We start from the raw sequence: 60,979 nt of genomic DNA on the forward strand, positions 1-60,979 counted from the left end.
ATGAGAAGGCTGTGTGGGGCTCATGTGCTGGCCATGAGAAGACTGTGTGGGGCTCATGTGCTGGCCATGGGGAGGCTGTGTGGGGCTCATAGGCTGGACATGGGGAGGCTGTGTGGAGCTCATGTGCTGGACATGGGGAGGCTGTGCGGGGCTCATGTGCTGGACATGGGGAGGCTGTGCGGGGCTCATGTGCTGGACATGGGGAGGCTGTGTGGGGCTCATGTGCTGGCCATGAGGAGGCTGTGTGGGGCATATATGCTGGACATGGGGAAGGTGTGTGGAGCTTATATGCTGGACATGGGGAGGCTGTGTGGGACTCATGTGCTGGCCATGAGAAGGCTGTGTGGGGCTCATGTGCTGGCCATGAGAAGACTGTGTGGGGCTCATGTGCTGGCCATGGGGAGGCTGTGTGGGGCTCATAGGCTGGACATGGGGAGGCTGTGTGGAGCTCATGTGCTGGACATGGGGAGGCTGTGCGGGGCTCATGTGCTGGACATGGGGAGGCTGTGCGGGGCTCATGTGCTGGACATGGGGAGGCTGTGTAGCGCTCATGTGCTGGACATGGGGAGGCTGTGTGGAGCTCATGTGCTGGATATGGGGAGGCTGTGTGGAGCTCATGTGCTGGACATGGGGAGGCTGTGCGGGGCTCATATGCTGGACATGGGGAGGCTGTGTGGGGCTCATGTGCTGGCCATGAGGAGGCTGTGTGGGGCATATATGCTGGACATGGAGAGGCTGTGTGGGGCTCATGTGCTGGACATGGGGAGGCTGTGCAAGGCTCATGTGCTGGACATGGGGAGGCTGTGTGGGGCTTATATGCTGGCCATGGGGAGGCTGTGTGGGGCTCATGTGCTGGCCATTGGGAGGCTGTGTGGGGCTCATAGGCTGGACATGGGGAGGCTGTGTGGGGCTCATAGGCTGGATATGGGGAGGCTGTGTGGGGCTCATGTGCTGGACATGGGGAGGTTGTGTGGGGCTCATGTGCTGGAAATGGGAGGCTGTGAGGGGCTCGTGTCCTGGCCATGGGGAGGCTGTGTGGGGCTCATAGGCTGACCATGGGGAGGCTGTGTGGGGCTCATGTGCTGGACATGGGGAGGCTGTGTGGGGCTCATGTGCTGGACATGGGGAGGTTGTGTGGGGCTCATGTGCTGGAAATGGGAGGCTGTGAGGGGCTCGTGTCCTGGCCATGGGGAGGCTGTGTGGGGCTCATAAGCTGACCATGGGGAGGCTGTGTGGGGCTCATGTGCTGGACATGGGGAGGCTGTGTGGGGCTCATGTGCTGGACATGGGGAGGCTGTGTGGGGCTCATGTGCTGGACATGGGGAGGCTGTGTGGGGCTCATGTGCTGGACATGGGGAGGCTGTGTGGGGCTCATGTGCTGGACATGGGGAGGCTGTGTGGGGCTCATATGCTGGACATGGGGAGGCTGTGTGGGGCTCATAGGCTGGATATGGGGAGGCTGTGTGGGGCTCATGTGCTGGACATGGGGAGGCTGTGTGGGGCTCATGTGCTGGAAATGGGAGACTGTGCGGGGCTCGTGTGCTGGCCATGGGGAGGCTGTGTGGGGCTCATAGGCTGACCATGGGGAGGCTGTGTGGGGCTCATGTGCTGGCCATGAGGAGGCTGTGTGGGACTCATGTGCTGGACATGGGGAGGCTGTGCGTGGCTCATGTGCTGGCCATGGGGAGGCTGTGTGGGGCTCATGTGCTGGACATTGGGAGGCTGTGTGGGGCTCATGTGCTGGACATGGGGAGGCTGTGTGGGGCTCATATGCTGGACATGGGGAGGCTGTGCGGGGCTCATGTGCTGGACATGGGGAGGCTGTGTGGGGCTCATGTGCTGGACATGGGGAGGTTGTGTGGGGCTCATGTGCTGGATATGGGGAGGCTGTGTGGGGCTCATATGCTGGACATGGGGAGGCTGTGTGAGGCTTATATGCTGGACATGGGGAGGCTGTGTGGGGCTCATGTGCTGGCCATGGGGAGGCTGTGTGGGGCTCATGTGCTGGCCATGGGGAGGCTGTGTGGGGCTCATATGCTGGACATGGGGAGGCTGTGTGGGGCTCATGTGCTGGCCATGGGGAGGCTGTGTGGGGCTCATGTGCTGGACATGGGGAGGCTGTGTGGGGCTCATAGGCTGGACATGGGGAGGCTGTGTGGGGCTTATATGCTGGACATGGGGAGGCTGTGTGGGGATCATGTGCTGGCCATGGGGAGGCTGTGTGGGGCTCATGTGCTGGCCATGGGGAGGCTGTGTTGGGCTCATATTGCTGGCCATGGGGAGGCTGTGTGAGGCTCATGTGCTGGACATGGGGAGGCTGTGTGGGCCTCATGTGCTGGACATGGGGAGGCTGTGTGGGGCTCATGTGCTGGCCATGGGGAGGCTGTGTTGGGCTCATATTGCTGGCCATGGGGAGGCTGTGTGAGGCTCATGTGCTGGACATGGGGAGGCTGTGTGGGCCTCATGTGCTGGACATGGGGAGGCAGTGTAGGGCTCATGTGCTGGACATGGGGAGGCTGTGTGGGGCTCATGTGCTGGAAATGGGAGGCTGTGCGGGGCTCGTGCTGGCCATGGGGAGGCTGTGTGGGGCTCATAGGCTGGACATGGGGAGGCTGCATCATCAGTGTCTGGTGACCGCCCATCACCTCCATCATCGGTATCTGATGAACGCCCACCCGTTGCCTCCATAATCAATATCTGGTGACATTGCACCCCTTGCCTCCGTCATCAGTATCATGCGACTGCCCGTCACCTCCATCATCAGTATCTGGTGAGCGCCCGTCCCCTCCATCATCAGTATATAGTGACTGCCCGTCATCTTAATCATGAGTATATGGTGACTCCTGTCGCTTTCATCATCAGTATCTGGTGACCGCTTGTCACCTCCATCATCAGTTTCTGGTGATCGCCCATCACCCCCATAATCAGTATCTGGTAACCATCCATCCCTTGCCTCCACCATAAGTATTTAGTGACTGCCTGTCGCCTCCATCAGTATCTGGTGACCGCTCATCAGCTCCATCTTCAGTATCTTGTGACAACCCATCATCTCCATCATCAGTATCTGGGGACCACTTATATCCATTATCAGTATCTGGTGACCGCCCATCTCCTCCATTATCAGTATCTGGTAACTGCCCATCTCCTCCGTGACCAGTATCTGTAGACCACCCCTTGCCTCATCATCAGTATCTGGTGACCACCCATCAGCTCCATCATCAGTATCTCGGGAGTGCCCGCAGACTTTCTTGGCCATGCTGGCTGCTCACAGTAGCACAAGGAATATTAATTTTCCTTCTTGGTGCTTTAATATCAGTAATGAGGAGTAAATATTTTTATCCTGTATCTTTACATTCTGATGTCCTGCATATACAGTATCAGCCCCCATATCTCTGTATATCAGCCTCCGCATCTCTATATATCAGCCCCTGTATCTCTATACATCAGCCCCCCATATCTCTATATATCAGCCCCCATATCTCTATATATCAGCCCCCATATCTCTGTATATCAGCCCCCATATCTCTATATATCAGCCCCTGTATCTCTGTATATCAGCCCCCATATCTCTATATATCAGCCCCTGTATCTCTGTATATCAGCCTCCGTATCTCTATACATCAGCCCCCCATATCTCTATATATCAGCCCCCATATCTCTATATATCAGCCCCCATATCTCTGTATATCAGCCCCCATATCTCTATATATCAGCCCCCGTATCTCTGTATATCAGCCCCCATATCTCTGTATATCAGCCCCCATATCTCTATATATGAGCCCCCATATCTCTATATATCAGCCCCCCATATCTCTATATATCAGCCCCCATATCTCTATATATCAGCCCCCATATCTCTATATATCAGCCCCCATATCTCTATATATCAGCCCCCATATCTCTGTATATCAGCCCCCCATATCTCTATATATCAGCCCCCATATCTCTGTATATCAGCCCCCATATCTCTATATATCAGCCCCCATATCTCTATATAACAGCCCCCATATCTCTGTATATCAGCCCCCATATCTCTATATATCAGCCCCCATATCTCTATATATCAGCCCCTGTATCTCTATATATCAGCCCCCATATCTCTATATATCAGCCCCCATATCTCTGTATATCAGCCCCCGTATCTCTATATATCAGCCCCCATATCTCTGTATATCAGCCCCCATATCTCTATATATCAGCCCCTGTATCTCTATATATCAGCCCCCATATCTCTATATATCAGCCCCCATATCTCTGTATATCAGCCCCCATATCTCTGTATATCATCCCCCATATCTCTGTATACCAGCCTCCGTATCTCTGTATATCAGCCCCCATATCTCTATATATCAGCCCCCATATCTCTATATATCAGCCCCCATATCTCTATATATCAGCCCCCATATCTCTATATATCAGCCCCCATATCTCTGTATATCAGCCCCCATATCTCTGTATATCATCCCCCATATCTCTGTATACCAGCCTCCGTATCTCTGTATATCAGCCCCCATATCTCTATATATCAGCCCCCATATCTCTATATATCAGCCCCCATATCTCTGTATATCATCCCCCATATCTCTGTATATCAGCCTCCGTATCTCTGTATATCAGCCCCCATATCTCTATATATCAGCCTCCATATCTCTGTATATCAGCCCTGTGGTGCAGTGACCCACGTTACAGCCGGGGGGCGCTGTGTGTGCACTTCAAGATGCGCTTGGAGGCATAAATGTGATGAGACAAAGTCCGGCAGGAGTGTAAATGGCCGGTGTGTGTGTTGCAGAGGAAGACACTCTGCGCTGTCAGTCTGAAGTTAGGTTCTGGGACCTGTAGTCCCACAAGTAACGATGTAGTTCTAATGGGAGACTGGCAGGGCTAGTTATGAGAGATGGGAGGGTCAAACTAGCCACACACACCCACACTCCCACCCAGGGGAGTGGTTACACCTAGATTATGTGACCAGGGTGTGGGTCACATGGGTTCAGAGTGTATGGATCTATTTGGTCCATATGCAAGGTCCTGGACGGTTGGTGTTGTAAGCTCCTGTGAGTGGAGTCTTCCTGGAAGCACCTGAGACCGTAGACCTGGACGGTCGGTGTTGGAGTCTCCTGGCATTGGAGAAGTCTTGGAAGCACTGAAGAGTGAGTCCTGCAATAGCCTGGGTGTTGGATTGTCCTGAAGTGGGCTGGAGTCCTGGAAGCACTGCTGAGGCTAAGGACTTAATGCTCGAGGTGTTGGATTGTCCTGGTATGGACTGGAATCCTGAAAGCACCTTGTAAGTGTGTGAGTCCCGGAATGGTCAGGGTGTTGGATTGTCCTCGGATGGACTGGAGTCCTAGAAGCACTGTTGATTCTATGCAGTGGCGTAGGAAGGGGGTTGCGGGGGGGGAGGGGGGGAGCTGTGCTATACGCTATGTAGGCTGTGTTATATACTGCATGGGCTGTGTTATACACTACGTGGCTGTGCTATATGCTACGTGGGCTGTGTTATATGCTTCGTGGGCTGTGTTATATGCTATGTGGCTATGCTATATTTCTCTGCTGTATCTGCATCATGAATCGTGCTATGTGTTAAAGGGGGGGCCCACTGAGACTCTTTCGCCCGGGGCCCTCTAAAACCGCGGCCGGCGCTGCAGCTGTTTAACGCTATTGACGTGCGTGCCCGCGCCCGCACGTCAATAGTTAATAACAGCCGCCAGCCATTTGGAGGCTGGCAGCTGAAGTCGGCCGCAGCGCACACGTCGCCGGCTTCTGACGTCATTGTCAGTCGCCGGCGAGTGTGCAATGCTGGAGGGCCCGCCGCATGGAGCGCTGGTCAGGTGAGGAGACTCTGTTTTTTTTTTTTTTTGATAAGCTAACGGTGGACACACTGGGGCAATGCTGGAGACACTGGGGGAGATTGCTGGACATACTGGGGGCAATGCTGGAGGACACACTGGGGCAATGCTGGACACACTGGGGCAATGCTGGAGACACTGGGGCAGATTGCTGGACACACTGGGGGAAATGCTGGAGGACACACTGGGGCAATGCTGGAGACACTGGGGCAGATTGCTGGACACACTGTCTGGGGCAATGCTGGAGACACTGAGGCAGATTGCTAGAGACACTGGGGCAGATTGCTGGAGACACTGGGGCAATGCTGGAGACACTGGGGCAATGCTGGAGACACTGGGGCAGATTGCTGGACACACTGGGGGCAATGCTGGAGGACACACTGGGGCAGATGATTGCTGGAGACACTGGGGCAATGCTGACGTTATTGTCAGTCGCCGGCGAGTGCACGCTTCAGCTGCATGAAGAGAGCAGGAGCACGGTCAGGTAAGCAGAACCTGTTTTTTTTTTGCAGTCCCGATCATGCGTGTTGTCCTGACTATTTTTGGTAACCTTTGTGTGTATTGAGCCAGGGGAATGGAGGGGGGGGGGCCCAAACTTGGGAACAGCCCCGGGCGGCAAAAGCTCTAGATACGCCCCTGAGGCTATGGACTGAATGCTCGAAGTGTTGGAGTCTCCTGGCAGTGGAGAAGTCCTGTAAGCACCTAGGTAAGATCATGGACTGATGGCTTGTGTGTTGGAAGTGCCTGTGATTGGACTTCCTGGAAGTGCAGGAAAAGGCTGCATCTACAGAGCCTGAGACGGTTTCTGTTTTGGGGAAGCTACAGTTCCTACTGTGGGTCTGGACTATCCGAGGTGCCTGTCACGATTCACACCGTGACCGTCACCCCTACGTCACGGATGACTTTAGGCCAACAGACAGCTATCACATGTGTAGGGGGGCTTATCTTAGTTATCCCTCCACTTCTACACTGTGATGAAAACACACACAAGGCTATTGACCTCTTAGTTTACAGCAGGGGCTTATTTTAGTTATACCACTGCTCTTCAATATACCACGAACTGCAGGGATTTATGTATATCCCGCTTTACAGTTCCGCTTGAACTTGCAGCTCTCTGGCGCCCCCTTACCCTCAGGTCAGATTAGGTACTGCACCTAGGGTAATTAGTCGCTAGAAAGGCTGCCTGCTATGTACTGGTGATATAACTACTCCCACTCAGGCAGGAACAATAATTAACAATGCCGCCGTCACTACAATGACTCCCAAAGGCAAAGAACAAGGTATGCTGCCACCAGCTTATCTTAACGGGTCTGAAGCTAACCCAAAACAGTAGCGTAATTCCCTTCAGAAGACTTAGGGTACGTTTTAGAGCAGGAAGAACGAAACTAGTAATTTAGATATTTTACTCCGTAAAAGAATAGGCAGTGTTTATAAAATATTACAAGGATGTTACAATAAGAGACAATTGAAAATATGTACAAGCAATTATAAAAATAGCATAGATTAAAGAAGAAAGGTAAAACTCACATGTTCTCAGATCATGTCAGGCAAAACTATGCTGGCAGGCAGAGCCCAGATGTCCCAGTGCATCGTACAGCTCCTCAGGCAAAAACTAAGACTAAAGGCTGGGTTAAATGTAAAGATTTATAAACTCCAGCCTTGTGACATCACTAAAGGGCTGGTTAATTATATTCACTGAAATCAGAGATATTTATGTTCTCAGACCCTGGAGATGAAAGAAATTCCTGAGAGAAGGGAGGGACAACAGGTGGCTTTGCAGGATTGGTCACCTGCAGTTTAAAGCCACACCCTGCTCACACACTAGCTTCAAGTTACACAGTGTCTGCCATAGGGCTGGTTTGTTGTATTCAGGGGGGAGAGAGAGGGTTTTCAGCTGCTATGTGGTTTCAGGACCATGGTCAGAAGTGCAAAAATCCCTCAGCTATGGTTTTAACATTTTCATGACATACATTATCCTCACACTTATATTATACATTATCCTCACAGTGCCTTGATCCCAAGAACGGTGATCCCAGTGAGGCAGTTTCCCTGTGAACCAGCACTGGCAGGAGTCAATGTGTGGAGCCGGAGCTCCTGAGAGGTAATTCCTGATATGGGAAAAAAACCTGTAATATTCGGCAGAGACCTATCTGCCATTGGAACAGACTGTTGGTGGTTAATATGTTCCGTTGATACATAACATATGACAGTTGCTGAAATGTGCAGTCACCTGGTGACTGGAGAGATAAGGAGTGACTATTGAATGCTTTATAAAGCCACACGTGTTAAAGTAACAGACTATGTGTAAGCTGGTGACGTGTAACCTGGCTTACGGTGCGGTTTTTGACGCTTTAATAAACCAGAACGGACTTAATTTGTGTGAGATATCGTGCCTGTGTACGTTATTCCCGTGCAAAGCAAGTGTCCCCCAAGACCAGAAGTAAGGGAAACGCTACAGCCCCCATATCTCTATATATATATATCAGCCCCCATATCTCTGTATATCAGCCCCCATATCTCTGTATATCAGCCCTCCATATCTCTGTATATCAGCCCCGTATCTCAATATATCAGCCCCCATATCTCTATATATCAGCCCCCCATATCTCTATATATCAGCCCCCGTATCTCTATATATCAGCCCCCATATCTCTGTATATCAGCCCCATATCTCTATATATCAGCCACCATATCTCTATATATCAGCCCCCATTTCTCTATATATCAGCCCCCATATCTCTATATATCGTCCCCCATATCTCTATATATCAACCCCGTATCTCTATATATCAGCCCCCGTATCTCTGTATATCAGCCCCCATATCTATATATATATCTATATATATAATTGCCTAAGGGTTTTTCCGTCTGTCTGTCCTGGAAATCCCACGTCTCTGATTGGTCGAGGCCGCCAGGCCAGACCAATCAGCGACGGGCACAGCATGGCGACGATGATGTCATAAAGGTTGCCTCGACCAATCAGCGACGGGCACAGTCTGCCGCGAATTCTGGAATCATCATTGTCCATATACTACGGGGACATGCATATGGATCGCCCCCAGACACAGGGCCACAGGTTACTCAGTACCGGTCCTTTCTTCTCGGTTCTGGGGTTGTCACGGTGGCTGGACCCGGTCGTGACCCTGCTAAGGGGCGTCCAATAACGGTGATAGTACAGTCTGTCAGAGGTTCGTGACGCCACCTGTGGTGTTCGGTCAGGGTGACCGATGCTGCTGTGGGGTCCGCTGGGGTGATGGAATGGCAGCTGGATGGTATAACTTCCCACAGGTGAAGTATGTCCCCAGGGCTTCCCAGTAAGGTGGATGGTGATGGTGTGAGGTGCAGGCAATAACGAGGACACAAGGTTGCAGTCTCTTTACCTCTTTACTGAAGGCTTCAAGATCCTCAGTCCAGAGCATGTTCAACTGGGCTTAAGGAGACCGGCCGGTCCGATGGGCACATCCAGAGCTTCCCTCGCAGATGGAAATCGTTGCCTACCAATTGCGCCTGTGTGTTGTAGTCCTACCCTGCTGAGCATTCGGAATAGTCCTCACAACTGCTGTTCTCGTTCGTTCTCTGCAGCTTTCTTTCTCTCTCTCGTTCTTTGGTTCCAGATGTTACTAGTTTCTAACGTCCCCCAGATATGTTATGGCTAGGACGCCACCTGTTTGACGGGAAGGCTTGGAGGTCTCCCGGGATCCTAGAGACGCCCCTCTCCCAATGTTGCCCCCTATGTCTTCGTAGGTGTAGTAGGTAGACAGCCAACCTATAATTAACTGTCCAGCGGAATTTGAAGTAAGGCCTAAAGTCAGTTACTCCTACGGTGATCCGGCCACCGACTACGCGCCTCAGTAAGATGTTGACTCTCCTTCTCGGCACGACTCCTATTGGCTCTCCTTTGTGCTTGATGTCGTTTACACTGTTCCACAATATCCTTCCCTTCCTGTCTCTCTCCTGGATACCGCCGCATGGTGTGCAGGCGCGGTTCCGTTACGTTCTGTTCTGTTCGCTAGGCACCTGCCAGGTTCCCATGCCTGACAGGGACCCCCCTGTGCCTTCTCCCTGCAACACCCCCTGCCACGGGATGTTGCCTGGTTCCAACCCAGTCAGCTTCTGACTAACTTCCTCCCCAGCCCCTAGTTTTACCAGTGTGAGGAGTGGCCCAATAAATAAAGCCTTTTTCTCCCCCTAGTGGCCGGAGTGTGAAGTGTAATGTGTTCTGGTGATACCTGGTCAGGAGAACTCTTTAGTGCCATCAGACGTACCGCCACTCTCCTTAGCGGCAGAGTGCCATACTGCAACGACCAGGTGTCTGGGGCGCTGCACATATTCTAGAATACCCGATGCGTTAGAATCGGGCCACAATCTAGTCTATATATATAATTGTCTAAGGGTTTGTCTGTCTGTCCTGGAAATCCCACGTCGCTGATTGGTCGAGGCCAGCAGGCCTCGACCAATCAGCGACGGGCACAGTCTCTGATTGGTCGAGGCTCGACCAATCAGCGACGGGCACAGTCTCTGATTGGTCGAGGCCAGCCAGCCTCGACCAATCAGCGACGGGCACAGTCTGCCGCGAATTCTGGAATCATCATTGTCCTCCACTGCTGTCAAGTGCTGCCATTGTGTTGTCTAAGGGTCTAATTGTCTGTCTGTCTCGGATATCAGCCAATCAGCGATATTAGTGCAGGATTTAAACACCACTGACAGCGCAACATACATACATACATACATACATACATACATACATACATATTCTAGAAAAGGGTTTTTCTGTCTGTCTGTCCTGGAAATCCCGCGTGTTTGATTGGTCGAGGCCGCCAGGCCTCGACCAATCAGCGACGGGCACAGCATGGCGATGATGATGTCATAAAGGTTGCCTCGACCAATCAGCGATGGGCACAGTCTGCCGCAAATTCTGGAATCATCATTGTCCATATACTACGGGGACATGCATATTCTAGAATACCCGATGCGTTAGAATCGGGCCAGAATCTAGTCTCTGTATATCAGCCCCATATCTCTGTATATCAGCCCCCATATCTCTGTATATCAGCCCCCATATCTCTATATATCAGACCCCATATCTCTGCATATCAGCCCCCGTATCTCTGTATATCAGCCCCCATATCTCTATATATCAGCCCCCATATCTCTATATATCAACCCCCCATATCTCTATATATCAGCCCCCATATCTCTATATATCAGCCCCCGTATCTCTGTATATCAGCCCCCATATCTCTATATATCAGACCCCATATCTCTGCATATCAGCCCCCGTATCTCTGTATATCAGCCCCCATATCTCTATATATCAGCCCCCATATCTCTATATATCAACCCCCCATATCTCTATATATCAGCCCCCATATCTCTATATATCAGCCCCCATATCTCTATATATCAGCCCCCGTATCTCTATATATCAGCCCCCGTATCTCTGTATATCAGCCCCCATATCTCTATATATCAGCCCCCCATATCTCTATATATCAGCCCCCATATCTCTATATATCAGCCCCCATATCTCTATATCAGCCCCCGTATCTCTATATATCAGCCCCGGTATCTATATATATCAGCCCCCATATCTCTATATATCAGCCCCCATATCTATATATATAATTGTCTAAGGGTTTTTCTGTCTGTCTGTCTGTCTGTCTGTCCTGGAAATCCCGGCTCTCTGATTGGTCGAGGCCGCCAGGCCTCGACCAATCAGCAACAGGCACAGCGACGATGAAGTCATAAAGGACGTAGACATCTCACGTTTCTGATTCAGCGACGGGCACAGTATCGACGTAGATGTCATAATGGTTGCCATGGCGACGATGACGTCATAAAAGTTGCCTCGACCAATCAGCGACGGTCACAGTGTGCCGAGAATTCTGGAATCATCATGTCTATGGGTTTTTCCGTCTGTCTGTCCTGGAAATCCCACGTCTCTGATTGGTCGAGGCCTGGCGGCCTCGACCAATCAGCGATGGGCACAGCGACGATGATGTCATAAAGGACGTAGACATCTTGCGTCTGATTGGTCGAGGCCGCCAGGCTTCGACCAAATCAGCAACAGGCACAGTATCGACGTAGATGTCATAATGGTTGCCATGGCGATGATGATGTCATAAAGGTTGCCTCGACCAATCAGCGACGGGCACAGTCTGCCGCTAATTCTGGAATCATCATTGTCCATATACTACTAAGGGGGCATGCATATTCTAGAATACCCGATGCGTTAGAATCGGGCCACAATCTAGTCTCTATATATCAGCCCCCATATCTCTATATATCAGCCCCCATATCTCTATATATCAGCCCACATATCTCTATATATCAGCCCCCATATCTCTATATATCAGCCCCCCATATCTCTATATATCAGCCCCCATATCTCTATATATCAGCCCCGTATCTCTATATATCAGCCCCCATATCTCTATATATATAATTGTCTAAGGGTTTTTCCATCTGTCTGTCTTTCTGTCTGTCTGTCTGCCTGTCTGTCCTGGAAATCCCGGCTCTCTGATTGCGGCCTCGACCAATCAGCAACGGGCACAGCGACGATGATGTCATAAAGGACGTAGACATCTCACGTTTCTGATTCAGCGACGGGCACAGTATCGACGTAGATGTCATAATGGTTGCCATGGCGACGATGATGTCATAAAGGTTGCCTCGACCAATCAGCGACGGACACAGTCTGCCGCGAATTCTGGAATCATCATTGTCCATATACTACGGGGACATGCATATTCTAGAATACCCGATGCGTTAGAATCGGGCCACAATCTAGTATATATATAATTGTCTAAGGGTTTTTCTGTCTGTCTGTCCTGGAAATCCCGCGTCTCTGGTCGAGGCCGCCAGGCCTCGACCAATCAGCGACGAGCACAGCATAGCAACGATGATGTCATAAAGGTTGCCTAGACTAATCAGCGACGGGCACAGTCTGCTGCGAATTCGCCTCGACCAATTAGCGACGGGCACAGTATCGACGTAGATGTCATAATGGTTGCCATGGCGACGATGATGTCATAAAGGTTGCCTCGACCAAACAGCGACGGGCACAGTCTGCCGCGAATTCTGGAATCATCATTGTCCATATACTACGGGGACATGCATATGGATCGCCCCCAGACACAGGGCCACAGGTTACTCAGTACCGGTCCTTTCTTCTCGGTTCTGGGGTTGTCACGGTGGCTGGACCCGGTCGTGACCCTGCTAAAGGGCGTCCAATAAAGGTGATAATGCAGTCTGTCAGAGGTTCGTGACGCCACCTGTGGTGTTCGGTCAGGGTGACCGATGCTGCTGTGGGGTCCGCTGGGGTGATGGAATGGCAGCTGGATGGTATAACTTCCCACAGGTGAAGTATGTCCCCAGGGCTTCCCAGTAAGGTGGATGGTGATGGTGTGAGGTGCAGGCAATAACGAGGACACAAGGTTGCAGTCTCTTTACCTCTTTACTGAAGGCTTCAAGATCCTCAGTCCAGAGCACGTTCAACCGGGCTATAGGAGACCGGCCGGTCCGATGGGCACATCCAGAGCTTCCCTAGCAGATGGAAATCGTTGCCTACCAATAGCGCCTGTGTGTTGTAGTCCTACCCTGCTGAGCATTCGAAATAGTCCTCACAACTGCTGTTCTCGTTCGTTCATTCTCTACAGCTTTCTTTCTCTCTCTCGTTCTTTGGTTCCAGATGTTACTAGTTTCTAACGTCCCCCAGATATGTTATGGCTAGGACGCCACCCGTTTGACGGGAAGGCTTGGAGGTCTTCCGGGACCCTAGAGACGCCCCTCTCCCAATGTTGCCCCCTATGTCTTCGTAGGTGTAGTAGGTAGACAGCCAACCTATAATTAACTGTCCAGCGGAATTTGAAGTAAGGCCTGAAGTCAGTTACTCCTACGGTGATCCGGCCACCGACTACACGCCTCAGTAAGATGTTGCCTCTCTCTCTCGGCACGACTCCTACTGGCTCTCCTTTGTGCTTGATGTCGTTTACACTGTTCCACAATATCCTTCCCTTCGTGTCTCTCTCCTGGATACCGCCGCATGGTGTGCAGGCGCGGTTCCTGTTATGAACTGGTGGTTCAGAAACACAATGGACCTGGTGGCTAAGAGCACACCAAGTGACCTGATAGTTACTAATAACATAGGACGAGCTCTGAGACGTGGGAACTCTGCTGACCGCAATCCCTAATCCTATCACACCACACTAGAGGTAGCCGTGGAGCGCTCCTGACCAGACCTAGGCGCCTCGGGCACAGCCTGAGAAACTAGCTAGCCCTGAAGATAGAAAAATAAGCCTACCTTGCCTCAGAGAAATTCCCCAAAGGAAAAGGCAGCCCCCCACATATAATGACTGTGAGTAAAGATGAAAATACAAACACAGAGATGAAATAGATTTTAGCAAAGTGAGGCCCGACTTACTGAATAGACCGAGGATAGGAAAGATATCTTTGCGGTCAGCACAAAAACCTACAAACAACCACGCAGAGGGCGCAAAAGACCCTCCATACCGACTAACGGCACGGAGGTGCTCCCTCTGCGTCCCAGAGCTTCCAGCAAGCAAGAAAAACCAATATAGCAAGCTGGACAGAAAAAATAGCAAACAAAAGTAACACAAGCAGACTTAGCTTATGCAGGGAAGACAGGTCACAAGAACGATCCAGGAGAGAGCAAGACCAATACTGGAACATTGACTGGAGGCTAGGAACAAAGAACTAGGTGGAGTTAAATAGAGCAGCACCTAACGACTTAACCTCGTCACCTGAGGAAGGAAACTCAGAAGCCGCAGCCCCACTCACATCCACCAGAGGAAGCTCATGGACAGAACCAGCCGAAGTACCACTCATGACCACAGGAGGGAGCTTGACCACAGAATTCACAACAGTACCCCCCCCTTGAGGAGGGGTCACCGAACCCTCACCAGAGCCCCCAGGCCGACCAGGATGAGCCAAATGAAAGGCACGAACCAGATCGGCAGCATGAACATCAGAGGCAAAGACCCAGGAATTATCTTCCTGACCATAACCCTTCCACTTAACCAGGTACTGGAGTTTCCGTCTCGAAATAAGAGAATCCAAAATCTTCTCCACTATATACTCCAACTCCCCCTCAACCAAAACCGGGGCAGGAGGATCAACGGATGGAACCACAGGTGCCACGTATCTCCGCAACAATGACCTATGGAATACATTATGGATGGAAAAAGAAGCTGGAAGGGTCAAACGAAAAGACACAGGATTAAGAACCTCAGAAATCCTATACGGACCAATAAAACGAGGCTTAAACTTAGGAGAGGAAACTTTCATAGGAATATAACGAGACGACAACCAAACCAAATCCTCAACACGAAGTCGGGGACCCACACAGCGCCTGCGGTTAGCGAAACGTTGAGCCTTCTCCTGGGACAATGTCAAATTGTCCACTACATGAGTCCAAATCTGCTGCAACCTATCCACCACAGTATCCACACCAGGACAGTCCGAAGACTCAACCTGCCCTGAAGAGAAACGAGGATGGAAACCAGAATTGCAGAAAAACGGAGAAACCAAAGTAGCCGAGCTGGCCTGATTATTAAGGGCGAACTCAGCCAAAGGCAAAAAGGACACCCAATCATCCTGATCAGCAGAAACAAAACATCTCAGATATGTTTCCAAGGTCTGATTGGTTCGTTCAGTTTGGCCATTTGTCTGAGGATGGAAAGCCGAGGAAAAAGACAAATCAATGCCCATCCTAGCACAAAAGGCTCGCCAAAACCTCGAAACAAACTGGGAACCTCTGTCCGAAACGATGTTCTCCGGAATGCCATGTAAACGAACCACATGCTGGAAAAACAATGGCACCAAATCAGAGGAGGAAGGCAATTTAGACAAGGTCACCAAATGGACCATCTTAGAGAAGCGATCACAAACCACCCAAATGACCGACATCTTTTGCGAGACAGGGAGATCCGAAATAAAATCCATAGAGATATGTGTCCAGGGCCTCTTCGGGACTGGCAAGGGCAAAAGCAACCCACTGGCACGAGAACAGCAGGGCTTAGCCCGAGCACAAGTCCCACAGGACTGCACAAACGAACGCACATCCCGTGACAGAGATGGCCACCAAAAGGATCTAGCCACCAAATCTCTGGTACCAAAGATTCCAGGATGACCAGCCAACACCGAACAATGAACCTCAGAGATAACTCTACTCGTCCATTTATCAGGGACAAACAGTTTCTCCGCTGGGCAACGGTCAGGTCTATTAGCCTGAAATTTTTGCAGCACCCGCCGCAAATCAGGGGAGATGGCAGACAAAATTACCCCCTCTTTGAGAATACCCGCCGGCTCAGGCAAACCCGGAGAGTCGGGCACAAAACTCCTAGACAGGGCATCCGCCTTCACATTCTTAGAGCCCGGAAGGTACGAAACCACAAAGTCAAAACGGGAGAAAAACAGCGACCAACGAGCCTGTCTAGGATTCAACCGTTTGGCAGACTTGAGATAAGTCAAGTTCTTGTGATCAGTCAAGACCACCACGCGATGCTTAGCTCCTTCAAGCCAATGACGCCACTCCTCGAATGCCCACTTCATGGCCAGCAACTCTCGATTGCCAACATCATAATTACGCTCAGCAGGCGAAAACTTCCTGGAAAAGAAGGCACACGGTTTCATCACCGAGCCATCAGAACTTCTTTGCGACAAAACAGCCCCTGCTCCAATCTCAGAAGCATCAACCTCGACCTGGAACGGGAGCGAAACATCTGTCTGGCACAATACAGGGGCAGAAGAAAAACGACGCTTCAACTCCTGAAAAGCTTCCACAGCAGCAGAAGACCAATTGACCACATCAGCACCCTTCTTGGTTAAATCAGTCAACGGTTTAGCAATACTAGAAAAGTTATTGATGAAGCGACGATAAAAATTAGCAAAGCCCAGGAACTTTTGTAGACTCTTCAGAGAAGTCGGCTGAGTCCAATCATAAATGGCCTGAACTTTAACAGGATCCATCTCGATAGTAGAAGGGGAAAAAATGAACCCCAAAAATGAAACCTTCTGAACACCAAAGAGACACTTTGACCCCTTCACAAACAAAGAATTCGCACGCAGGACCTGGAACACCATTCTGACCTGCTTCACGTGAGACTCCCAATCATCCGAGAAGACCAAAATATCATCCAAGTATACAATCAGGAATTTATCCAGGTACTCTCGGAAGATGTCATGCATAAAGGACTGAAATACTGATGGAGCATTGGAAAGCCCAAATGGCATAACTAGGTACTCAAAATGGCCCTCGGGCGTATTAAATGCTTTTTTCCATTCATCGCCCTGTTTAATACGCACAAGATTATACGCACCACGAAGATCTATCTTGGTGAACCAACTAGCCCCCTTAATCCGAGCAAACAAATCAGACAGCAGCGGCAAGGGGTACTGAAATTTGACCGTGATTTTATTTAGAAGGCGGTAATCAATACAAGGTCTCAACGAACCATCCTTCTTGGCCACAAAAAAGAACCCTGCTCCCAATGGCGACGACGACGGGCGAATATGACCCTTCTCCAAGGATTCCTTTACGTAACTCCGCATAGCGGCGTGCTCTGGCACAGACAAATTGGCCAAAGGCGTAGCATCAATTCCTCTCAATGGAATAGGATACTGCAAGGGCTCCAAGAAAAACCCACAGCGCCTAGCAAAACTCCAAGTCCATCAAATTCAGGGCAGCGCCTGAATCCACAAATGCCATGACAGAATAGGATGACAAAGAGCAGATCAAAGTAACGGAGAGAAGAAATTTCGACTGTACCGTACCAATGGTGGCAGACCTAGCGAACCGCTTAGTGCGCTTAGGACAGTCGGAGATAGCATGAGTGGAATCACCACATTAAAAACACAGCCCATTCTGACGTCTGTGTTCTTGCCGTTCAGCTCTGGTCAAAGTCCTATCACATTGCATAGGTTCAGGTTTATGCTCAGATAATACCGCCAAATGGTGCACAGTTTTACGCTCACGTAAGCGTCGATTGATCTGAATAGCCCTAGACATAGACTTATTCAGACCAGCAGGCATAGGAAATCCCACCATGACATCCTTAAGGGCTTCAGAGAGACCCTTTCTGAAAATTGCTGCCAGCGCACATGCATTCCATTGAGTGAGCACAGACCACTTCCTAAACTTCTGACAATGTATCTCTACCTCATCCTGACCCTGACACAGAGCCAGCAAATTTTTCTCTGCCTGATCCACTGAATTAGGTTCATCATAAAGCAATCCGAGCGCCAGAAAAAAACGCATCAATATCACATAATGCAGGATCTCCTGGCGCAAGGGAAAATGCCCAGTCTTGAGGGTCGCCACGTAATAAAGAAATAATGATCTTAACTTGTTGAACTGGGTCACCAGAGGAGCGGGGTTTCAAAGCCAGAAACAGTTTGCAATTATTTTTGAAATTCAGAAACTTAGCTCTATCTCCAGAAAATAAATCAGGAATAGGAATTCTAGGTTCTAACATAGATTTCTGAACCACAATGTCTTGAATTTTTTGTACTCTTGCAGTGAGATGATCCACACAAGAAGACAGACCTTTAATGTCCATCACTACACCTGTGTCCTGAACCACCCAAATGTCTAGGGGAAAAGAAAGACAAAACACAGTGCAGAGAAAAAAAAATGGTCTCAGAACTTCTCTTTTCCCTCTATTGAGAAGCATTAGTACTTTGGGCCTCCAGTACTGTTATGAACTGGTGGTTCAGAAACACAATGGACCTGGTGGTTAAGAGCACACCAAGTGACCGGATAGTTACTAATAACATAGGACGAGCTCTGAGACGTGGGAACTCTGCTGACCGCAATCCCTAATCCTATCACACCACACTAGAGGTAGCCGTGGAGCGCTCCTGACCAGACCTAGGCGCCTCGGGCACAGCCTGAGAAACTAGCTAGCCCTGAAGATAGAAAAATAAGCCTACCTTGCCTCAGAGAAATTCCCCAAAGGAAAAGGCAGCCCCCCACATATAATGACTGTGAGTAAAGATGAAAATACAAACACAGAGATGAAATAGATTTTAGCAAAGTGAGGCCCGATTTACTGAATAGACCGAGGATAGGAAAGATATCTTTGCGGTCAGCACAAAAACCTACAAACAACCACGCAGAGGGCGCAAAAAGACCCTCCGTACCGACTAACGGCACGGAGGTGCTCCCTCTGCGTCCCAGAGCTTCCAGCAAGCAAGAAAAACCAATATAGCAAGCTGGACAGAAAAAATAGCAAATAAAAGTAACACAAGCAGACTTAGCTTATGCAGGGAAGACAGGTCACAAGAACGATCCAGGAGAGAGCAAGTCCAATACTGGAACATTGACTGGAGGCTAGGAACAAAGAACTAGGTGGATTTAAATAGAGCAGCACCTAACGACTTAACCTCGTCACCTGAGGAAGGAAACTCAGAAGCCGCAACCCCACTCAGATCCACCAGAGGAAGCTCATGGACAGAACCAGCCGAAGTACCACTCATGACCACAGGAGGGAGCTTGACCACAGAATTCACAACAGGTTCCGTTACGTTCTGTTCTGTTCGCTAGGCACCTGCCAGGTTCCCACACCTGACAGGGACCCCCCTGTGCCTTCTCCCTGCAACACCCCCTGCCACGGAGTGTTGCCTGTTTCCAACCCAGTCAGCTTCTGACTAACTTCCTCCCCAGCCCCTAGTTTTACCAGTGTGAGGAGTGGCCCAATAAATAAAGCCTTTTTCTCCCCCTAGTGGCCGGAGTGTGAAGTGTAATGTGTTCTGGTGATACCTGGTCAGGAGAACTCTTTAGTGCCATCAGATGTACTGCCACTCTCCTTAGCGGCAGAGTGCCATACTGCAACGACCAGGTCTCTGGGGCGCTGCACTCCCCCCTGGTTAAATCCAGTACTCCTGGACTGGGAAGAAGAACAACAATATAATACAGCAAAAGACATACAAAAATTTTTGAAATGCTTAGAACAAGTAAATAGAAAAGGGTGCTTCCCTTTATGGGAGGTGAGGACGCTTGAACGTTACAAACAATAACAGGATTAAATATTTTTAAATAACATTTAGACTATAAATAACTTTCAGTACCCAGCCGGGTATTCTACTAAGTGCAAATTCTGAACAATAAACTAACTCTTCCTTTAAGGGCGTATACGCTGAACCCACTAAAGGCCTACCATAGAATGCTACATAACTCAACTTTTCTTTCTGTTCCATCTTCCCCAATGCAGGACCGCCTAGCTCCTTGGCTGGGCCTACTGTCATTGTGCCGACCATCTTTCTACATCTCTCAGGAGGACTCTCTCTCTAACCCCTACGGGTTCACTTCCAAACTTTCCTGTCCTCAATCTTTGTCAACATTATTAAACTGTCTAAATTCTTCAACATTATTAACGTTTCAACCTTTATTAAAGCAATCATCAAACACTCCCTTTAAGAGGGACCCAAGTCTCTGGTGCAGATTCTCTTTCAGCAAGCAAGTCTTTCTGCATCATGTCTTTGCAAAGTCTTCTTTGGCTTATAAAACCAGTAGGGAGCACCTTTAGGAAGGTGCAAACTATATACAAGGCAGTTCTGAATCATTCACCATCCATGATCCGGCAGTCTTTAAAACAATGATAAACGTGGTGCAACGGCAGAAAAAACAGTAGAAACAATAGGGACCCCGGGTAAACAAAGGGATCCCTAGGAGTTAACCCTGGACGGGTTGAAAGTAGCAGCAGGAAACAGTGAACTATGTACAAATCAGGTCTTCGAGGTTTATTCTCGCGACGGTAGATTGCTAGGCATCCGTTGGTAGTGAACACTTCCCGGCCTGGAAAGATCTGTGTTCGACCTCTCATCCGATGCGGTGTCAATGTCACTAATCAGTTTTTCAGGTATAATCTGGGTTCAAATGTCAATTTTGGTAGTAGGTTCAGTCGCGGCAATAATGCCCACTGTGGTAGTAGTATTAGGATTTGTCAGTTCAGAGTTAGTCTCAGTCATGGCAGCAGGTGGTGCTGCTACGGGGCTTATCAGTAGGTCTTCTGTCACTGGGGCAGGGTCGTTCTTCATACCTGCTTCAGATGCGGTCCCTCCGGTGTCGGCCTGCTCCGTCTCCGCTGGGATCTGGAACGCTGACTGCGGGGCCTTGCGCTGTGGCGTCGTCATCTCTGTTTGCAGTATCTCACTTTCTGGCTCGGCCTTGCTTTCTGGCTTCGGAGCGCTGGAACTTCTTTCTTGCTCCTGACCAGACGAGGCTGCCGACAGACGTCTGGTGAGGCCCCCGGTGACGATCTCCTTCCACCCGGCATTAGTGCTCAGCTGCGTCCGCCGGAGTTGATTGCTGAGCTCGTCCACTCCGGCCTGCAGGAAGTTGGGGCCAACAGGTGGGGGTAGCTGGGGGAGTCCTCTGCTCCGACCCCATGCTCCGATCCCGGTCGGCTGGCCATGGCGTCTCCCACGTGGTTCACTTCTTCTCCCCCCTTGTCCTTTTCCCGCTCTCTCCTTCGTAGGCGGTTTTGTTTTCTTTGTCTCCGCCCTCCACTGAGGATCAGGAGGCGGATCTCGGCTGCTGACGGACACGTCCTCAAAGTACAGAAATATTTAGACTGGGCGGCCATTACTTCTCGCGCTCTTCAGCTTGCTCACGCCCACTTCCACGCCCTTCTTCTCCTGCGCTCCTCGTGGTGCGGCAATGGCGGCGGTTTTGGCGGGAATCTTGCGGCAGATAGCAATACACAGTCTTTGCAATAAATCACAGTCCAAACACGTTTCAATCACAGTTCCAAGGCACACATGACCCGATTCTTCAGGCTTAAGTATGATCCTGTTCGTGACGCCAAGTTGGAGCGCCCCCAGACACAGGGCCACAGGGTACTCAGTACCGGTCCTTTCTTCTCGGTTCTGGGGTTGTCACGGTGGCTGGACCCGGTCGTGACCCTGCTAAGGGGTGTCCAATAAAGGTGATAGTACAGTCTGTCAGAGGTTCGTGATGCCACCTGTGGTGTTCGGTCAGGGTGACCGACGCTGCTGTGGGGTCCGCTGGAGTGATGGAATGGCAGCTGGATGGTATAACTTCCCACAGGTGAAGTATGTCCCCAGGACTTCCCAGTAAGGTGGATGGTGATGGTGTGAGGTGCAGGCAATAACGAGGACACAAGGTTGCAGTCTCTTTACCTCTTTACTGAAGGCTTCAAGATCCTCAGTCCAGAGCACGTTCAACCGGGCTATCAGAGACCGGCCGGTCCGATGGGCACATCCAGAGCTTCCCTCGCAGATGGAAATCGTTGCCTACCAATAGCGCTTGTGTGTTGTAGTCCTACCCTGCTGAGCATTCGGAATAGTCCTCACAACTGCTGTTCTCGTTCGTTCGTTCTCTACAGCTTTCTTTCTCTCTCTCGTTCTTTGGTTCCACATGTTACTAGTTTCTAACGTCCCCCAGATATGTTATGGCTAGGACGCCACCCGTTTGACGGGAAGGCTTGGAGGTCTTCCGGGACCCTAGAGACACCCCTTTCCCAATGTTGCCCCCTATGTCTTCGTAGGTGTAGTAGGTAGACAGCCAACCTATAATTAACTGTCCAGCGGAATTTGAAGTAAGGCCTGAAGTCAGTTACTCCTACGGTGATCCGGCCACCGACTACGCGCCTCAGTAAGATGTTGCCTCTCTCTCTCGGCACGACTCCTACTGGCTCTCCTTTGTGCTTGATCTCGTTTACACTGTTCCACAATATCCTTCCCTTCGTGTCTCTCTCCTGGATACCGCTGCATGGTGTGCAGGCGCGGTTCCGTTACGTTCTGTTCTGTTCGCTAGGCACCTGCCAGGTTCCCACGCCTGACAGGGACCCCCCTGTGCCTTCTCCCTGCAACACCCCCTGCCACGGGATGTTGCCTGGTTCCAACCCAGTCAGCTTCTGACTAACTTCCTCCCCAGCCCCTAGTTTTACCAGTGTGAAGAGTGGCCCAATAAATAAAGCCTTTTTCTCCCCCTAGTGGCCGGAGTGTGAAGTGTAATGTGCGACGGGCACAGTCTGCCGCGAATTCTGGAATCATCATTGTCTTCCACTGCTGTCAAGTGCCGCCATTGTGTTGTCTAAGGGTCTAATTGTCTGTCTGTCTCGGATATCAGCCAATCAGCGATATTAGTGCAGGATTTAAACACCACTGACAGCGCAACATACATACATACATACATACATATTCTAGAAAAGGGTTTTTCTGTCTGTCTGTCCTGGAAATCCCGCGTCTCTGATTGGTCGAGGCCGCCAGGCCTCGACCAATCAGCGACGGGCACAGCATTGCGACGATGATGTCATAAAGGTTGCCTCGACCAATCAGTGACGGGCACAGTCTGCCGCGAATTCTGGAATCATCATTGTCCATATACTACGGGGACATGCATATTCTAGAATATGCGTTAGAATCGGGCCACAATCTAGTCTCTGTATATCAGCCCCCATATCTCTGTATATCAGCCCCCATATCTCTGTATATCAGCCCCCATATCTCTATATATCAGCCCCCATATCTCTATATATCAGCCCCCATATCTCTGTATATCAGCCCCCATATCTCTATATATCAGCCCCCATATCTCTATATATCAACCCCCCATATCTCTATATATCAGCCCCCATATCTCTATATATCAGCCCCCCATGTCTCTATATATCAGCCCCCATATCTCTATATATCAGCCCCCATATCTCTGTATATCAGCCCCCATATCTCTATATATCAGCCCCCATATCTCTATATATCAACCCTTGATATCTCTATATATCAGCCCCCATATCTCTATATGTCAGCCCCCATATCTCTATATGTCAGCCCCCATATCTCTATATATCAGCCCCCGTATCTCTATATATCAGCCCCCACATCTCTGTATATCAGCCCCCATATCTCTATATATCAACCCCTGTATCTCTATATATCAGCCCCCATATCTCTATATATCAGCCCCCCCATATCTCTATATATCAGCCCCCGTATCTCTATATATCAGCCCCCGTATCTCTATATATCAGCCCCCCATATCTCTATATATCAGCCCCCCATATCTCTGTATATAAGCCTCCGTATCTCTATATATCAGCCCCCATATCTCTATATATCAGCCTCCGTATCTCTATATATCAACCCCCCATATCTCTATATATCAGCCCCCCATATCTCTATATGTCAGCCCCCATATCTCTATATATCAGCCCCCATATCTCTATATATCAGCCCCCGTATCTCTATATATCAGCCCCCGTATCTCTATATATCAGCCCCCCATATCTCTATATATCAGCCCCCCATATCTCTGTATATCAGCCCCCATATCTCTGTATATCATCCCCCGTATCTCTATATCAGCCCCCATATCTCTATATATCAGCCCCCCATATCTCTATATATCAGCCCCCATATCTCTATATATCAGCCCCCCATATCTCTATATATGAGCCCCCATATCTCTATATATCAGCCCCCCATATCTCTATATATCAGCCCACATATCTCTATATATCAGCCCCCCATATCTCTATATATCAGCCCCCCATATCTCTGTATATCAGCCCCCATATCTCTGTATATCAGCCTCCAGATCTCTATATATCAGCCCCCATATCTCTATATATCAGCCCCCCATATCTCTATATATCAGCCTCCATATCTCTATATATCAGCCCCCCATATCTCTATATATGAGCCCCCATATCTCTATATATCAGCCCCCCATATCTCTATATATCAGCCCACATATCTCTATATATCAGCCCCCCATATCTCTATATATCAGCCCCCCATATCTCTGTATATCAGCCCCCATATCTCTATATATCAGCCCCCATATCTCTATATATCAGCCCCCATATCTCTATATATCAGCCCCTGTATCTCTATATATCAGCCCCCATATCTCTATATATCAGCCCCCATATCTCTGTATATCAGCCCCCATATCTCTGTATATCAGCCCCCATATCTCTGTATATCAGCCCCCATATCTCTATATATCAGCCCCCATATCTCTATATATCAGCCCCCATATCTCTATATATCAGCCCCCATATCTCTATATATCAGCCCCCGTATCTCTATATATCAGCCTCTCATATATCTGTATATCAGCCCCCCATATCTCTGTATATCAGCCCCCCATATCTCTATATATCAGCCCCCCATATCTCTGTATATCAGCCCCCCATATCTCTATATATCAGCCCCCCATATCTCTATATATCAGCCCACATATCTCTATATATCAGCCCCCCATATCTCTATATATCAGCCCCCCATATCTCTGTATATCAGCCCCCATATCTCTATATATCAGCCCCCATATCTCTATATATCAGCCCCCATATCTCTATATATCAGCCCCTGTATCTCTATATATCAGCCCCCATATCTCTATATATCAGCCCCCATATCTCTGTATATCAGCCCCCATATCTCTGTATATCAGCCCCCATATCTCTGTATATCAGCCCCCATATCTCTGTATATCAGCCCCCATATCTCTGTATATCAGCCCCCATATCTCTATATATCAGCCTCCGTATCTCTATATATCAGCCCCCATATCTCTATATATCAGCCCCCATATCTCTATATATCAGCCCCCATATCTCTATATATCAGCCCCCGTATCTCTATATATCAGCCTCTCATATATCTGTATATCAGCCCCCCATATCTCTGTATATCAGCCCCCCATATCTCTATATATCAGCCCCCATATCTCTATATATCAGCCCCCATATCTCTATATATCAGCCCCCATATCTCTATATATCAGCCCCCATATCTCTATATATCAGCCCCCGTATCTCTATATATCAGCCTCTCATATATCTGTATATCAGCCCCCCATATCTCTGTATATCAGCCCCCCATATCTCTATATATCAGCCCCCCATATCTCTGTATATCAGCCCCCCATATCTCTATATATCAGCCCCCCATATCTCTATATATCAGCCCACATATCTCTATATATCAGCCCCCCATATCTCTATATATCAGCCCCCCATATCTCTGTATATCAGCCCCCATATCTCTATATATCAGCCCCCATATCTCTATATATCAGCCCCCATATCTCTATATATCAGCCCCTGTATCTCTATATATCAGCCCCCATATCTCTATATATCAGCCCCCATATCTCTGTATATCAGCCCCCATATCTCTGTATATCAGCCCCCATATCTCTGTATATCAGCCCCCATATCTCTGTATATCAGCCCCCATATCTCTATATATCAGCCCCCATATCTCTATATATCAGCCCCCATATCTCTATATATCAGCCCCCGTATCTCTATATATCAGCCTCTCATATCTCTGTATATCAGCCCCCCATATCTCTATATATCAGCCCCCCATATCTCTGTATATCAGCCCCCCATATCTCTATATATCAGCCCCCGTATCTCTATATATCAGCCCCCCATATCTCTGTATATCAGCCCCCCATATCTCTATATATCAGCCCCCCATATCTCTGTATATCAGCCCCCCATATCTCTATATATCAGCCCCCATATCTCTATATATCAGCCCCCGTATCTCTATATATCAGCCTCTCATATCTCTGTATATCAGCCCCCCATATCTCTATATATCAGCCCCCCATATCTCTATATATCAGCCCCGTATCTCTATATCAGCCTCTCATATCTCTGTATATCAGCAGTACTGTATCTATTTAATTTGTCGCAGCCCGGTCCGTATGTAGAGACCCTGCAAAAGTAACGTGAAACTAGATGCCGCCATGCAGCCCCCTCTCTGGATCACACCGAGGGGCTTAAATTATCTTGTGTAACATCTTCACAGCTGACTCCTATTTATATCCAGCGCACTGGTCGCAGGCCGGTGACATCCAGGCAGGGAACTCTCAAGGACTTTACTACAGAAAATCATTGCTTATCTGAGGGAATTACTGTAAGTCACATCCCGTCTATCTGTTGTGCAGTGTGTATTGTGTGCGCTTTATGTGATCCCATCAGTGGGTGTCGTAAAGAGATCAGAGAGTGGGGTCACATCATGTCCTGTGGGGTCACATCATGGCCTGTGGGTTCACATCATGGCCTGTGTGGCGTAATGACAAACCCTGCACCGGAGGTCCCATCACCTTCTAAATTATGCAAATACAAAGTTATATTTGCTATGATACTAAAATAGTATCGCCAAAGAGAGCGTAATAAGAGTATCACACATTGCCCCCATATATAGTGTAGTATACAAAACTGCACAAAAGTTCAGGCAGGTGGTTAAATAGTCAGTGCCATGTTGTGAAACCCTGTTTCAATTGCCCATAAACCAACCTGCTGCTGTCTGTACTGCTGTTACATTGTGATTACGGGGGTTAGTGAGATCACAGAGAAGATACACTGATGTCATCAGATAGAGCGGAACTATTTGTTTGAAATCCAAGCAGTGTGATGTCATCGCCATGTCCTTTGCATGTACTGGGTCCTGTGACTGTGTGTCTCCTGTCCATGTACTGTGTTCTGTGACTGTGTATATCCTGTGCATGTACTGTGTTCTGTGACTGTGTATGTCCTGTCCATGTACTGTGTTCTGTGACTGTGTATGTCCTTTGCATGTACTGTGTTCTGTGACTGTGTATGTCCTGTGCATGTACTGTGTTCTGTGACTGTGTATGTCCTGTGCATGTACTGTGTTCTGTGACTGTGTATATCCTGTGCATGTACTGTGTTCTGTGACTGTGTATGTCCTGTGCATGTACTCTGTTCTGTGACTGTGTATGTCCTGTGCATGTACTGTGTTCTGTGACTGTGTATATCCTGTACATGTACTGTGTTCTGTGACTGTGTATATCCTGTGCATGTACTCTGTTCTGTGACTGTGTATGTCCTGTGCATGTACTGTGTTCTGTGACTGTGTATGTCCTGTGCATGTACTCTGTTCTGTGACTATGTATGTCCTGTCCATGTACTGTGTTCTGTGACTGTGTATGTCCTGTGCATGTACTGTGTTCTGTGACTGTGTATGTCCTGTCCATGTACTGTGTTCTGTGACTGTGTATATCCTGTGCATGTACTCTGTTCTGTGACTGTGTATGTCCTGTGCATGTACTGTGTTCTGTGACTGTGTATATCCTGTACATGTACTGTGTTCTGTGACTGTGTATATCCTGTGCATGTACTCTGTTCTGTGACTGTGTATGTCCTGTGCATGTACTGTGTTCTGTGACTGTGTATGTCCTGTGCATGTACTCTGTTCTGTGACTATGTATGTCCTGTCCATGTACTGTGTTCTGTGACTGTGTATATCCTGTGCATGTACTGTGTTCTGTGACTGTGTATATCCTGTGCATGTACTCTGTTCTGTGACTGTGTATGTCCTGTGCATGTACTCTGTTCTGTGACTATGTATGTCCTGTCCATGTACTGTGTTCTGTGACTGTGTATATCCTGTGCATGTACTGTGTTCTGTGACTGTGTATATCCTGTGCATGTACTCTGTTCTGTGACTGTGTATGTCCTGTGCATGTACTGTGTTCTGTGACTGTGTATATCCTGTACATGTACTGTGTTCTGTGACTGTGTATGTCCTGTGCATGTACTGTGTTCTGTGACTGTGTATATCCTGTGCATGTACTGTGTTCTGTGACTGTGTATATCCTGTCCATGTACTGTGTTCTGTGACTGTGTATGTCCTGTGCATGTACTGTGTTCTGTGACTGTGTATATCCTGTGCATGTACTGTGTTCTGTGACTGTGTATATCCTGTGCATGTACTGAGTTCTGTGACTGTGTATGTCCTGTGCATGTACTGTGTTCTGTGACTGTGTATGTTCCGTGCATGTACTGTGTTCTGTGACTGTGTATATCCTGTGCATGTACTGTGTTCTGTGACTGTGTATGTCCTGTGCATGTACTGTGTTCTGTGACTATGTATGTCCTGTCCATGTACTGTGTTCTGTGACTGTGTATGTCCTGTACATGTACTGTGTTCTGTGACTGTGTATGTCCTGTACATGTACTGTGTTCTGTGACTGTGTATATCCTGTGCATGTACTGTGTTCTGTGACTGTGTATGTCCTGTGCAAGTACTGTGTTCTGTGACTATGTATGTCATATCCATGTACTGTGTTCTGTGACTGTGTATGTCCTGTCCATGTACTGTGTTCTGTGACTGTGTATGTCCTGTCCATGTACTGTGTTCTGTGACTATGTATGTCCTGTCCATGTACTGTGTTCTGTGACTGTGTATGTCCTGTGCATGTACTGTGTTCTGTGACTGTGTATGTCCTGTGCATGTACTGTGTTCTGTGACTGTGTATGTCCTGTCCATGTACTGTGTTCTGTGACTGTGTATATCCTGTGCATGTACTGTGTTCTGTGACTGTGTATGTCCTGTGCATGTACTGTGTTCTGTGACTATGTATGTCCTGTCCATGTACTGTGTTCTGTGACTGTGTATGTCCTGTACATGTACTGTGTTCTGTGACTGTGTATGTCCTGTACATGTACTGTGTTCTGTGACTGTGTATATCCTGTGCATGTACTGTGTTCTGTGACTGTGTATGTCCTGTGCATGTACTGTGTTCTGTGACTATGTATGTCATGTCCATGTACTGTGTTCTGTGACTGTGTATGTCCTGTCCATGTACTGTGTTCTGTGACTGTGTATGTCCTGTCCATGTACTGTGTTCTGTGACTATGTATGTCCTGTCCATGTACTGTGTTCTGTGACTGTGTGTCTCCTGTGCATGTACGGTGTTCTGTGACTGTGTGTCTCCTGTGCATGTACTGTGTTCTGTGACTGTGTATGTCCTGTTCATGTACTGTGTTCTGTGACTGTGTATGTCCTGTCCATGTACTGTGTTCTGTGACTGTGTATGTCCTGTCCATGTACTGTGTTCTGTGACTTTGTGTCTCCTTTACATGTACTGTGTTCTGTGACTGTGTGTCTCCTGTTCATGTACTGTGTTCTGTGACTGTGTATGTCCTGTTCATGTACTGTGTTCTGTGACTGTGTATGTCCTGTCCATGTACTGTGTTCTGTGACTGTGTGTCTCCTTTACATGTACTGTGTTCTGTGACTGTGTATATCCTGTACATGTACTGTGTTCTGTGACTGTGTATGTCCTGTACATGTACTGTGTTCTGTGACTGTGTATATCCTGTGCACGTACTGTGTTCTGTGACTGTGTATGTCCTGTGCATGTACTGTGTTCTGTGACTATGTATGTCATGTCCATGTACTGTGTTCTGTGACTGTGTATGTCCTGTCCATGTACTGTGTTCTGTGACTATGTATGTCCTGTCCATGTACTGTGTTCTGTGACTGTGTGTCTCCTGTGCATGTACTGTGTTCTGTGACTGTGTGTCTCCTGTGCATGTACTGGGTTCTGTGACTGTGTATATCCTGTGCATGTACTGTGTTCTGTGACTGTGTATGTCCTGTTCATGTACTGTGTTCTGTGACTGTGTATGTCCTGTCCATGTACTGTGTTCTGTGACTGTGTGTCTCCTTTACATGTACTGTGTTCTGTGACTGTGTGTCTCCTGTTCATGTACTGTGTTCTGTGACTGTGTATGTCCTGTTCATGTACTGTGTTCTGTGGCTGTGTATGTCCTGTCCATGTACTGTGTTCTGTGACTGTGTGTCTCCTTTACATGTACTGTGTTCTGTGACTGTGTGTCTCCTGTTCATGTACTGTGTTCTGTGACTGTGTATGTCCTGTTCATGTACTGTGTTCTGTGACTGTGTATGTCCTGTCCATGTACTGTGTTCTGTGACTGTGTGTCTCCTTTACATGTACTGTGTTCTGTGACTGTGTATATCCTGTGAATATACTGTGTTCTGTGACTATGTGTCTCCTGTTCATGTACTGTGTTCTGTGACTGTGTATGTCCTGTTCATGTACTGTGTTCTGTGACTGCGTGTCTCCTTTACATGTACTGTGTTCTGTGACTGTGTATATCCTGTGAATATACTGTGTTCTGTGACTATGTGTCTCCTGTTCATGTACTGTGTTCTGTGACTGTGTATGTCCTGTTCATGTACTGTGTTCTGTGACTGTGTGTCTCCTTTACATGTACTGTGTTCTGTGACTGTGTATGTCCTGTGAATATACTGTGTTCTGTGACTGTGTATGTCCTGTGCATGCACTTGGTCCTTTGACTGTGCATGTACTGGGGTTCTGTGACTGTGTATATCCTGTGCATGTACTCTGTTCTGTGACTGTGTGTCTCCTGTGCATGTACTGTGTTCTGTGACTGTGTATGTCCTGTTCATGTACTGTGTTCTGTGACTGTGTATGTCCTGTTCATATACTGTGTTCTGTGACTGTGTATGTCCTGTCCATGTACTCTGTTCTGTGACTATGTATATCCTGTCCATGTACTGTGTTCTGTGACTGTGTATGTCCTGTGCATGTACTCTGTTCTGTGACTGTGCATGTCCTGTCCATGTACTGTGTTCTGTGACTGTGTGTCTCCTTTACATGTACTGTGTTCTGTGACTGTGTATGTCCTGTCCATGTACTCTGTTCTGTGACTGTGTATGTCCTGTCCATGTACTGTGTTCTGTGACTGTGTATGTCCTGTGCATGTACTGTGTTCTGTGACTGTGTATGTCCTGTCCATGTACTCTGTTCTGTGACTGTGTGTCTCCTGTGCATGTACAGGGTCCTGTGACTGTGTATGTCCTGTGCATGTACTGTGTTCTGTGACTGTGTATGTCCTGTGCATGTACTGTTTTCTGTGACTGTGTATGTCCTGTCCATGTACTGTGTTCTGTGACTGTGTATGTCCTTTGCATGTACTGGGTCCTGTGACTGTGTGTCTCCTGTTCATGTACTGTGTTCTGTGACTGTGTATATCCTGTGCATGTACTGTGTTCTGTGACTGTGTATGTCCTGTGCATGTACTGTGTTCTGTGACTATGTATGTCCTGTCCATGTACTGTGTTCTGTGACTGTGTATGTCCTGTACATGTACTGTGTTCTGTGACTGTGTATGTCCTGTACATGTACTGTGTTCTGTGACTGTGTATATCCTGTGCATGTACTGTGTTCTGTGACTGTGTATGTCCTGTGCATGTACTGTGTTCTGTGACTGTGTATGTCCTGTCCATGTACTGTGTTCTGTGACTATGTATGTGATGTCCATGTACTGTGTTCTGTGACTGTGTATGTCCTGTCCATGTACTGTGTTCTGTGACTGTGTATGTCCTGTCCATGTACTGTGTTCTGTGACTATGTATGTCCTGTCCATGTACTGTGTTCTGTGACTGTGTGTCTCCTGTGCATGTACTGTGTTCTGTGACTGTGTGTCTCCTGTGCATGTACTGTGTTCTGTGACTGTGTATGTCCTGTTCATGTACTGTGTTCTGTGACTGTGTATGTCCTGTCCATGTACTGTGTTCTGTGACTGTGTGTCTCCTTTACATGTACTGTGTTCTGTGACTGTGTGTCTCCTGTTCATGTACTGTGTTCTGTGACTGTGTATGTCCTGTGCATGTACTGTGTTCTGTGACTGTGTATGTCCTGTCCATGTACTGTGTTCTGTGACTGTGTGTCTCCTTTACATGTACTGTGTTCTGTGACTGTGTATATCCTGTACATGTACTGTGTTCTGTGACTGTGTATGTCCTGTACATGTACTGTGTTCTGTGACTGTGTATATCCTGTGCATGTACTGTGTTCTGTGACTGTGTATGTCCTGTGCATGTACTGTGTTCTGTGACTATGTATGTCATGTCCATGTACTGTGTTCTGTGACTGTGTATGTCCTGTCCATGTACTCTGTTCTGTGACTGTGTATGTCCTGTCCATGTACTGTGTTCTGTGACTGTGTATGTCCTGTGCATTGTCACGATTCCCCTGACCGCTGTCACCAATTGGTCAGGATTCACACCGTGACCGTCACCCCTGCGTCACGGGTTGGGGTGACTTTAGGCCAACAGACGGCTATCACATGTGCAGGGGGGCTTATCTTAGTTATCCCTCCACTGCTAACAATGTGATGAAAAAACCACACACAAGGCTATTGACCTCTTAGTTTACAGCAGGGGCTTATTCTAGGTATCCCACTGCTTTCTATATACCACAAACTGCAGGGATTTATGTATATCCCGCTTACAGTTCCACTTAACACTTGCAGCTCTCTGGCGCCCCCTTACTCTCAGGTCAGATTAGGTACTGCACCCTGGGTAATTAGTCGCCAGAAAGGCTGCCTGCTATGTACTGGCTATTGGGCACGCTGCAGCGACGCGATAACTACTCCCACTCAGGCAGGAACAATAATTATCAAACCCGCAGTTGCTTCAGCATAATCCAACAGTCAGCGCACTTTCGCTGCCACCAGCTTCGATTAAACGGGTCCGAAGCTAACCCAACACAACAGTAACAGTAGCGTATTTCCCTTCAGAAGACAGGGTAAGTTTAGAGCATGGATGAACGAACTAATATATAATAGTATATTCCATTGAAATTAATTAGGCAGTGCTTTATCAAAAATATTTTATAAAGAAGTTACAAATGAGACAATTGCAAATATGTACATGGGTAATTATAACATAAAGGGAATAAAAGAGAAAAGATAACACTCACATGTTAAAAGCATTGCAGGCAATCAGGCTAGGGCAGTTTCCATATATCCCAGTCCATGGGATGCTGCTGGCTTCAGGAGAGGACAAGAAGTCAGGAAGAAATCTAGCAGACCCCCAGCTGGGGATGTGTGCAGCCAGTTATACTTTCCAGGCTGTGACATCACAGAAAGGCTGGCTTATCCAGACCCTCCTCTCTCTACATTCGGCCTAAACTTTAAACTATTTCCTCTGATTTCTATAACTTCACTACAAAACATGTCAGAGTCCTAACATACTCATAATTCATCTCGGATTAACATGAGCATTCTAATGAAATATGTCCTATCTGGGATACATATTTACAGAGAAAACCCTACTTCTTTACCAGACGGAGTTAGAAGCCCGAGATTCATGGGATGTGTAGATACACCGAGTGAGACTACGAATATATATTTTCATGTTCCTAGCTTAAATCGTTTGCCTAATATCTAACAAAAACTAAACAAAGAATCTTTCCTGAATCTTGGAGCCACTTTTCCAGTTTGAACTAGAGAATGTGGGAGGGGTGAGGGACTTTCCTCTGAGCCTGGAATTTACGACCCCAGAGCAATAAAACCCCCTTCTAGCATACAGTCCGTAGCCCAGAGAGAAACAAGTAGAGTCAGCTAGTGAAGGGGGGGTTTAGCCCACCTCATGAGCTGACGAGCAACTAAACTTATATGATATTTCATACCATATCGTGACACCTCCCCCTTTTGGTTGCGCTAGGGAGGCAGTACCCCACGGTATGCCTCCATGGGCACCTCAGTAGGTTCACCCTGGCGGGAGAGTCCATCTGCATTCCCATGCTCTTTGCCCGTTTTATGTTCAATGGTGAAGTCAAACTGCTGAAGGGCAAGGCTCCAGCGTAGCAACCTGCCGTTGGTTCCACACATAGCATTTAGCCAGCGCAGAGGGTTGTGGTCGGTCACCACAGTGAAGGTGTGACCGTACAAGTAGGGCTGCAAGCGCTGCAGGGCCCAGACTATGGCCAGGCACTCCTTCTCGATGGTGGAGTAGGCCACTTCCCTCGGCAAAAGTTTCCGGCTCAGGTATAACACGGGGTGCTCTTGGTCCTCCGAGTCAACCTGGCTGAGTACAGCACCAAGGCCAAACTCGCTGGCGTCGGTCTGCACCAAGAACGGTCGACTGCTGTCGACTGCTTTCAACACAGGGGCGTTGCACAGTGCAGTTTTCAATGCCTGGAAGGCCCCCTCACAGCCATCTGTCCAGTTGACAATGTGAGGTAGCTTCTTCCTGGTGAGGTCTGTCAAAGGTTTTGCCAGGCTACTATAGTGCTTTACGAAGCGCCTATAGTACCCTGCAGTGCCCAAGAAGGACATCACCTGTTTCTTGGTCACGGGAGTGGGCCAGTTCACGATCACTCCCACTTTGTCAGGCTCTGGCTTCAGGGTGTTCCCGCATACCCGGTGCCCCAGGTAGTGAACCCTCCTCATGCCCATCTGACACTTTCCCGGCTTGATAGTCAGTCCTGCTTGGTGAATTCGCCTGAGCACCTCCTCGAGATGCTGCAGGTGTTCCTTCCAGGAGGGACTGAAGATGGCAATGTCATCCAAGTACGCCACGGCGTACGTCTCCAGTCCCTGAAGCAGGAGGTTGACCATCCGCTGGAAAGTGGCAGGGGCATTCTTCATGCCGAAGGGCATGACCGTGGACTCATACAGTCTGAAGGGCGTGATAAAGGCAGACTTCTCCTGCGCCTCGGAGCTCAGGGGAATCTGCCAGTATCCTCTACTCAAATCCATTATTGTCAGGTATTTTGCGCCAGCTAACTTCTCAAGCAGCTCCTCGATGCGCGGCATGGGGTGCGCGTCAGAGGCTGTGATGGCGTTGAGTCCCCTGTAGTCCACGCAGAACCGGGTGGTCCGGTCCTTCTTTGGCACGAGAACTACAGGTGAGGCCCACGCACTCTTTGACCGTCGAATCACCCCCAGCTGTAACATCTCATCAATCTCTTGGCGCATAATCTGCTGCACCTGGTCAGAGATTCGATAGGGTGTTCGCCGTAGTGGGGCGTGATTCCCGGTGTCCACCTCGTGGACTGCTAACTCAGTCCTCCCAGGTCGGTTGGAGAACACGACCCGGAAAGGTTCCAGTGTGGTTTGCAACTGCACCCGCTGGGGTTCAGTTAACGAGGCGCTTACCTCCACATCCTCGATGGACCCATTGGCCTTGGCTTGGGCCAGCAAGTCCAGGAGGGTGTCTTCCTCACCATCTTCGGGCAAGCTGCAGACCGGTAGGACGAAAGGTTCACGTTCGTGATGAGCCTTCATCATGTTGACGTGAAAGGCCTTTCACCTACCCCGAGCGTGGTCAAGCGTGACCACGTAAGTGACCGGGTTGAGCTGTTGGTGGACGACGTACGGGCCCTCCCAGGCTGCCTGAAGCTTATCCGTTGGTACGGGGACCAGCACCCACACCTTTTGACCCACGTGGTAGGTCCGCTCCCGGGCGTTCTGGTCGTACCAGTGCTTCTGGTCAGCCTGAGCCTGCGTCATGTTGTCATTCACCAACTGCGTCAAGGTCTGCATCTTGTCACGGAAGCGCATGACATACTCCACTATGGACACTTCAGAAGGGTTCGGCTCCTCTTCCCAGGATTCTCTTACCAACCCAAGGGGTCCCCGGACTCGCCTGCCGTACAGGAGCTCGAAGGGTGAGAACCCCGTCGAGGCCTGCGGAACCTCTCGGTAAGCGAACAGCAGGTGTGGGAGGTACCGCTCCCAGTCGCGCCCTTGAGTCTCAACCAGCATGCGTAGCATCTGTTTGAGGGTACCATTGAAGCGTTCACACAAGCCATTGGTCTGTGGGTGATACGCACTCGATACCAGGTGCTTCACCTGCATTCTCTTACAGAGAGCCTCCATTAGGCGAGACATAAATTGGGTCCCTTGATCAGTAAGCATTTCCCTGGGAAATCCTACACGTGAAAAGATGGCCAACAGGGCATCCGCCACCTTATCTGCCCTAGTTGACGACAGAGCTACTGCCTCTGGGTACCGGGTAGCATAGTCTACCACAGTAAGGATGTATTGCTTTCCAGAGCTGCTGGGGACGGCCAGCGGGCCCACAATGTCCACCGCGATCCTCTGGAAAGGCTCCTCTATCACTGGCAAAGGGATCAGGGGAGCCTTAATAGCAGGCCCCGCTTTCCCCACCCTTTGACAGGTGACACAGGAGCGGCAGTAGTTTGACACATCTGTCCCCATCTTAGACCAATAGAAGTGTTGAGACAGCCGGGCCTTAGTTTTGCTGATCCCCAAGTGTCCAGCTAGCGGGATCTCATGGGCAATCCGCAACAACTCACCCCGGAATTGCTGTGGGACGACCAGCTGTCTTTCCCTCAACCACTCCTTTTGTGATTCTCCGGGTACTGTCTCCCGGTACAACCTACCTTGTTCCCAGAACACCTTCTCCTTATCAGTCTCGGAGAAGTGCGTCCCGGCAAGTTGTCTCAAACTCTCTAGGCTCGCATCTGTGTGCAGAGCGGCCTGAAACTCCTGGCTAGGGGAAGCCAGAAGCGATGTCAGGGTCCCTTCCCCACGGGAACCCTCTTGGACCTGCTCTGGGTCCACCTCTGGTTCAGTCACAGTAATGACTGAGGATGGTCCGGAAGGCCGACAGTTATCTGCGTTCCGGGCACTCTGACTGCGGGTGACAGCAGCTACGTAGGCTGTCTCCCCGGGGGTTTCTATAGACCCATCAGCCGGCGCTGCTATGGGCTCTACCTCCCCATCCACCCCCAACACTCCAGGGGCAGTGCTACTTATGGGCCAGTTACCTTCCTCGGTGGCACTGGTCACTTTCATGGCGTCACCTTCCTCACGGTTCCCATGCATCTCCCCATTTCCAGTAGCACCGACACTTGCCCCTGTTAGGGGTTCCTCAGCCATCTCACTCCGCAGAGCGACGTGGCTGGGCACGCCTGTACCTATGGACACATTAACCTTCACAGAAAAATCATTATCAGGTTCAGCTGGCACAGGTACAACATTTTCACCATCAATCCTAGGAAAAAACTGGTTAATAGATGCATCATTACAAGATAAAGCATGGTCAGGTAACACATGCGATTTTGCATCATCATCATCATCATCATCAGGGTTAACGTTACCCTTATTAGTAGATTGGGGAGGGGTATCAGTGACGTAGTATGCAAACATCCTCCCCAAATCAGTCCCCAACAAAACATCAGTGGGCAAATTATCAGACAGCCCCACTTCCCTCACCCCGCTCCCGGCACCCCAATCAATAAAAACCCGGGCCATCGGTAAGGGACAGCTGATGCCCCCAATCCCAGTGACAGTTAGGGTGTTCCCCGGAATGATATCTTCAGGGGCCGCCAGTTCGGGTCGGATGAGGGTTCGTTCAGCCCCGGTGTCCTTGAGGCCTGTAGCAACATGGCCTCCCACAGTGACGGGCTGTACGTTGTCACACACCCTCCCAACCACACCACCCACCAAAAGAACTGCTGCATTAGGCCCTGGGGCCTTGGCTGGAGTGTTCTTCTGCTTGGTTGGGCAGGAGAGACTGATATGACCAGTCTGATTGCAGGTGTAACACGTGCGAGGTTCGGTGGTACGTCTGGTGCTGTTGGCCACGGGGCCAGGACCTCTGGTGTGTTGGCTGGCAGGGGTACTGGCGTTGGTTGCAGGCTTACCCCCTCTCCAGCTGGTGGTGACTGGCTTCCGCGCTTCCGATCTACGGTTGGCCTCATAGGCATCGGCAATCTGCGCTGCTTTCGTCACGTCTTTGGGTTCTCTGTCCATCACGAACTGTCGCACCTCAGCTGGGCAAAGATGAAAGAACTGGTCTTTGATCATCAGGTCTCGCAGCTGTGCAAAGGTGGTCACTGACAGTCCTTGGGTCCACTGGTCAAAGTGGGTCCCCAGTCCATGCACCACATCACTGTAACTGTCGTGTGGGCCACGTTGGAGGGTCCGGAACTTTCTACGGTAGACCTCGGGAGTAAGCTGGTACTTTGCTATCAGGGCCTGCTTGATGGCCTCATAGTCTCCATCTTGTTCTTGAGGGAGGGCAGCAAACGCCTCCAGAGCTTTACCTCTCAGCCCTGGTGTCAGGTATCGGGCCCATTCATCTGTAGGCAGCCGGTACTGTCTGCAGGCTTTCTCAAAGGCCCGCAGAAAAGTGTCCAAGTCTCCGTCCTTCTCCATAACAGGGAAGTGATCGGGCCAGGGTTTAGGCATCTGAGCGCTGCTGGGCTCACGGCTGGACTGGGACAACCCCTGCATTTGCAGTCGGGCCATCTGCAGCTGGTACTCCCGCTCCTCTTGGGCCTCTCGCTCGGCTCGCTGGGCCTGGGCCTCTCGCTCGGCTCGCTGGGCCTCTCTCTCGGCTCGCTGGGCCTGGGCCTCTCTCTCAGCTCGGGCCTCTCTCTCGGCTTGCTCCTGGTATTGCTGGATCAGCTGCAGACGTCTCTCTAGGTCATCTGCGGAGCATTGTTGCAGAGCCAGCTGCAGGAGGAGGTCTGCGCCCCCCTGGTTGCCAGTAGGGCCCGTATTCAGTGGTTGGACCTCTGCTGCAGCCTCATGTTCGCTGGTGCTGGCTTCTGCGGCCTCTGAGCTCTGAGATTGGTCTCGAGCGGCTTCCCATTGCACCAGATCTGCGACCAGTTGGGCTTTGTTTTTGCTTGCAAAGTCAATGTGCTGTGACTTGCATAAGGCGACAAGGGTGTCTCTGGTCTGCTGCTCATAGAAGGTTTCTCCCAGCACAACCATGGTTGCCAAATAAAAGATAGGATAGAAAAACGAAGAGAAAGGGAGGGGATAATTACCAGTACACAATTGTCTCACAACTAAAAAGCACTGAGTTCGTTCTCCAAACTTATTTGCGCAGAGTCCTCGCAAGAACTTTCTGCAAGTTTTTAGTGAGAGGAATGATTACTCAAACCAAATCACTAATGCTCTAAGATATCCCACCGCCTTGCCACCAATTGTCACGATTCCCCTGACCGCTGTCACCAATGGGTCAGGATTCACACCGTGACAGTCACCCCTACGTCACGGGTTGGGGTGACTTTAGGCCAACAGACGGCTATCACATGTGCAGGGGGCTTATCTTAGTTATCCCTCCACTGCTAACAATGTGATGAAAAAACCACACACAAGGCTATTGACCTCTTAGTTTACAGCAGGGGCTTATTCTAGGTATCCCACTGCTTTCTATATACCACAAACTGCAGGGATTTATGTATATCCCGCTTACAGTTCCACTTAACACTTGCAGCTCTCTGGCGCCCCCTTACTCTCAGGTCAGATTAGGTACTGCACCCTGGGTAATTAGTCGCCAGAAAGGCTGCCTGCTATGTACTGGCTATTGGGCACGCTGCAGCGACGCGATAACTACTCCCACTCAGGCAGGAACAATAATTATCAAACCCGCAGTTGCTTCAGCATAATCCAACAGTCAGCGCACTTTCGCTGCCACCAGCTTCGATTAAACGGGTCCGAAGCTAACCCAACACAACAGTAACAGTAGCGTATTTCCCTTCAGAAGACAGGGTAAGTTTAGAGCATGGATGAACGAACTAATATATAATAGTATATTCCATTGAAATTAATTAGGCAGTGCTTTATCAAAAATATTTTATAAAGAAGTTACAAATGAGACAATTGCAAATATGTACATGGGTAATTATAACATAAAGGGAATAAAAGAGAAAAGATAACACTCACATGTTAAAAGCATTGCAGGCAATCAGGCTAGGGCAGTTTCCATATATCCCAGTCCATGGGATGCTGCTGGCTTCAGGAGAGGACAAGAAGTCAGGAAGAAATCTAGCAGACCCCCAGCTGGGGATGTGTGCAGCCAGTTATACTTTCCAGGCTGTGACATCACAGAAAGGCTGGCTTATCCAGACCCTCCTCTCTCTACATTCGGCCTAAACTTTAAACTATTTCCTCTGATTTCTATAACTTCACTACAAAACATGTCAGAGTCCTAACATACTCATAATTCATCTCGGATAAACATGAGCATTCTAATGAGATCAAATATGTCCTATCTGGGATAAATATTTACAGAGAAAACCCTACTTCTTTACCAGACGGAGTTAGAAGCCCGAGATTCATGGGATGTGTAGATACACCGAGTGAGACTACGAATATATATTTTCATGTTCCTAGCTTAAATCGTTTGCCTAATATCTAACAAAAAATAAACAAAGAATCTTTCCTGAATCTTGGAGCCACTTTTCCAGTTTGAACTAGAGAATGTGGGAGGGGTGAGGGACTTTCCTCTGAGCCTGGAATTTACGACCCCAGAGCAATAAAACCCCCTTCTAGCATACAGTCCTTAGCCCAGAGAGAAACAAGTAGAGTCAGCTAGTGAAGGGGGGGTTTAGCCCACCTCATGAACTGACGAGCAACTAAACTTATATGATATTTCATACCATATCGTGACATGCATGTACTGTGTTCTGTGACTGTGTATGTCCTGTCCATGTACTCTGTTCTGTGACTGTGTGTCTCCTGTGCATGTACAGGGTCCTGTGACTGTGTATGTCCTGTGCATGTACTGTGTTCTGTGACTGTGTATGTCCTGTGCATGTACTGTGTTCTGTGACTGTGTATGTCCTGTTCATGTACTGTGTTCTGTGACTGTGTATGTCCTGTCCATGTACTGTGTTCTGTGACTGTGTGTCTCCTCTACATGTACTGTGTTCTGTGACTGTGTATGTCCTGTCCATGTACTCTGTTCTGTGACTGTGTATGTCCTGTCCATGTACTGTGTTCTGTGTCTGTGTATGTCCTGTGCATGTACTGTGTTCTGTGACTGTGTATGTCCTGTCCATGTACTCTGTTCTGTGACTATGTATATCCTGTCCATGTACTGTGTTCTGTGACTGTGTATGTCCTGTGCATGTACTCTGTTCTGTGACTGTGCATGTCCTGTCCATGTACTGTGTTCTGTGACTGTGTGTCTCCTTTACATGTACTGTGTTCTGTGACTGTGTATGTCCTGTCCATGTACTCTGTTCTGTGACTATGTATGTCCTGTCCATGTACTGTGTTCTGTGACTGTGTATGTCCTGTGCATGTACTGTGTTCTGTGACTGTGTATGTCCTGTCCATGTACTCTGTTCTGTGACTGTGTGTCTCCTGTGCATGTACAGGGTCCTGTGACTGTGTATTTCCTGTGCATGTACTGTGTTCTGTGACTGTGTATGTCCTTTGCATGTACTGGGTCCTGTGACTGTGTGTCTCCTGTCCATGTACTGTGTTCTGTGACTGTGTATGTCCTGTGCATGTACTGTGTTCTGTGACTGTGTATGTCCTGTGTTCTGTGACTGTGTATGTCCTGTCCATGTACTGTGTTCTGTGACTGTGTATGTCCTTTGCATGTACTGGGTCCTGTGACTGTGTGTCTCCTGTCTATGTACTGTGTTCTGTGACTGTGTATGTCCTGTGCATGTACTGTGTTCTGTGACTGTGTATATCCTGTGCATGTACTGTGTTCTGTGACTGTGTATGTCCTGTGCATGTACTGTGTTCTGTGACTATGTATGTCCTGTCCATGTACTGTGTTCTGTGACTGTGTATGTCCTGTCCATGTACTGTGTTCTGTGACTGTGTATGTCCTTTGCATGTACTGGGTCCTGTGACTGTGTGTCTCCTGTCCATGTACTGTGTTCTGTGACTGTGTATGTCCTGTGCATGTACTGTGTTCTGTGACTGTGTATATCCTGTGCATGTACTGTGTTCTGTGACTGTGTATGTCCCGTGCATGTACTGTGTTCTGTGACTGTGTATGTCCTGTGCATGTACTGTGTTCTGTGACTGTGTATGTCCTGTCCATGTACTCTGTTCTGTGACTGTGTGTCTCCTGTGCATGTACAGGGTCCTGTGACTGTGTATGTCCTGTGCATGTACTGTGTTCTGTGACTGTGTATGTCCTTTGCATGTACTGGGTCCTGTGACTGTGTGTCTCCTGTCCATGTACTGTGTTCTGTGACTGTGTATGTCCTGTGCATGTACTGTGTTCTGTGACTGTGTATATCCTGTGCATGTACTGTGTTCTGTGACTGTGTATGTCCTGTCCATGTACTTTGTTCTGTGACTGTGTATGTCCTTTGCATGTACTGGGTCCTGTGACTGTGTGTCTCCTGTCCATGTACTGTGTTCTGTGACTGTGTATGTCCTGTGCATGTACTGTGTTCTGTGACTGTGTATGTCCTGTGTTCTGTGACTGTGTATGTCCTGTCCATGTACTGTGTTCTGTGACTGTGTATGTCCTTTGCATGTACTGGGTCCTGTGACTGTGTGTCTCCTGTCCATGTACTGTGTTCTGTGACTGTGTATGTCCTGTGCATGTACTGTGTTCTGTGACTGTGTATATCCTGTGCATGTACTGTGTTCTGTGACTGTGTATGTCCTGTGCATGTACTGCACAGGACATGCACGGGAAGAAAAACATTAGACTCGAACAAAGACGACCCAGGAAAACATACTCAGAAGGGAGGTAAGAACATTTCTAAAACAATCCACAGTGAGGAGATTGGAACAAAACAAAATCCTCTAAACTGCATGCTCGCAAACGCCAGAAGCCTGACAAACAAGATGGAAGAACTAGAAGCAGAAATATCTACAGGTAACTTTGACATAGTGGGAATAACCGAGACATGGTTAGATGAAAGCTATGACTGGGCAGTTAACTTACAGGGTTACAGTCTGTTTAGAAAGGATCGTAAAAATCGGAGAGGAGGAGGGGTTTGTCTCTATGTAAAGTCTTGTCTAAAGTCCACTTTAAGGGAGGATATTAGCGAAGGGAATGAGGATGTCGAGTCCATATGGGTTGAAATTCATGGAGGGAAAAATGGTAACAAAATTCTCATTGGGGTCTGTTACAAACCCCCAAATATAACAGAAAGCATGGAAAGTCTACTTCTAAAGCAGATAGATGAAGCTGCAACCCATAATGAGGTCCTGGTTATAGGGGACTTTAACTACCCGGATATTAACTGGGAAACAGAAACCTGTGAAACCCATAAAGGCAACAGGTTTCTGCTAATAACCAAGAAAAATTATCTTTCACAATTGGTGCAGAATCCAACCAGAGGAGCAGCACTTTTAGACCTAATACTATCTAATAGACCTGACAGAATAACAAATCTGCAGGTGGTTGGGCATTTAGGAAATAGCGACCACAATATTGTGCAGTTTCACCTGTCTTTCACTAGGGGGACTTGTCAGGGAGTCACAAAAACATTGAACTTTAGGAAGGCAAAGTTTGAACAGCTTAGAGATGCCCTTAATCTGGTAGACTGGGACAATATCCTCAGAAATGAGAATACAGATAATAAATGGGAAATGTTTAAGAACATCCTAAATAGGCAGTGTAAGCGGTTTATACCTTGTGGGAATAAAAGGACTAGAAATAGGAAAAACCCAATGTGGCTAAACAAAGAAGTAAGACAGGCAATTAACAGTAAAAAGAAAGCATTTGCACTACTAAAGCAGGATGGCACCATTGAAGCTCTAAAAAACTATAGGGAGAAAAATACTTTATCTAAAAAACTAATTAAAGCTGCCAAAAAGGAAACAGAGAAGCACATTGCTAAGGAGAGTAAAACTAATCCCAAACTGTTCTTCAACTATATCAATAGTAAAAGAATAAAAACTGAAAATGTAGGCCCCTTAAAAAATAGTGAGGAAAGAATGGTTGTAGATGACGAGGAAAAAGCTAACATATTAAACACCTTCTTCTCCACGGTATTCACGGTGGAAAATGAAATGCTAGGTGAAATCCCAAGAAACAATGAAAACCCTATATTAAGGGTCACCAATCTAACCCAAGAAGAGGTGCGAAACCGGCTAAATAAGATTAAAATTAATAAATCTCCGGGTCCGGATGGCATACACCCACGAGTACTAAGAGAACTAAGTAATGTAATAGATAAACCATTATTTCTTATTTTTAGTGACTCTATAGCGACAGGGTCTGTTCCGCAGGACTGGCGCATAGCAAATGTGGTGCCAATATTCAAAAAGGGCTCTAAAAGTGAACCTGGAAATTATAGGCCAGTAAGTCTAACCTCTATTGTTGGTAAAATATTTGAAGGGTTTCTGAGGGATGTTATTCTGGATTATCTCAATGAGAATAACTGTTTAACTCCATATCAGCATGGGTTTATGAGAAATCGCTCCTGTCAAACCAATCTAATCAGTTTTTATGAAGAGGTAAGCTATAGACTGGACCACGGTGAGTCATTGGACGTGGTATATCTCGATTTTTCCAAAGCGTTTGATACCGTGCCGCACAAGAGGTTGGTACACAAAATGAGAATGCTTGGTCTGGGGGAAAATGTGTGTAAATGGGTTAGTAACTGGCTTAGTGATAGAAAGCAGAGGGTGGTTATAAATGGTATAGTCTCTAACTGGGTCGCTGTGACCAGTGGGGTACCGCAGGGGTCAGTATTGGGACCTGTTCTCTTCAACATATTCATTAATGATCTGGTAGAAGGTTTACACAGTAAAATATCGATATTTGCAGATGATACAAAACTATGTAAAGCAGTTAATACAAGAGAAGATAGTATTCTGCTACAGATGGATCTGGATAAGTTGGAAACTTGGGCTGAAAGGTGGCAGATGAGGTTTAACAATGATAAATGTAAGGTTATACACATGGGAAGAGGGAATCAATATCACCATTACACACTGAACGGGAAACCACTGGGTAAATCTGACAGGGAGAAGGACTTGGGGATCCTAGTTAATGATAAACTTACCTGGAGCAGCCAGTGCCAGGCAGCAGCTGCCAAGGCAAACAGGATCATGGGGTGCATTAAAAGAGGTCTGGATACACATGATGAGAGCATTATACTGCCTCTGTACAAATCCCTAGTTAGACCGCACATGGAGTACTGTGTCCAGTTTTGGGCACCAGTGCTCAGGAAGGATATAATGGAACTAGAGAGAGTACAAAGGAGGGCAACAAAATTAATAAAGGGGATGGGAGATCTACAATACCCAGATAGATTAGCGAAATTAGGATTATTTAGTCTAGAAAAAAGACGACTGAGGGGCGATCTAATAACCATGTATAAGTATATAAGGGGACAATACAAATATCTCGCTGAGGATCTGTTTATACCAAGGAAGGTGACGGGCACAAGGGGGCATTCTTTGCGTCTGGAGGAGAGAAGGTTTTTCCACCAACATAGAAGAGGATTCTTTACTGTTAGGGCAGTGAGAATCTGGAATTGCTTGCCTGAGGAGGTGGTGATGGCGAACTCAGTCGAGGGGTTCAAGAGAGGCCTGGATGTCTTCCTGGAGCAGAACAATATTGTATCATACAATTATTAGGTTCTGTAGAAGGGCGTAGATCTGGGTATTTATTATGATGGAATATAGGCTGAACTGGATGGACAAATGTCTTTTTTCGGCCTTACTAACTATGTTACTATGTTACTATGTTACTGTGTTCTGTGACTATGTATGTCCTGTCCATGTACTGTGTTCTGTGACTGTGTATGTCCTGTACATGTACTGTGTTCTGTGACTGTGTATATCCTGTCCATGTACTGTGTTCTGTGACTGTGTGTCTCCTTTACATGTACTGTGTTATGTGATTGTGTATGTCCTGTCCATGTACTGTGTTCTGTGACTGTGTATGTCCTGTGCATGTACTCTGTTCTGTGACTGTGTATGTCCTGTCCATGTACTCTGTTCTGTGACTGTGTGTCTCCTGTGCATGTACAGGGTCCTGTGACTGTGTATATCCTGTCCATGTACTGTGTTCTGTGACTGTGTATGTCCTGTGCATGTACTCTGTTCTGTGACTGTGTATGTCCTGTCCATGTACTGTGTTCTGTGACTGTGTATGTCCTGTGCATGTACAGGGTCCTGTGACTGTGTATGTCTTGTGCATGTACTGTGTTCTGTGACTGTGTATGTCCTGTCCATGTACTGTGTTCTGTGACTGTGTATGTCCTGTTCATGTACTGTGTTCTGTGACTGTGTATGTCCTGTCCATGTACTGTGTTCTGTGACTGTGTGTCCTGTGCATGTATTGTGTTCTGTGACTGTGTGTCTCCTTTACATGTACTGTGTTCTGTGACTGTGTATGTCCTGTGCATGTACTGTGTTCTGTGACTGTGTGTCTCCTTTACATGTACTGTGTTCTGTGACTGAGTATGTACTGTCCATGTACTCTGTTCTGTGACTGAGTATGTCCTGTCCATGTACTGTGTTCTGTGACTGTGTATGTCCTGTGCATGTACTGTGTTCTGTGACTGTGTATGTCCTGTCCATGTACTCTGTTCTGTGACTGTGTATATCCTGTCCATGTTCTGTGTTCTGTGACTGTGTATGTCCTGTGCATGTACTCTGTTCTGTGACTGTGTATGTCCTGTCCATGTACTGTGTTCTGTGACTGTGTATGTCCTGTGCATGTACAGGGTCCTGTGACTGTGTATGTCCTGTGCATGTACTGTGTTCTGTGACTGTGTATGTCCTGTCCTTGTACTGTGTTCTGTGACTGTGTATGTCCTGTGCATGTACAGGGTCCTGTGACTGTGTATGTCCTGTGCATGTACTGTGTTCTGTGACTGTGTATGTCCTGTCCATGTACTCTGTTCTGTGACTGTGTATATCCTGTCCATGTACTCTGTTCTGTGACTGTGTATATCCTGTCCATGTACTGTGTTCTGTGACTGTGTATGTCCTGTGCATGTACTCTGTTCTGTGACTGTGTATGTCCTGTCCATGTACTCTGTTCTGTGACTGTGTATATCCTGTCCATGTACTGTGTGCTGTGACTGTGTATGTCCTGTGCATGTACTCTGTTCTGTGACTGTGTATGTCCTGTCCATGTACTGTGTTCTGTGACTGTGTATGTCCTGTGCATGTACAGGGTCATGTGACTGTGTATGTCCTGTCCATGTACTCTGTTCTGTGACTATGTATGTCCTGTGCATGTACTGTGTTCTGTGACTGTGTATGTCCTGTCCATGTACTGTGTTCTGTGACTGTGTATGTCCTGTGCATGTACTCTGTTCTGTGACTGTGTATGTCCTGTGCATGTACAGGGTCCTGTGACTGTGTATGTCCTGTGCATGTACTCTGTTCTGTGACTGTGTATGTCCTGTGCATGTACAGGGTCCTGTGACTGTGTATGTCCTGTGCATGTACTGTGTTCTGTGACTGTGTATGTCCTGTCCATGTACTCTGTTCTGTGACTGTGTGTCTCCTGTGCATGTACTCTGTTCTGTGACTGTGTATGTCCTGTCCATGTACTCTGTTCTGTGACTGTATATATCCTGTCCATGTACTGTGTTCTGTGACTGTGTGTCTCCTTTACATGTACTGTGTTCTGTGACTGTGTATATCCTGTGCATGTACTCTGTTCTGTGACTGTGTGTCTCCTGTGCATGTACTCTGTTCTGTGACTGTGTATGTCCTGTCCATGTACTCTGTTCTGTGACTGTATATATCCTGTCCATGTACTGTGTTCTGTGACTGTGTGTCTCCTTTACATGTACTGTGTTCTGTGACTGTGTATGTCCTGTGCATGTACTGGGCCCTGTTACTGTGCAGTATTTCTGCTGTTTTTGCATTTTTGGGTGCAATCTTTGTATTCTGTTTTCGATTATGAAAATCTGATGAAAAAAGAAAATCCCCAAAAATCTGACCCTCCCTCAAAAAAACAAAAAAAAAACAAAAGTAAGAGTTTCTGAATATTTTACCGCACATGAAATGAGTCCTGGTGGCCTAGTGTGCAGTACGGTGCTATATTTATCATTACACCATATGATAACATTTTGGGGTTTTTGCATGTTTTTAGGGGAATTTTTTTAATTTTTTTTTGCTTTCAGATACAATGGGATACCTAACTTTTCTCATTTTGCCGTTGCTCTTACTGGGGATAAGCGGCATCATTTACATCTATCGGGAGGTGGTGCGACTGATGTCCAGATCAGCGGTAAAAAATAAAGTGGTGGTGATCACGGACGCTGTTTCTGGACTTGGTAAAGGTGAGGAGCGGTTCATGTGGTGGGTGATGGGATGCTACACGCGCAGTATTTCATCACCATTTCATGTTTTCTAGAATGTTCCAGAGTTTTCCACGCCGCTGGCGCCCGCCTGGTTCTCTGTGGTAAAACCTGGGAGAAGCTGGAAGCGCTGCACGATGCCCTGATTAGCGTCGCCGACCCTAGTGTGGTACGTGGTATCTATTCCGTCATGCAGCGATACCGTGGGTGGACGCCATCACACATTGACCATATTCACTTCCCCCCTCTACAGACTTTTACCCCCAAACTCGTCCTTCTGGACATTAGCGACATCAACGACATCGAAGCCATGGGCAAAGAGATCCAGGACTGCTACGGATGCGTGGATGTGCTGATTAACAACGCCAGCATGAAGATCAAGGGACCGGCGCACAGCGTCACCCTGGAGCTGGACAAGAAGATCATGGACGCTAATTATTTTGGCCCCATCACTTTAATCAAAAGTAAGTGAATCTCTAACCTGCCAGCTTGAGGCTGCCACCCTCTTTGCGCCGGTCGACACAGTCTTGTTTTGGCAGTTGTTATCAGTACCGTCTTGGGGTCCATAAGGCGTTCTGATTTATTTGGGTCTGTGCACATGTTCAGTATTTGGATGGTAAAATTTCTGCACCTCTTAGCAGGAAAAATGCAGTGGAAAAAAACATTGCGTTTTTGCTCATGTTTTTCACCTGCTTATTTCTAGTGTTTTTAGACTCCAAAGAAAGCTGTAGAGATACGGTAGATAATAGAAAGCAATAGATAGATGTGGACAGACATATGGTTGCAAACCCTCCGATATATTATAATATTGCTCCCTGTGGAGCTCCTTTGATAGATGAAATAAGTGATGTGGGGTCCCCCCCGTTTTTCGTAACCAGCACAGGTAAAGCAGGCAGCTGTGACCTGACATTATCATGCTGGATATTGGCCCCTTCCCAGCCTACAAATGGAATCCCACAGCTGCCTCAGAAATGGTGTTTTTTCTTTTTACTTCCTGGGTTAGTAATGGGGTTGCCTGACAGACGCGTCTCCATTACTAATCCTAGGGTTTGATGTCAGCTTTTTATTTTGACAATTCACAGCTGACATCAATCACAAACCCTATTACCTCGAGCAGAGCAATCGAGCAGAGCGAAGGCAAAGTGCCAGAATTGGAGCATCTAATGTGATGCACCACTTCTTGGGTGGCTGTGTAAAGGGCCCAAGCGAGGTAGTCATGGGCGAGCTGCTGTTCCCACTCGCTCTGGCACTCTTCTCACATCACGTGTCCCCGTCCCTGTGTGCTGCTGTGTGTGGAGTGCATCACGCTTACTTCTGGCCTGCAGGCCTCCATTGGCTCCAGGTTTTTCTCTTCTGGAACCAGGGCAGCAATCAACACAGGGGACACAGGTTTTGTAAAAAACAAACTTTTACTGGACAGTTGGCAGTCTTTACAAACAGGCATTTAGTATAAAACCCAACGGGTTGTCGTCTTTCCCTCAGGTACCGGTCACAACTTCAGCCCTGGTTCTCTGGTAGAGTGTCCCCCTTGCTATCTTCTCTAGCATTAGGAAGTCTTCTTCACCACTAGCAGTGCACCCGGACTTCCTGACCTTGGCACTAACTCTCAGTTCTGCCTCCCCAAACTGGGCAGGCCATTACAGCTAACCCTGCCTAGGCTAGACTGCAGCCCCAGTGGTTGTTACCCTTGACAACATACATGAATATAAAATACATGTAATGGGGAGCAGACCATCAGCTCCACCACTCCTACAGCTGTGGGCTGGTATTTTTAGGCTGGGGAGGGCCCATTAACCATGGATCTTCCCAGCCTGATAATATAAGCTGTCTACTTTACCTTTCCCTGTTACCCAATAACTCAGCATCACACACAGAGTGCAATCTTAGAATATGTCGGTGGGTTGTGTAATTATATGTCTGTCGTACAGTCTATGTGTCTGCCCAGTAGTGTAATAATCGAGGTCGTAGAGGTCACGACCAGGCTCGTGCAGATGAGGAGCCCGCCGATGCCAGCATAAACTTCAACAGGATGTGCGTCCTCTGACCACATTCAGCTAAAGTGTATTGCGGTTGAGGATAAGGTACATATATACTAGGATGGGGCCCAGGATAAGCGACATATACCAGGATGGGGCCCAGGATAAGCGACATATACCAGGATGGGGCCCAGGATAAGCGACTTATATACCAGGATGGGTCCCAGGATAAGCGACCTATATACCACGATGGGGCCCAGGATAAGAGACTTATATACCAGGATGGGGCCCAGGATAAGCGACTTATATACCAGGATGGGGCCCAGGATAAGCGACTTATATACCAGGATGGGTCCCAGGATAAGCGACCTATATACCACGATGGGGCCCAGGATAAGAGACTTATATACCAGGATGGGGGCCAGGATAAGAGACTTATATACCAGGATGGGTCCTGGATGGGGCCCAGGATAAGCGACCTATATACCTGGATGGGGCCCAGGATAAGGGACATATACCAGGATGGGGCCCAGGATAAGCGACATATATACCTGGATGGGGCCCAGGATAAGGGACATATACCAGGATGGGGCACATTTAGACCCGGATGGGTCCAGGATAAGGGATATATATACCAGGATGGGGCCCAGGATAAGCAACCTATATACCAGGATGGGGCCCAGGATAAGCGACCTATATGCCAGGATGGGGTCCAGAATAAGTGACCTATATACCAAGATGGGGCCCAGGATAAGGGACATATACCAGGATGGGGCACATTTAGACCCGGATGGGTCCAGGATAAGGGATATATATATACCAGGATGGGGCCCAGGATAGGCGACCTATATACCAGGATGGGGCCCAGGATAAACGACCTATATACCAGGATGGGGCCCAGGATGAGCGACTTATATACCAGGATGGGGCCCAGGATAAGGGTCATATACCAGGATGGGGCACATTTAGAGCCGGATGGGTCCAGGATAAGTGATATATATACCAGGATGGGCCCAGGATAAACGACCTATATACCAGGATGGGGCCCAGGATAAGCGACTTATATACCAGAATGGGGCCCAGGATAAGGGACATATACCAGGATGGGGCACATTTAGACCCGGATGGGTCCAGGATAAGGGATATACATACCAGGATGGGGCCCAGGATAAGCAACCTATATACCAGGATGGGGCCCAGAATAAGTGACCTATATACCAGGATGGGCCCAGGATAAGCGACCTAGATACCAGGATGGGGCCCAGAATAAGTCACCTATATACCAGGATGGGGCCCAGGATAAGGGACATATAGCAGGATGGGGCACATTTAGACCCGGATGGGTCCAGGATAAGGGATATATATATGCCAGGATGGGGTCCAGGATAGGCGACCTATATACCAGGATGGGGCCCAGGATAAACGACCTATATACCAGGATGGGGCCCAGGATGAGCGACTTATATACCAGGATGGGGCCCAGGATAAGGGACATATACCAGGATGGGGCACATTTAGACCCGGTTGGGTCCAGGATAAGTGATATATATGCCAGGATGGGCCCAGGATAAACGACCTATATACCAGGATGGGGCCCAGGATAAGCGACTTATATACCAGGATGGGGCCCAGGATAAGGGACATATACCAGGATGGGGCACATTTAGACCCGGATGGGTCCAGGATAAGGGATATACATACCAGGATGGGGCCCAGGATAAGCAACCTATATACCAAGATGGGGCCCAGAATAAGTGACCTATATACCGTGTTTCCCCGAAAGTAAGACCCTGTCTTACATTAATTTTACCCCAAAAAGTCCCACCCTGTCTTACTTTCGGGGGAGGTCTTACATTAGCCGGAAAAAAAAATGACAATTTTCAAATTCAGTACAGTACTTAACGTTACACCGTTCAACTGGAAAGCAGACAACAAATCAAAGTACGGTAACAGTAACACACTACGGTACTGTACGGTAATTGCCGTATACCCTCTGCCTGCATACCATAACAGTGCCGTATCCCACTGCACACAGCCCCATACCCCATAACAGTGCCGTATCCCACTGCACACAGCCCCATACCCCATAACAGTGCCGTATCCCACTGCACACAGCCCCATACCCTATACAGTACATGTTTCCCTACTTGGTTTTTAAATGCTGGACGTTTTCCTCTGCGGTGCGGCTGTGGGTGCGGAAGGCCTGTGCTGCAGGGAACGCTGTGCCAATCAGCAGGGAAACAGCGGTGACGTGGGGCTGGGGCGGCCAATTACAGCCCGAGCTGCTGGGCCAATCAGCACTCGAGCTGGGGGCCGGCGGTGACGTGGGGAGCAGGGGCGGCCAATGAGCTGTTGAGCTGGGCGGATTGCGGGGTTAACACGGCGCGTTAACCCCATGAGCGCTGGACCCGCCCAGCTGCACCTGAGGACACCTCTGGAGCCTGGGGACCCAATGGGGGACAGCGGCGGCCCAAAGGTAAGGGCCTTACATTTCATAGCGGCCCCCCCAACCCTGCCTTACATTCGGGGGAGGCCTTACATTGGAGGACCCCCCGAAACCCCCACCCTGTCTTACTTTCGGGGGGGTCCTACTTTCGGGGAAACAGGGTAGCAGGATGGGGCCCAGGATAAGGGACATATACCAGGATGGGGCACATTTAGACCCGGATGGGTCCAGGATAAGGGATATATATATACCAGGATGGGGCCCAGGATAGGCGACCTATATACCAGGATGAGGCCCAGGATAAACGACTTATATACCAGGATGGGGCCCAGGATAAGGGACATATACCAGGATGGGGCACATTTAGACCCGGTTGGGTCCAGGATAAGGGACATATACCATGATGGGGCCCCGGATAAGGGACCTATATCAGGATGGAGGACATGACTACATAATGGGGAGGGGGGCAGCAACTCATTTGTCCTTATAGGATGTAGAATACTACACGGGTCCATGACTCTGGTTACACCACTGTGTCTGTCTATATCTATCTCTATCTATTATCTATGTCTATAGAAAAAAGTGACTCTCTTCTCCAGTGATGATTTTGAATTATTTTTCTAATTTTTATTGATTATTCCAAGAATACCGTAGGTGTACAAACATGGCAGACGGGGGCGGCCTTCAGTAGGTCCATGGATGCCATGACAATGCCAATGTGAGCATTTTGCACAAGGGATGTTTGCAGGAACCTCCCCATTGTCTAAATCAGCGATGTCAAACTCAAATACACAGAGGTCAAAATTAAAAGCTCGGACAAAGTCATGGCCGACCATATTTATTACAAAAAATGTCTACAATTCAGGAAGTTTTATCTGATCATCAAATATAATAATGGATTTTTTTTCATGTGGAAACAAACCTAAATAACAAAATAAAGTACATTTTATTAATAGATCTTAATAATAAGATCTCATGAAAAGAAGATTGTGTCTCTGACCCTATTGTACCCCCCTCTCCACACCTCACCCCAGCAAAGTATGGTAACCCCTCAACATAGTATGATGCCCCAAATGTGATATACAGCAGGGGTGTCAAACTGCATTCCTCGAGGGCCTCAAACCATGCGTGTTTTCAAGATTTCCTTAGCATTGCACAAGGTGCTGGAATCATTCTCTGCAGGTGATTAAATTATCACCTGTGCAGTACAAGGAAATCCTGAAAACACGACCTGTTTGCAGCCCTCGAGGAATGCAGTTTGACACCCCTGATATACAGTATAATGGCTACCATAGTCCTTTATACAGAATAATTGCACCACATAGCGCTCCACACAGTATTATGGGCTCCATATAATCCTCCATACAGTATAATGGGCCCCACATAGTCCTTTCTACAGTATAATAGCTCTGCATAGTCCTCTATACAGAATAATGACCCCACAAAGTGCTCTATACAGTATTATAGGCCCCATATAATCCTACATACAGTATATTGGACCCACATAGTCCTCCAAACAGTATTATGGGCCCCATATAATCCTCCATACAAGATAATGGGCCTAACATAGTCCTCTATACAGTATAATAGGCCAAACATAATCCTCCATACAGTATAATGGCCCCACACAGTTCTCCATTTAGTATAATGGCCTCACATAGCCTCACATACTGCTCCATATAGCATAATAGCTCCACATAGTCCTCCATACAGAATAATGGCTCCACATAGTCCTCCATACAGAATAATGGCACCACATAGTCCTCCATACAGAATAATGGCACCACATACTGCTCCATACAGAATAATGGCTCCACATAGTCCTCCATACAGAATAATGGCACCACATACCGCTCCATACAGAATAATGGCTCCACATAGTTTTCCATACAGATTAATGGGCCCAACATTAAATAAAAACCTACTTACCTCTCCTCCATCACCCGCTGCTTCGGTGTTGGCAGCGAGCGCTCTGAAGCTCTTCACTGTTCGGCACAGTGGTTGCAAAATGTTGACATCATCACGCTTTCTGCGCTGAGACATCAGATGCGGAGGAAGGATAGTGAGGGAGGGAGCGGACGGCTTCCCTCCTTCATCATTGATTTCTCCAGTATTCAAGATACTGATAAAATTGAAAATGCGATGCCGAGCGGGGGCGGAGGTAGTGGAGGTGACGGCGTCGCAAGCAAAATATCACCCTATATCTGCAATCCGAGTCAGTACACTCAATGCCAGTCAGCAGCTGCTAAAGCAAGCGCAATTTTGTTGTGCATAAAAAGAGAAAGCTGTGATTCCGATATGACGTTATCCCCTGTAAATCAGATCTATGATTGCCATGAACTGGTCGGCTCAGAATATTTAAGTAAGCTAAGTGTTGAAAAATGTTCTTCCCTCTGACAAACCTAATGGTGACTTTTCCCCACAGCTATTCTTCCTCATATGATTTCTCGAAGGACAGGACAGATTGTCCTAGTCAACAACATACAAGGAAAACTGGGCGTCCCCTTTCGTGCGGCCTGTGAGTATTTCCGTCAATTTCCTGTATTTTTTGTGAACATTTTGAGTCGTTCCGAAACGTTTCGTTCATCTTAAATATTGAGTATTGCGCCGAGACGTCTCAATCTGTGTGTAGACGCGGCCTCGAAACACGCCATCCAGGGCTTCTTCGACTGCCTGAGAGCCGAAGTGGAGGAGTTCGATGTTTTCGTCAGCACCGTCAGCCCCACGTTCATCCGGTCGTACCACGTCCAGCCCGAACCTGGGAACTTCGAAGCCTCCATCTGGAAATGTAAGGCCGCCGTGGCGCTGCCACCACGATTCCCGGGTGTCGGCAATGATGGCTTCATCATTAACCCTATCATGTCACAGTCTTTTTCAGGAAGCTCTCGTACGGCGTGCACCCAGTGGAGGTGGCCGAGGAAGTCCTGCGCACGGTCAGCCGGAGAAAACAGGAAGTTTTCATGGCGAACCCCGTCCCCAAGGTGGCGCTCTACATCAGGACCTTCCTCCCAGAACTATTCTTTGCCGTTGTGGCCACGGGGGTGAAGGAAAAACATTTTGTGGAAGAGGAAAAATAAATCAAAGCCTTTAATATTCTCCCGTCCACAATCCATATCCGAGTTAGTGTTCTGACACACAGCTCCAAATCCTCTGCAGAAACAGATTAAAATTCGCACTACTTTCGGCTGCCACCAGAGGGAGCTGAAGAACTTACCGCAGACTGATATGCCATAGAACTTCATAATAAATCTGTCTGCAGAGAGCTCCCTCTAGTGGCCGCTGTAGAAGATTTCCAGCTGCGTGTCAGAATATTGGGGCTTCAGCCTCGATTTCTGGAACTTTGTCCTTTCCTTATTACAGGCTGACAATGGAAATAAGAACATTAATAATATTAGCTATAAGACGTGAATAAAGGGGAGACTTTCCCGACTTCCCAGATGCCACTGGGGTGAGGAAAAAACATTGGGGATGATTTGTGCAAAGAAGTGTGCACGTGTGTGTTTAATATGTGTTTTGTGCCAAGAACGAAGGTGAGGTTTGGAAAAAAGGGGTGTACTGAACAGCGCCAAAATATTTGGTGTAGAGTAAGCTAATTCAGAGGAGGCGTGAAGAAGTGATGGGGAAAGTGAGAGGTAGTAGGGGATAAACCTTCCCTTTAAGAATGGTAGTTGTCGGAGGTTAGTGTACCTTTAAATGCAAGGGAGGGGGGGCTGTGCGGTACCCCGATAGTATAGATGACTTGTAAGTGATTGCAATCCCGACCCCATGTTCCTCCAAACCTCCCCCCATCAAAATGTCTTCCCCTGAGCTAAAACAAGTCTGTGTCGTGCAGGGAGGCAGTGCACTGTACAGCAGAAGAATTAAAACCTATCCAAACTTCGGGATGGAGTGGTTATTCTATTATCCTGGCGCTATATGGCGGCTTTATATCCGCGCTAGCGGTATATTACCCATAATCCTACAGGGTACAGCAGAGTATAGCGTGCAATTAAAGGGACAGAACACAATTTATCGCTGGGCTCCTAGACTTTCTAATACTTGGAAGAGAGTTGTGCTTTGTATTAACGTTCAGTGGGGTCTTATCCCGGAGTGAAGATAGGGGGCCGCAATATTTGGGAGTCCTACTGACTGCCTCTGTGTCTGTGCTTCATTAAAGACCAGAAATTATATATTATACTGCAATACTATTTGTCACAGGCTCAAGAGGGAGGCTGACAAAAAATGTAAATAAATAAATAAAAAATATTTTAAAAAAGCCCCCCCAAATATAAAACTTTACATCCCTCTCCCAAAATATAAATAGCAAAATGTGAAAAAAATAGAATAAAATTACATATTTGGTATCGGCACATACATGAGTGCCCAAAATAATTTTACAGTTATATATATATATATATATATATATATATATATATTAAATAAATATATATGTAAATATAAATATATATATAATATATATCATAATGTTAATATTTATCGCCAAACCACCATTGATTATACCCAAAAATTATAAAAAAAAGGTTATGGCTCTAGGAAAAAGGATAGGAGGAAGAAAAGGAAAAGTAGGATAGCAGTACACATGTTGGCCACAAGAGAGCAGTCACAGCTTTAGAAAGAAAATCCAGGATTGATACTTTATAAAGAGCTGCAGCGAAACTGTGGTTTTAATGCCGGATTACAGAAATTACATTAAAAATCACATTTCCTTCACTTTCTATTGTATATGTTAAAGGGGAATGCGGTGACTGAGAATTCTGGCATTTTTCTTTTTTTTCTTCTGCATTTAACATACGCATCAAATAACCTTAGATTCTGATACATCTGACTTTTACGGATGTATATTTTTTACATTTTTGTAATTTTCATAATTTTTTTCAACTATTACTTTATTTTTCCGTCCAATGACGGACTTGAACCTGCAATTTATTGTGTGACTGATGTTCTGAAGCAGCTCAGCCGGAGGACCGCCATGGGCACCATCGGCAGGCTCACCTATAGGCACCCCATATACCAGTATCAGTGATTGACCGCAGCATCTGAATGATTAAACAGCAGTGATCGGAGGTAGTTCTGATCGCTGCTGTCACATGCAGGTCGGGTTTGTATATTTCAAGAGTCTGGGAAAACGGCAGTAATAGTAGACATAATGGTTGTCACCCCGCTTTCCCTGGTCCCTGAATAGCTATTTACCAATTTGAATATTTTAGGAAATATATTAATGAACAGAGTATCAGACATTTTCTTTTTTTTATCTTGGATTCATATTGGTCTGCATAGGAGCTGTAGACACAAAACAAGAGAAAATAAGAGTCTTCTCCTGTTTTGTATCTACAGCTAATACACAGACCAAGATCTTATCATAAGACTATAAATACAAGAAGAATGACTGGATAGATGATTGACACCTGGGTTTCTTACAGAATTGCTTTCAAGTAGGTCAAAGAAATGTTCAGTTGATAGGACATGATATAAATGCCCCACCTTTAGGACCAAGATCGATCTCAAGGACAGGACCCCATCAAGCAATTGCTATGAATGTATAGGTGGCCGCACGTTCAGTTCTCTCCATGCACCCGCGTCCATCTCTCCAATCACAACTACTGTGACACGTGGGCCAGGGGATCCTCATTCACAAGTTAGGTGTGGGTCCTAAAGGTGGGCCCTGCATCGATCAGGTATTTATGGCAGATTATTAAGGGCCTGATCATCAGTACAGGGAGACGTGACAGCCAATATCTGCGGTGGTTTTTGGCCCATGACCAATCCTCTTCACTAGACTATCTCATGGACAATCAAATGTTGTCTGGACTTACGGTTTTATCATATTTTATTCACAAATTACACCATAAAAGCACCAGATGACACCTTTCACACCTGTAGGATGTTATATAAAATGTCCGCAAAACTGTCCAAATATTCAAAAACATCTCAATAAAAACAAAAATAAAACAAAATTGACCTCAAAAATGTCCCTCCAAAAGTTCATCCAGATACTCCACCACGTCGCCCTCGTCATCGTCTACGATGTTCTGCAGGGCGAACTCATACAGCTCCTTCTGCTTGGTCGTGATGTTGTAGTAGAGCGAGGCCTCTGGCCTTGGTTTAAAGTTATTTTCCGAAAGTTCCCACTTCTCCATGTGGTATTGGTAGTAGACCAAGTTTTGCTTCATCACTTGGTCATCGGGGTCAAAGAGGAGGTAGCTGGCCACGCAAGGAGCTGCGTTTCGAACATCATTGAGCTTGTAGTAAGCAAATTGCAAATAGTGGTACATGGTGGCCACAAACTTGTCCACCACGTAGCCCCCAATGACCGGGGTAAGTTTGCTTTCACAGCTGATCTTGCATTTGAGGACCTCGATGTAGTGGTCAGCCACCGACTGATAGAAGTCTTTGAATTCCTTGATCTCTCTTGAGCCTTCACAGGCTGCGATACATTCTTGGTACGTCTTGAAGAAGTCCGGTAGGGCCATTTCCATATCGGAGATGGAGGTCCTCCAGTTTTCTCCGTTGTAGGCCCTCACGGCTCTAATAAACAATGTCTCATAGGTCTTGGTTTCCAGGTCTTGGATATGGACCTCTGACTCAGGCATACTCTTGTAGTATGCCATATTCCTCTTCATCATCTCGTCATCGGGGTGCACCAGGAGAAAGGTGTGGGCAGCTGCAATGGCTTTGGGCAAGTTGTTGGTCTTGAAGTAGGCGTACTGTAAAAACTTATAGGGTTCCCGAGTGCTGAACTCTTCCATGGTCTCCCGGCTAGGCTGCGACTGTCGAAACGCTGGGAGACCTTGCTTACATCGTTTGAGGCATTGGGCCCTCATGAGAACGTCCCCAAACACCTTCAATTCAGGGAAGCCATTGAAACGACCCAGGTGTCTCGCCTCTTTCACGGCGATCTCACTTTTTGCCGGTGGACCGTCATCTATTTGAGCCGTGCTGCAGTTGAGATTACAGAAAGCCTCGCTGTCCCTCAAAAGTCTGAACAGTCTGAGACTTATCTCCAGGTAGTTGACCGTTTCGGGCCAGTTCTCATTGCTGTACTGGTCTAGTCCATACTTGTAGGCACTTTCTAAGGGCATCAGCTCATCCCGGGGGTAACTCCTGAAGCTGTAACGCTCATATTGAGCATTTACCGAAACCACGAAGGCAACGAACATGGTGAAACCAAAATGCCCATTCATCATGATGAAGCCAAGTCAAACCTCAAAAGTGGAGAAAATCACAGGTCAACTTTTTGGCTGCCCAGCGGGGAGAAATGTTCTAGGTTCTTCAAGATTCCTCAATCATAACGATATGAAACTCACAATCGATCCCGGGGGTCCAGTCGTTCCCACAAGGTTCTTAAGTCATTCCTGGTCCTCCAGAGATCCTCGACACTCGGATGCATGAGGTCTTCTCCTGGACTTAGCAGATGGTCTCCAGACTGGAGCTGATCCCCCTGTGACAGGGCTCCCTCTGAGCACAGCAGCACCACGTAGCACAGGGAGGAGGAGGAGGAGGGAATGGAGGAACTTCCCAAAGTTTCTCCTGTTGCAGCAGGCGGAGATCTTGGGGAAGGAATGTGAAGCATCACAAAGTCTCTCAGCCATTGGCAGGAAAATAAAAGCCCCCTCTTTTTTTTTTTAAACAAACTTTATTTAGCTCTTTTTGCTACTTGCAGAGAAAACTGATTTTACATGTGGACAGTGCAGGGGTCTGTGACATGGGATCTGTGACCCCCGCCCCTGTTGTCAGGCTGGAAACCCCGTACTCAGTGAAACCTACTGTAAAGTGTCCCCTGTGCATGCTGGGAGATGTAGTCAGTGCTCAGCTGCCACATAGACCGAAGCTCATATTCCAGAAGGATGGTGTATCTAATCCTCTCCTGTGTGATACTGACTGCTGAGCCGTGCATCTAATCCTGTCCTGTGTGATACTGACTACTGAGCTGTGTATCTAATCCTATCCTGTGTGATACTGACTGCTGAGCCGTGTATCTAATCCTCTCCTGTGTGATACTGACTGCTGAGCCGTGCATCTAATCCTATCCTGTGTGATACTGACTACTGAGCTGTGTATCTAATCCTATCCTGTGTGATACTGACTGCTGAGC

At 47.8% G+C, this 60,979-nt stretch overlaps 2 protein-coding genes across 3 annotated transcripts; one reads left to right on the forward strand and one right to left on the reverse strand.

Annotated features, from left to right (window-relative positions):
- The first annotated feature begins 7,845 nt into the window (after window positions 1–7,845).
- DHRS7C (dehydrogenase/reductase 7C) lies at window positions 7,846–56,771 on the forward strand. 2 transcript variants are annotated; one of them, XM_069749128.1, is made up of 7 exons: window positions 7,846–7,944; window positions 48,289–48,447; window positions 48,522–48,634; window positions 48,719–48,929; window positions 55,313–55,405; window positions 55,520–55,675; window positions 55,756–56,771. In XM_069749128.1, the coding sequence occupies exons 2-7, from the start codon at window positions 48,294–48,296 to the stop codon at window positions 55,962–55,964; spliced, it is 936 nt and encodes a 311-aa protein (XP_069605229.1). In that variant the 5' UTR covers window positions 7,846–7,944; window positions 48,289–48,293; the 3' UTR covers window positions 55,965–56,771. The 2 variants fall into 2 exon arrangements, with proteins under 2 accessions (XP_069605229.1, XP_069605228.1); XM_069749127.1 differs by lacking the exon at window positions 7,846–7,944 and adding an exon at window positions 26,670–26,768.
- Window positions 56,772–58,696: 1,925 nt separating this feature from the next.
- On the reverse strand, window positions 58,697–60,418 carry CRTAP (cartilage associated protein). Its single transcript, XM_069749126.1, has one exon. The coding sequence runs from the start codon at window positions 60,069–60,071 to the stop codon at window positions 58,848–58,850; it is 1,224 nt and encodes a 407-aa protein (XP_069605227.1). The 5' UTR covers window positions 60,072–60,418; the 3' UTR covers window positions 58,697–58,847.
- Between the last annotated feature and the right edge of the window lie 561 nt (window positions 60,419–60,979).

Source organism: Ranitomeya imitator, chromosome 2 (genome assembly GCF_032444005.1).
Source record: "Ranitomeya imitator isolate aRanImi1 chromosome 2, aRanImi1.pri, whole genome shotgun sequence".
Taxonomy (NCBI): Eukaryota; Metazoa; Chordata; class Amphibia; order Anura; family Dendrobatidae; genus Ranitomeya; species Ranitomeya imitator.

Coding starts and splice junctions, on each gene's coding strand:
- DHRS7C (XM_069749128.1), top strand. CDS start 48,294: ATGGGATACCTAACTTTTCTCATTTTGCCGTTGCTCTTACTGGGGATA. Junction 48,448..48,521: donor TGTTTCTGGACTTGGTAAAG/GTGAGGAGCGGT, acceptor CATGTTTTCTAG/AATGTTCCAGAGTTTTCCAC. Junction 48,930..55,312: donor CCCCATCACTTTAATCAAAA/GTAAGTGAATCT, acceptor TTTTCCCCACAG/CTATTCTTCCTCATATGATT.
- CRTAP (XM_069749126.1), bottom strand. CDS start 60,071: ATGATGAATGGGCATTTTGGTTTCACCATGTTCGTTGCCTTCGTGGTT.